Source organism: Coregonus lavaretus (assembly GCF_964263955.1).
Source record: "Coregonus lavaretus genome assembly, chromosome: 29".
Classification (NCBI taxonomy): domain Eukaryota; kingdom Metazoa; phylum Chordata; class Actinopteri; order Salmoniformes; family Salmonidae; genus Coregonus; species Coregonus lavaretus.
This window is the reverse complement of record NC_140016.1, coordinates 6,380,079-6,442,342: the sequence shown is the minus strand read 5'-3', so window position 1 is coordinate 6,442,342 and position 62,264 is coordinate 6,380,079. Positions and strand designations below refer to the sequence as shown.

General features: G+C 44.3%; 3 protein-coding genes across 7 annotated transcripts in view; 2 read left to right on the top strand and 1 right to left on the bottom strand.

The window, feature by feature from the left end:
* Nucleotides 1-4,501: 4,501 nt before the first annotated feature.
* Nucleotides 4,502-31,336, top strand: LOC311105319 (UDP-N-acetylglucosamine--peptide N-acetylglucosaminyltransferase 110 kDa subunit). Of its 4 annotated transcripts, none has more exons than XM_084147436.1 (22): nt 4,502-4,880; nt 8,481-8,631; nt 9,305-9,548; nt 9,817-9,885; nt 13,755-13,871; nt 14,540-14,619; nt 15,939-16,134; nt 16,505-16,645; nt 18,292-18,392; nt 18,557-18,710; nt 18,940-19,041; nt 19,359-19,538; nt 20,181-20,339; nt 21,059-21,148; nt 21,266-21,391; nt 23,000-23,170; nt 27,014-27,130; nt 27,507-27,677; nt 28,346-28,498; nt 28,892-29,144; nt 29,509-29,632; nt 29,810-31,336. In XM_084147436.1, the coding sequence occupies exons 1-22, from the start codon at nt 4,844-4,846 to the stop codon at nt 29,988-29,990; spliced, it is 3,117 nt and encodes a 1,038-aa protein (XP_084003562.1). In that variant the 5' UTR covers nt 4,502-4,843; the 3' UTR covers nt 29,991-31,336. The 4 variants fall into 4 exon arrangements, with proteins under 4 accessions (XP_084003562.1, XP_084003561.1, XP_084003560.1 ...); XM_084147435.1 differs by having other exon boundaries at nt 4,745-4,880; nt 15,939-16,149; XM_084147434.1 differs by having other exon boundaries at nt 4,745-4,880; nt 8,448-8,631.
* Nucleotides 31,337-38,102: 6,766 nt separating this feature from the next.
* LOC311104993 (uncharacterized protein) lies at nt 38,103-40,228 on the bottom strand (the record flags this gene model as incomplete). Its single annotated transcript, XM_084146979.1, has 2 exons — nt 38,103-39,211; nt 40,036-40,228. 2 exons carry the CDS (start codon nt 40,226-40,228, stop codon nt 38,103-38,105), a joined length of 1,302 nt encoding a protein of 433 aa, XP_084003105.1.
* An 11,397-nt stretch (nt 40,229-51,625) lies between these two features.
* The window catches only part of LOC311104831 (germ cell nuclear acidic protein-like), a 15,783-nt gene continuing 5,144 nt past the window's right edge, over nt 51,626-62,264 (top strand). The window contains exons 1-9 of one of the 2 annotated variants that reach the window (XM_084146758.1): nt 51,626-51,693; nt 52,268-52,374; nt 52,539-52,749; nt 53,092-53,158; nt 53,813-53,862; nt 59,083-59,146; nt 59,232-59,311; nt 59,709-60,155; nt 61,416-61,593. In XM_084146758.1, coding sequence (XP_084002884.1) covers nt 52,285-52,374; nt 52,539-52,749; nt 53,092-53,158; nt 53,813-53,862; nt 59,083-59,146; nt 59,232-59,311; nt 59,709-60,155; nt 61,416-61,593 — 1,187 coding nt within the window. In that variant the 5' untranslated portion in view covers nt 51,626-51,693; nt 52,268-52,284. Of the gene's footprint in view, nt 51,694-51,942; nt 52,375-52,538; nt 52,750-53,091; nt 53,159-53,812; nt 53,863-59,082; nt 59,147-59,231; nt 59,312-59,708; nt 60,156-61,415; nt 61,594-62,264 lie in introns of those variants that run through there. The other variant, XM_084146759.1, reaches the window with a different exon arrangement.

Below are 62,264 nucleotides of genomic sequence, written 5' to 3'. Positions count from 1 at the left end.
AGAGGACTGATAGCTTCTGTCACTATAATACCACCCTCTCATCACCTCTCTCCTCTTCACAGGGACAGGGGGAACGGGAGGAGGAGGAGGAGGAGAGGAAGAGGAAGAGAGGGGTCAGGTGTCAGGTGAAGAATGGAGAGATATAGAGGACAGGTCCTGAACCCTACTGACACACTGCTCTCTGCAATGCTCTTCCACTCTCTCTCTCACTCTCAAATCTCAATTTCAATTCAATTTCAATGTAAGAGCTTTATTAGCATGGAAAACATATGTTAACGTTGCCAAAGCAAGTGAAGTAGATAGTAAACAAAAGTGAAATAAACAATAAATATTAACAGTAAATATTACACTGTCAAAAGTTCCAAAAGAATAAAGACATTTCAAAATGTCGTATTATGTGAAAATAGTCTCTCTCTCATTCACTCTCATTATGGGGGCTCCTGAGTGGCGCAGTGGTCTAAGGCACTGCATCGCAGTGCTAACTGTGCCACTAGAGATCCTGGTTCGAATCCAGGCTCTGTCGCAGCTGGCCGCGACCGGGAGACTCATGGGCGGCGCACAATTGGCCCAGGGTAGGGGAGGGAATGGCCGGCAGGGATGTAGCTCAGTTGATAGAGCATGGCGTTTGCAACGCCAGGGTTGTGGGTTCGATTCCCACGGGGGGCCAGTATAAAAAATTGTTTATTCACTAACTGTAAGTCGCTCTGGATAAGAGCGTCTGCTAAAATGACTAAAATGTAATGTAATCTAAATGTATTGGCACCCTCTGTAGTTTAGTGGCACCAGGAGTTGGTTAAAACAACATGCAATAAAAGGGACCATTATTTTGCTTGCTCACGAAAGCCATTGCTCATTTGACGGTTATTAGACTTGAGATGAGTTACTACTCACTTAGTAGAATAAGGTTGAGATAGATATCCTAGATCAATGACAAGAAATGCAGTTATGTGATATAAATTGTTCTTCAACGAACACACTGTTTTTGCTTGTTGCACAGAACAACCTACGCCCCCAATATAGCTGCAGGACAAATCAGGAGGTGTGGATTAAACATCTTCAAACAGAAACAGACAGCTTTAAAAGGGTGGATTTTTCTGTATACTTGTTTTGTTCAGGGAAACAACCCTGACCACAAAATGTGTGGCTATAAAACATGTGAATCGGTCCGCACCTGACAAATACCTAAATAAAGACCAGGGCCATGATTCAAACACCCAGCACCTGATATTTAAGAACTAGCAGGAGGTAGCTGGCAGGAAACCCTGCATTAACTCTACCTAGGATGTTTTCTCTCTCTCTGGCTGTTTTCCACACAGCATGGTTAGTATGTACCAGACCTGGGTTCAAATACCATTTGTTTTCTTTCAAATACTTTAGCTGCCTGTGATTGAGCTTGGCTGTCACAATGGAGCTAACAGAATAGTCCCCAAAGTGCAAACCCTGTCTATCTGATCTGAAACTCCAGGCGGGCTCAAGCAGACGCTCAAAGTATTTGAAAAAAAATGAATTCTATTTGAACCCAGATCTGTAGGCTACACGTCCAGCCTTGTAATACCTCTCAGAGGTGTCAACTGAGGCAATAGGAACCCTTAGCCTAATCATTTATCCTGGCTGAATAATGTATAACTATAATAATATAACTGACTGAATTTCATTTATAATCACCTGAATCAGATCTGTGTTGGCTGGAAGGATTCCCACAAGTTACCACAACACTGGATGTGACTCACAACATAAGGTAACCGTCTATCAACAACAGCAGTGTGGCCGTTTGTCCAGAGCATAAACAGGATACTGAGTAACTTGTTATTTACTCAGTGTATCCGTCTTGTAGCTCATTATTTATTGTGTGTATCTATATGGGCAAATGCCAAACATTTCCCGGTAGGCTGTTTATAAGAATGTTGACAAATAAGAATCAGAGAAACAGTGTTTCCCTTCACAGGTTCTGTTATTTTCATTGGTTACATTGAAGTAATTACATAGAAAAGGTTGTCACGTTTATCTCTCTATTCATTGTGTCAATAACCTTAAGGATTGGTCCTCGGTCAGCAGAATGTCAGGGTCAGCTGACAACTATAGTATTTGTGTTTCTTCAGCAACAGTGTTTTCTTTACAAAGTCACGTGATGTTGCCTCGGTGGACTTTCAAGGTAACTTTGTGGTCCATCTAGTGGCTGTTCTACTAACTGCAAGTCAGGGACATATGGGGAAGGGGGAAGAGAGGGATGGAGGGAGGGGAAAGAGAGGGATGGAGGGAGGGGAAAGAGAGGGGAAAGAGAGGGAGGGAGGGATGAGGGAGGGAAAAGAGAGGGATGGAGGGAGGGGAAAGAGAGGAAGGGAGGGATGAGGGAGGGAAAAGAGAGGGATGGAGGGAGGGGAAAGAGAGGGATGAGGGAGGGGAAAGAGAGGGAGGGAGGAATGAGGGAGGGAAAAGAGAGGGATGGAGGGAGGGGAAAGAGAGGGAGGGAGGAGGGAGGGGAAAGAGGGAGGGAGGGAAAGAAAGGGAGGGAGGAGGGAGGGAGGGAGGGGAAAGAGAAGGATGGGAAAGAGAGGGGAGGGAGGGAGGGAAGAGAGGGAGGGAGGGAGGGAGGGGAAGAGAGGGAGGGATGGAGGGAGGAGAAAAGAGGGATGAGGGAGGGAGGGAGGGGAAAGAGAGGGAAAGACGGAGGGGAAAAGAGAGATGACGGAGGGGAAAAGAGGGATGGGAGAGGGGAAGAGAGGGATGGAGGGCGGGGAAAGAGGGATGAGGGAGGGGAAAGAGAGGGATGGAGGGAGGAGAAGAGAGGGAAGGAGGGAGGGGAAAGAGGGATGAGGGAGGGAGGGGAAAGAGAGGGAGGGGAACGAGGGATGAGGGAGGGGAAAGACAGGGATGAGGGAGGGAAGGAGGGAGGGGAAAGAGAGGGATGAGGGAAGGGAAAGAGAGGGATGAGGGAGGGGAAAGAGAGGGATGAGGGAAGGGAAAGAGAGGGATGAGGGAGGGGAAAGAGAGGGATGAGGCAGGGGAAAGAGAGGGATGAGGGAGGGGAAAGAGAGGGATGAGGGAGGGGAAAGAGAGGGATGAGGGAGGGGAAAGAGAGGGAGGGAGGGGAAAGAGAGGGAGGGAGGGGAATAGAATGAATAAAGGGGGGAAGAACACACAAACTGGATGCGGCTATGCATGCTCTGAGCACACAGAGAAGACAAGAGAGGACCCGACGTGGCCAATGATGTCAGCCCTGCCGCCTTTTCAACATCCTCAGGCAGGGCAGAATGTAGAATGGGAAGTTAATGGCTCTCACATAAGATCTCAACATCCTTCAGGGTCTCTTTAGACATGTCAATCAGCTGGAGAGGCTAGGGGAAATGGGGTGGTAGGGGTTGGGGATGAAAATATTTGGGGTCTGTTCTGTTTCTTCGCGGACACCGGCATTTCATTTACATGGTAAAGAGCAAGGATGATGGAGAGTGGAGATACAGGAAAGGGCACCAGTTGAAGAGAGAGAAATAGAAATAAAGAGAGGAGAGAGAGAGAGAGAGAGAGAGAGAGAGAGAGAGAGAGAGAGAGAGAGAGAGAGAGAGAGAGAGAGAGTTTGCACACCAGAGATGACATGTTACAGGCCCTCTCATGCAAAAATGTAAAGTATTTACAAAAGTTATAGCCTTGTTAAACTGGTTATCTTTGTGAGTAACATGTATTCACATGTCAATCTTGCCACAAATACAGAGTATAAAAAACCCAAAGATGACATGGTTACACATGAATGGCTGGTTATACATAGGTGTGTGTGATTGGATGATAATAATAGGCTGTGCATGACAATCTTGCAGAGCGTTTACATTCTTGACGTTTCTGTACAATGAATCAAAGGTATGTGGCGACTGCCCCCTGTTGGTCGTGGTCCAAAAATGAAGTGCCTAAAGTCGGTGGCTCTCACCTTGCCAAAGTGTGCACTTTCACTGCACATTACCTACAACTTAGTTGTACATGGACACAACAATTATCAAAAAGGGGGTATAGGAAACATTTCATCATGGTGCAACGAGAAACAGGTCGACCACTGGTGTGAATAACTATGTCCCCACTCCCTACCCAGACAAGTGTAAATTACTTATAGTTAGCCAACAAACTCGTCTTTCAATCAATGTCATAACAACTCAGTCTCTCCATCTGCTAACTGCCTTGGTTTCTCTTCACAGCCCTTTCAACCTTCAGAACATGCTTAACACTCTCCTTTGCCTTCGATTTGCCGCAGTGCACATGTAGGAATGATGCATCACAAAAAAACTCACTGCGACTATGTATCCATCCGCGCAAAAAGTATTATTTACAAAATGTTTGCATATACTCGTCTTTTAACTTTGGGTTTGTTCTCTGAATAATTAATGAATATTTCATATCAACGTTATCTAAATGTTCATAAATTATGCATATTTTCAGTACAGTTTGTGGATTCATTCTTTTAATTGGATCTATTTTCGGGCAAAAAATAAGTCCCTGGCTGAGGCTCATTCGCCATTTTATGTCTCGAGGGTCACTTTGTTGAAGACGAACCAGCACTTCATGATTGCGAATTTGAAGGAAATATTTATATTTTAGTCCCGTAGCCTGATTGTTAGCAGTTAGACGTATATATTGCAAGGACAGTAAATCGCGTAGGCGCTAGCCAACTATTGAAAAGAGACTAGCTCCTTCTTGACTAGCTAGCGTTGACGCTGTGGTTAGCATAGCTAGGCTAACAGCTTTAGCTAGCAACAGCTCAAGAAACGTCGACCAATCGACGCATATAATTACGTTTCTCTTAATTTGATATCCTCAAACTACAACACTGACGACCACCGTGCAAGACTCGAAGACCGAGGAGATGGCGAGCTCCGTGGGAAACGTGGCTGACAGCACAGGTAGAGTTCGCGCCAGTTAGCTTCCTTGCTAGCTAACCCCGTTAGCATGACACGAGCCTCTGCTAACATCTTGCAGAACCAGTTTTTACTTTATGCCAGCGTGTAACTAATCCAAATGTTGCGCCATCTTCAATTATAGCATGTCAGTTAGCCAGGTGTGGATATGTAACGATCTGTTGTGTAAATACACAAAATGGATCACCTAGGTACGGTTGAAGTCGGAAGTTTACATACACCTTAGCCAAATACATTTAAACTCAGTTTTTCACAATTCCTGACATTTAATCCTAGTAACAATTCCCTGTCTTAGATCAGTTAGGATCACCACTTTATTTTAAGAATGTGAAGTGTCAGAATAACCCAGTGGGTCGGAAGTTTACATACTCAACTAGTATTTGGTAGCGTTGCCTTTAAATTGTTTAACTTGGGTCAAACGTTTCGGGTAGCCTTCCACAAGCGTCCCACAATAAGTTGGGTGAATTTTGGCCCATTCCTCCTGACAGAGCTGGTGTAACTGAGTCAGGTTTGTAGGCCTCCTTGCTCACACACACTTTTTCAGTTCTGCCCACAACTGTTCTATAGGATTGAGGTCAGGGCTTTGTGATGGCAACTCCAATACCTTGACTTTGTTGTCCTTAAGCCGTTTTGCCACAACTTTGGAAGTATGCTTGGGGTCATTATCCATTTGGAAGACCCATTTGCGACCAAGCTTTAACTTCCTGACTGATGTCTTGATGTTGCTTGAAATATATCCACAATTTTACGATCTTTGCCACATTTGCAGACCATAGTCTGGCTTTTTTTATGGCGGTTTCGGAGCAGTGGCTTCTTCCTTGCTGAGTGGCCTTTCAGGTTATGTCAATATTGGACTTGTTTTACTGTGGATATGGATACTTTTGTACTGGTTTCCTCCAGCATCTTCAACAAGGTTATTTGCTGTTCTGGGATTGATTTGCACTTTTCGCACCAAGTATGTTCATCTCTAGGAGACAGAAAGCGTCTCCTTCCTGAGCTTGACTCCTTCCTGAGCTTGACGGCTGCCTAGTCCCATGGTGTTTATTATTGCGTACTATTGTTTGTACAGATGAACCTTCAGGCGTTTGGAAATTGCTCCCAAGGATGAACCAGACCTGTGGAGGTCTACAATTTTTTTTCTGAGGTCTTGGCTGATTTCTTTTGATTTTCCCATGATGTCAAGCAAAGAGGCACTGAGTTTGAAGGTAGGCCTTGAAATACATCCACAGGTACACCTCCAATTGACTCAAACGATGTCAATTAGCCTATCAGAACCTTCTAAAACCATGACATCATTTTCTGGAATTTTCCAAGATGTTTAAAGGCACAGTCAACTTAGTGTATGTAAACTTCTGACCCACTGGAATTGTGATACAGTGAAATAATCTGTCTGTAAACAATTGTTGGAAAAATTACTTGTCATGCACAAAGTAGATGTCCTAACCGACTTGCCAAAACTGTAGTTTGTTAACAAGACATTTGTGAAGTGGTTGAAAAACTGGTTTTAATGACTCCAACCTAAGTGTATGTAAACTTCCGACTTCAACTGAAGGTAAACCCGCAAGACATGAAGCCCAAAGGATGTTATTGGATTAGCTAGCTTGACCATAATCCCGCAAAACGTCATTTTAGTTTCTTTAGTTAGCTTCCCTAATATTTGACACAATTTAGCTAGCTAATGTAGCTAATTAGTTGATCCTGTGGTCATTGACTGTGATTGTGTTGGGTCTGTAGGCTGTTTAGTTTTCCCTTGACATTTTAGGCATCAATCTAATTTTAGCTAGACTAGCTACTGTTAGCTAGTTAGCAAGATGTTGAGGGGGGGTTGTTTTTGTCCACCAACTAGCGTCCATTTGTAAACAATCACCTTAAATTTCATCCAGCTATGTACTTTGGTCAATTTTTATTTCATCGCACAACATAGCGTTTTTCATAATATTTTGTCAGACAGTTCTAACTTGCTAATGTTAATACTTTTCATGATTACGAAGCTGATGACTAGCTAACGTTAGTTAAAATCCTAATAATGAAAAAAAAAAAATCAGCTCTTGACTGTTATACAGCTAACAGGGCTAATCATTTAGCTAGTTAGATACACTATATACAAAAGTATGTGGACACCCCTTCAAATTAGTGGATTCAGCTATTTTAGCCACACCCATTGAGCACACAGCCATGCGATCTCCATAGACAAACGTTGGCAGTAGAATGGCCTTACTGAAGAGCTTAGTGACTTTCATTGTGGCACTGTCATAGGATGCCACCTTTCCAACAAGGTCGTTTCAAATTTCTGCCCTTCTAGAGCTGCATTGGTCAACTGTAAGTGGAAAGGTCTAGGAGCAACAACGGCTCAACCGCGAAGTGGTAGGCCACACAAGCTCACATAAGGGACCGCTGAAGCGCGTAGAGCTTATAAATCGTCACTATGGATTTCCAAACTGCCTCTGGAAGCAACGTCAGCACAAGAACTGTTAGTCGGGAGCTTCATGAAATGGGTTTCCATGGCTGGATGGTGTAAAGCTCGCTGCCATTGGACTCTGAAGCAGTGGAAATGTGTTCTCTGGAGTGATGAATCACGCTTCACCGTCTGGCAATCCGACTGACAAATCTAGGTTTGACGGATGCCAGGAGAACGCTACCTGCCCCAATGCATAGTGCCAACTGTAAAGTTTGGTGGAGGAGGAATAATGGTCTGGGGCTCTTTTTCATGGTTCGGCTAGGCCCCTTAGTTCCAGTGAAGGGAAATCTTAAAGCTACAGCATACAATTACATTCTAGATGATTCTGTGCTTTCTCCTTTGTGGCAACAGTTTGGGGAAGGCCCTTTCTTTCCTGTTTCAGCATGACAATGCCCCCGTGCACAAAGAGAGGTCCATACAATAATGATTTGTTGAGATCGTTGTGGAAGAACTTGACTGGGTTGCACAGAGCCCTGACCTCAACCCCATTGAACACCTTTGGGATGAATAGGTTGCCGACTGCGAGCCCAACATCAGTGCCCGACCTCACTAATGCTCTTGTGGCTGAATGGAAGCAAGTCCCCGCAGCAATGTTCCAACATCTAGTGGAAAGCCTTCCCAGAAGAGTGGAGGCTGTTATAGCAGCAAAGGGGGGACCAACTCCATATGAATGCCAGTTTGTTTTGGAATAAGATGTTCGACGAGCAGGTGTCCACATACTTTTGGTAATGTAGTGTATCTTTCAAAGAAAGAATACCTGCTGCTAATTTCAAGGGCAGTTGACTTCTTGGCCTATAAAACAGTGAATAACAGTAGCTATCTGACCTATAGCCACACATTTTCTCTAAAACGTGACTCATACCCAGGGATGATTGACAGTTCATCGCGACACAGCAATTTCTATTAAACTATTGATTTGATCTACTTCAACGATGCAATTATTTAGCACCCAAGGGCATTTTTATAAATAGTATGATTTTATGATTTCTCCAATACTTTATCTCATTTATTATTTTGTCTCTGTCCTCATGTTCTTCCATCCCCGCTAACGTGTTGTTTCCCCCTCCTCGGGTTGTTGGGTGTTGGTGCTACAGAACCGACAAAACAACGTATGCTTTCCTTCCAAGGGTTGGCCGAGCTGGCGCACCGGGAGTACCAGTCGGGTGACTTTGAGGCTGCTGAGCGCCACTGTATGCAGCTGTGGAGGCAGGAGCCCGACAACACGGGCGTACTGCTGCTGCTCTCCTCCATCCACTTCCAGTGTCGCAGGCTCGACAGGTGAGGTGGTGGGGGGGGGGGTGTGAAGGACCTGGAGGTCAGAGGTCAGCTCGCACTGCAGTGAGTCAACATGGTGGGCCTGGTCTGGAGAGAATGCTGGGCCCACTGTGACTGGCTGGAACTGCAGAACTCTGGTGCTGCTGTAAACTGGGGCTGCAATAAACTGGCTGCCAACAGCGCATGGTGCTACTACACATCTGTGGTGTTGAGGAGTAAGGAATGGCTGGCTGGGCAGCTGGTCCGTCAGTAATCTCCCTACATCTTCTTCTCATCTCCTCTTTTCCCACTCTAAAATGACGCTTACTGTGGTGGTGGCCGTTTTCTCTTCTCACAGGTGATCCAGGTGTTGGGTTTGATTTGACTGTGTTCTTTCTCGGGTGTTTTGGGTTGTCGCTCTGTCTCTTTGTACAATAAGCAAAAGGAAGTGATTTGTATCATGTGAAATTGGAATGAAACTTAAGTTTAACACACACCCCCCCCCCCCCCCCCCCCCACACACACACACACAACCATTTTAGTCGTCCCACTATCTCACAGCACACAATGCATCAGCTAGTGTGCTAAATGAGATCTCCCATTCACTATAAAGTACCAGTACTGGACCACACACCACCACATTTCTCCAGGCCAGTACAACCTACCAGCCTTGTGACCACCTCCTCCGTCCCTCCAGATCTGCCCACTTCAGCACCTTGGCCATCAAGCAGAATCCCATGCTGGCTGAGGCCTACTCCAACCTGGGCAACGTGTACAAGGAGCGCGGCCAGCTGCAGGAGGCTATAGAGCACTACCGCCACGCCCTGCGGCTGAAACCAGACTTCATCGACGGCTACATCAACCTGGCGGCAGCCCTGGTGGCAGCGGGAGACATGGAGGGGGCCGTCCAGGCCTATGTCTCAGCCCTACAGTACAACCCTGTGAGTGGACCTTGGACCCAGTTCATGTACCTCATCATAAGCCAAGCAGACCAGCACAAAACCCAAAGTTTTGGTGTTCTGCCAAACCGTGACACATTTTACACCCTTAAGCTACCCCCAATCAGATGTCAATTCTAGTATTGTCCTACTCAAGACATTTGATGATCCCTTTGTAGATATCAAATAATGTGATGTGTTAGTCAGTCTAGTAGTCCGGTTCTGGTTTGGAGCTCTAATCTGTGTCTCCTTTTTGTTTCCTGTCCCTCAGGATCTGTACTGTGTGCGCAGCGACCTGGGGAACTTGCTCAAAGCCCTCGGGCGTTTGGAAGAGGCTAAGGTATGTCCCAGGGGCTTGACACTGGCACAGCTTTTTGCTTATCTTTTGTTTGTTTTAAAATATACTTTGATTTCTTTGTAAAATGTTTTGTCAGTTCTATCCCCCCGCCCCCTTTGAGCCCGATGGCCAAAGTTGCCCCCCTTTTTTTTCTCCCCACTATTCAGTCATTCACTTCAGTGTGATTTGTCTCTATCTCAGATGCCATCTGAGGCCCTGGGAAGGCCCCCCCTCCACTACACCCTGGCTCTGGGCAGATTCCCCCTCCCTCTTAAGAGGCTAATAATGTTGAAGGGGGAAAACATTCTATAGACCCCCAACCCATTAAACCCTCCTTTTTTTCTGGAAGTTACTTTTCAGACCGCTTTATACTTTTGCCTTTGAGCCTCGCTAGAATAGAGGCATCACCATTCTCTCTCCACTCCCTACACCATGCTTCCTCTCACAATGCTCTTCTCTCTGACCTCTCAACCTCGGGTCAGCCCCTCTCCCCTCACAGGAAGAAAGGCTGGGCTTTTCAAATTGTTAGCAATAATTATGGTTCTGATATGGATTTTTTTTATAAACTCATAAAATGTTCAAAACAAAGGTGGTTTTGGAGGGATAATGCTGGCTCGGTCTTGGAAGGATAAATGAACTGATGAAGTTAGTTTAATCTCTGCAATGCAAAAGATAAGATGGCCTCTAACCAAACCACATTACTCCAATTATTTAACAACAAATCGACAACTCCACCACTCAATCCAGTTTTCCCACTACCCCCTACCCATGCAGATTTGCTAGTCTTGTATCTTGTCCTCTGACCCCTTTATTCCGTCTTTATTTACCTCCTCTAAGCCATGCATACATTGGCCCTTTTTAACGATATCTCTGTCCATCTCCCTGATACGATATCTATACCTTCCCTGGGTTGGGTGAAAGCTGGAACTGTGGAGTTGACATCTTGCTAGGTGACCTGGTGCCAGGCCATCTTATTTGGTGCCAGAAGGGGGAGGAGCTCCAGGGAGCTGCCAGGCCAGCCCCCGTGCACTGTGGCTCCTCCCCCCGCGCGCTCGCTAGGCCCGGTGGAGTGTGCGCGCTAAGAGCTGCCTTCCTGACACCCCAGCTACGCCCTAATCAGAGGCTCGACACGACCCCACAGTGCTCTCAAAATCCAAGCCTAGGTCTACTCACCCCATCTGATCAGAAACAGCCGATGCTGCCGCTAAGGCCAACTGGGCCCTACTGGTTATCTTATCTGACTGTCCCTGCTGTCTTCGAGTGGGTGAATAGAATAGTCAGGGTATGAAAACGTGGTACAGTCCTTTCACACACACCCCTCCTTACAAGAGCCTGTAGTACGGTCCGATGCTGCGTCAGGCAGACAGCTCACAATCTGCACTCCGCCGCCCGCGTTCAGTTGGCTGGGTTAGAGAGAAACATGCACGCGCAGCAACCAGCGTTGACCTCTTTATTTCAGAGCTACCTATGGAGGCTTCTAGATACCCAATCATTACACACCACGGCTTTTCTTCTCACTCCCCATTGGCCAGGATTCAAGCACAACAGGACAAAGAAAAAGCATTAAAAAAAGAACCTTTTTGGAAAAAGAGGTTGAAGAAGAGTATGCTATGACATATTATTTCCAAAGAAATGTGATCAGTTCATTTGATGAAGATCAAGCTAGTTATCCTCCCTCCTTTCTCCTAGCTTGGCCATACTATAATATTATAATATTAGTGATTTGATAAAACACATTATCAAAGCCTTTCTTCCCTCCTCCCAACCCCCCCCCCCCTCACCCCCCCGTACATCCGTTTTTTGTATTGGAAAATCAAATGAACATTCATTGCATGAGTGTAAACAGAGCAGGTTGTCTTCATTTTGTTGTGCTTTTCTTTTTCTTTTTTTTTTGGGACGTTTTATTTCATTTACATATGAGAGGGAAAAAAATAATGTCTTGTTTGCTAACTTTTACTAACGCTGTTGTTTTTATTTTGTCTCTTGGTTTTTTTTTCCACGACTGATGATGTTATTTAGAAGGTTGTTTCAGGTGGGTGATGATGTTACTCCTGCTACCGTACCCTAGGTGCCCTGGCTGAAACACGGATCACTAGGGCAGCATCAGTCCTCAACCGCCTGCTGCTGAGGCTGCCGCCCGCCCCTCTGACAAAGTCCAAACAATATGGTAACGGGTTTGTAACTGCCAGCAAAAGAAAAACCATGAACTACTACTACTACGTCATGCCTCTGTCTTGTGGCTTCCTCTGAAGAGCAGAGAAACAAAACAAGAAAAGTAAAAACAAAACAAACAAAACAAAAAGAGAAGTACAGTAAGCATTCCTTTAAATACCTTCAATTACCATGACAACAACGGGCAAAACGTATATCAGTAAATTCAAAAAACATACCAAACATGGAAGCAATTAGCGGGGGAAATATTAAATAAAGAAAAAGTAAGAAACCTCTAACTTTTACATGTTGGTTGCATTTTTTTCCTGTTGATTTAGTTTTTTTTCCTTCTTGGTTTTGGAGTTGCAGCGTTCTGCCGATGATGCAGACTGTGCGCTGTGAGTGTGCAGTAACGCAGGGGCTGCGCAGCGAACAAACCTTCCAAGGCCAAAAAAGCATCAGGCTCAAGCAAGCTTCCCCGCCCCCATCCCCCCCCCCCCGGCCTGCTGGGTACAGACCCCCTCCTCCCCCCGACGCCCTCTGTCAGCCTGGCACCCAGCGTACCCCCAGCCTCCAACAGGACACCATTGACTACTTTATTTACACATTGCCCTGCGGAACAGCCCCTGGGCTCTGGTGTTAGATCAACTCTCCTATTCTCTCTCTCCTCCTCTTAGGGCGTCAGACACTTGGCAGTCTTGATGCCCCTTAACTTCAAACTCCCCTTCTCTATATTCCCCCTCTTATCTAACCAGCCGCTTGGCTGTGGTCTCCACGACCTCTAACCCCAAACCCCCGTCCTCTGCCGCCCGTTGGTCCTGAAAGGCATTGTGGGGTACAGAGTGTGGCAGTCTGGGTAAAGCAGGGTGTCTCCCGGGACTCTGGGTCTGTAGCCGGTCCGCAAACCCGGCCGGGGTCAGCGAGCGAGCGCAGCGGCGGCAAACAACGACCTCTTGTTGCTAAGCAGCAGCAGGGTCGGCGGCGTGACTGTGGTTGTAGCCAAACACACACCTAGGACACGCCCGCCCACGTAGCTTTGTGTGCGCACGCATTACAGGGACCTCCACGTGCACGCAGCACCCGCCATTCAAGGTTGTGAGATACCGCTAGTTAATATAGTCCGCTATCAAACATAAAGTTAACGGTTGTTTTTATAATAAATTTGAATATCATTTAGGTATTTTTCCTTCACACAAAACAGCTTATCTGCTGTACATTTTTAATAACAAAACAGAAGAAAAGTCTAGTCGTTTCGGTTCCTCGTGTTGTGAGAAAGAGGTCATGATGATAACTGCAGAATGTCGGTCTGCGTGTGGGTGCTGGTTGGATCTGCGCAGCGTAGGAATAAGCAAGGAAGCTTAGCGCCGCAGATTTCAGCGCAGGCGAGCCCATGCTGCACACTCACTTTTTGCTTTAGTTGAGAACGGTCGCTAATTCTGTTTCCTCTACCCCTTTTTTGTTTTTCTTCCTGTTTTCTTCAAATCTTATTTTATTTTACTTCCTCTCCTCCTACCTCCTCTGCCACTACTCTTCCTCTCCTCTGCCACTACTCTTCCTCTCCTCTGCCACTACTCTTCCTCTCCTCTGCCACTACTCTTCCTCTCCTCTGCCACTACTCTTCCTCTCCTCTGCCACTACTCTTCCTCTCCTCCTACCTCTTCTCTGCCACTACTCTTCCTCTGCTCCTACCTCCTCTGGTTTTGATTGTTAACCCATTGAAGGCGTGTTACCTGAAGGCTATTGAGACTCAGCCCAACTTTGCGGTGGCTTGGAGCAACCTGGGTTGTGTGTTCAACGCCCAGGGAGAGATATGGTTGGCCATACACCACTTTGAGAAGGTAAGACTTTTCTACACAGCTGGTGATGTAAATACAAAGGACAAACCAGGATAGTCTAGTGTGACTGACTAATGATTTCATGTCTGGGCTGAAACATTTGATAATTCACACACAATACTATTAATGTCTTTGAGACCTTTTTAAGCACAGTCCTAGTAGAGTAGTGGGTGTACTGTGGACCGTTCACTGGTGTAAGGGGGATTTTCAGGTGAACAAACGAGAGCAGTCGTGGATATAGTCAATCATAAATCAATTTGGTTTAATTCAAGTTGCAACAAGAGCAGAGAAAAAGTTTAACTTGGTCTTCGCCGAGAAGGCCCTTATTACTCAGCACCAGAAAGCCAAGACCTTGTCGGCTGCTAGCTACAGAATCAGTGTTCCACAGAATACAACAAAAATCAGTGTCCTTGGACCTACAGTCTGGCAATCCCTATCAACAGATATGAGTAACATCCAGCATCACATCTAGTGACCCACCTGTGGCAGAAATGAGTGTCACAAATCTTCAAATCATGTGAATTACTTAATGGGAAAACATATATAAATATGCTAAGCATTGTGTTAAGTACTCAACTGAATATGAGCTTTATTAATCTTAAATATTCCCCATTACAACTGGTGTTTGGAGGAGTTGTTTAACATTGTATGGATTTATGGGTATTTGTCAGGCTGTGACTCTGGATCCCAACTTCCTGGATGCCTACATCAACTTGGGCAACGTTCTGAAAGAGGCTCGCATCTTTGACAGGTCAGTGACTGTTCCCATGGTGTAACCAGTTAAACATGAAGACACTCCCTCGTTCAGGCATTCATAATCCTAATCATCCTTATTTCACCTGGTGAGTCGTAGGCTAATAATAGGGATTATGTTCCAAATGGCACCCTATTCCCTATGTAGTGCACTACTTTTGAACAGGGCCCATGGGGCTCCAGTCAGAATTGTGCACTGTATAGGGAATAGGGTGCCGTGATGCTGACCTTCTAGGCAGAGTTGCAAAGAAAAAGTCCAGTGTCTGTGTTCTTTTGCCCATCTTAATCTTTTATTTTTATTGGCCAGTCTGAGATATGGCTTTTTCTTTGCAACTCTGCCTAGAAGGTCAGCATCCGGGAGTCGCCTCTTCACTGTTGACGTTGAGACTGGTGGTTTGCGGGTACTATTTAATGAAGCTGCCAGTTGAGGACCTGTGAGGCGTCTGTTTCTCAAACTAGACACTCTAATGTATTTGTCCTCTTGCTCAGTTTTGCACCGGGGCCTCCCACTCCTCTTTCTATTCTGGTTAGAGCCAGTTTGCGCTATTCTGTGAAGGGAGTAGTACACAGCGTTGTACAAGATCTTCAGTTTCTTGGCAATTTCTCGCATGGAATAAAAGACATTTTACCAAGACAAATATGATTATTCATGTTCTGAATCGTTCAGTGTGGTCTTTCTCTAACATCATTTTCGTACATTGTAGAATAATAGTGAAGACATCAAAACTAAGAAATAACACATATGGAGTCATGTAGTAAACAAAAAAGTGTTAAACAAATCAAAATATGTTATATTTGAGATTCTTCAAATAGCCACCCTTTGCCTTGACAGCTTTGCACACTCTTGGCATTCTCTCAACCAGTTTCAGAAATACTATCAGATCCCCAAATGGGCAAATTTAATGGCAGAGTGTGCAAAGGCCAGGAGGAGGAGGGTCGGGGGACAGGTTTTTATTCTTCTGGTTAGGCTATCTTGATCTCTGGCTCCCTCTTGAGTCCCTTCACCTTAATCTCTCCAGGATCCCTCCCCTATTGCCTCTGTAACGTTGGCGTTTCCTCTTGGGTAGGCCGAAAAATTTGTTCAAGTTGTCAGTTGTAAGAAAATGATAGCGGATACATTTTGAGAAAATAAAGTAAAAATAAACAACAAAATAATAGTACCGCCCTTTGCTCTCCTCTGCAGATCACTAGTACCGCTCCATGTATCTCCATGCAGAGCAGTGGTGGGCTACCTCAGAGTCCTCAGCCTTTAGTAGTTAGTAGTATTTTACTTATTGCTAGTAGTTTAACCACCCTTCTCTCTTCCAACCATTTCAGAGCGGTGGCTGGCTACCTGCGCGCCCTCAGCCTGAGCCCCAACCACGCCGTCGTCCACGGCAACCTGGCGTGCGTCTACTACGAGCAGGGTCTTATCGACCTGGCCATCGACACGTACCGCCGCGCCATCGAGCTACAGCCCCACTTCCCCGACGCCTACTGTAACCTGGCCAACGCACTCAAGGAGAAGGGCAATGTAAGGAAGAACACGGTGTGTGTGTGTCCCAGCAGTGAGAGAATACTATGTTATTCTGCATCCCTACTGCCAGTGTGAAAGGCATGGCGGTCCCAGCAGGCCGCAGCAGTTGTCTCTGTGCCCTGTGCATGCCATTCCTTCCTTGACCCAATTTAGGAGATGATGATGATGGGGGGGGGGGGGGTGTCTCTGTGTAGCTGTTGTCTCTGTTGGGGTCTCCCTTTCTCTTGGCCCTCTCTGGGGCTTGGTGTCTGTCTGTACAAAACATTTGAGTGTTTCTGTCTGTGTGGGGTGTCTGTATCTGTCCTTGTGTATCTGGCCATGTGTGTCTCTGGTTTAAACCTGTGTGGTTTAACCCCGTCTCTCCCAGGTATCCGAGGCTGAGGAGTGTTACAACACGGCCCTGCGTCTGTGTCCCACCCACGCCGACTCTCTCAACAACCTGGCCAACATCAAGAGGGAACAGGGCAACATCGAGGACGCCGTCCAGCTCTACAGGAAAGCCCTGGAGGTGAGATGGATAACCACACCAAGGACAACTATATGGCAGTGTCCTGTTGTAATATGAATTCTAACCTGTAGGGTGTCCACTCACTCTGCCCAGAGTAGGTGAAAACGTGCTTTGGTGATGAAATTTCACCTCCTTATGTTATAAAATACATTTTACCAAGACAAATATGATTATTCATGTGCTGAATCGTTCAGTGTTAATAATATAATAATAATAATAATATGCCATTTAGCAGACGCTTTTCTCCAAAGCGACTTACAGTCATGCGTGCATACTTTTTTGTGTATGGGTGGTCCCGGGGATCGAACCCACTACCTTGGCGTTACAAGCGACGTGCTCTACCAGCTCAGCTACAGAGGACCACTACCACTTAACATATCATTTTCATACATTGTAGAATAATAGTGAAGACATCAAAACTAAGAAATAACACATGGAATCATGTAGTAACCAAAAAAGTGTTAAACAAATCAAAATATATTTTATTTTAGATTCTTCAAAGTAGCCACCCTTTGCCTTGATGACAGCTTTGCACACTTTTGGCATTCTCTCAACCAGCTTCACCTGGGATGTTTTTCCAACAGTCTTGAAAGAGTTCCCACATATATATATATATATTATGATTTGTTTAACACTTTTTTTTTGGTTACTACATGATTCCATATGTGTTATTTCATAGTTTTGATGTCTTCACTATTATTCTACAATGTAGAAAATAGTAAAAAATAAAGAAAAACCCTTGAATGAGTAGGTGTCCAAACTTTTGATTGTTATTGTATATCCAAAAAGTTGTATTTCTTAACGTAATACCTCCGATAATATGCACTGAGCTCTGACAGAGCGGTGCCGATTTTACATTTTGTGGTCGTCGTCTTCGAAGTTGTTTCCGCTGGGTTTTTTTTTTAGTCATTTAGCAGACGCTCTTATCCAGAGCGACTTACAGTTAGTGAGTGCATACATTTAGCATGACACGAGCTGAATTAAATGTAAAAGGCTTTGAAAATAAAAAGATTGGTATATGCTCAGTGCTCCGTTGACATTTCACATCATACGCTTGTTTTTGTGAGAAATCTTAGAAAAAGAACAAGAATTTAGCATTTAATATGAAACACATATACTAAAATATGAAAATACTACATGTCTCAAAATCGATATCACCTCTATTGATTGTATGTCCTGCGGATTGGAGAAGATGCCGAGTTCAACGGTGAGCCATCAGGTAGCCTTAATTCTACACATAATCCAGCCTAACTGACGCCATGCAATTTTCCAGATTCTTATTTTATTACAACCTTTTCTCTGGTCTCCATTGATTTAGTCGTCCTGATTCTGGCCATCCTACAAGGGTGAACACTGATTCTGGCCATCCTACAAGGGTGAACACTGATTCTGGCCATCCTACAAGGGTGAACACTGATTCTGGCCATCCTACAAGGGTGAAAACTCCAATAACTTTTGAACAGAGTTTTCATAGAGGATTATCTACACAATTAACATCCTATTTTACCCAGTGGTCAGATTATGCGTTTTTGATTGGACACCCTATAACCTGTGTGTGTGGTTGGTGTTTGCAGCGGCCCACTCTAACCTGGCCAGTGTCCTGTTGTAACATGTATTCTAACCTGTGGTTGTGTTGTCGTCTTCAGGTGTTTCCAGAGTTTGCAGCGGCCCACTCTAACCTGGCCAGTGTTCTGCAGCAGCAGGGGAAACTCCAGGAGGCCCTCATGCACTACAAGGAGGCCATCAGGTTCGCAGACAGACGCCTCTCTCAGTCTCGCCCTCTCTTTCATCTCTCAATCAGTGGTGGTTTGACAATCCACAGAGACACACCTTTTTAGGGATGGTGTTTCAAGGTACTACATCTAGTGGATAAGATTTGCATCCTACTGAATTGTTTGTGTGTGTCTGTAGAATCAGCCCCACGTTTGCTGATGCCTACTCGAACATGGGCAACACTCTGAAGGAGATGCAGGATGTCCAGGGAGCGTTACAGTGTTACACCAGAGCCATCCAGATCAACCCTGCCTTTGCTGATGCTCACTCTAACCTGGCCTCCATACACAAGGTGACTTTCATCTGCCACGTCTGTCATAACCCCGACTCCTATCAGACATGCAGTGAAGCCGATTTGGGATTGGCATTACTCCTCCTTTGTCACTGATATTCCGCAGGGCCAAATTTACCTATGGTCTGCAATTTTGTTTTGTAATTCATGGAAATATTAAAATGCATGTATTTATAAAGGAAGTTGTTTTATGATTCCATTATTGTAATGATATGTCCCCTCCCCTCAGGACTCTGGTAACATCCCAGAAGCCATTGCTTCTTACCGTACAGCCCTGAAACTGAAGCCTGACTTCCCTGATGCCTACTGCAACCTGGCACACTGCCTGCAGGTACACACACTCTCACACACACTGCTGAACACACACACACTGCTGAAAACAGGAAGAAAAACACACTAGTCTCCCGTGTCAAGTTACTGCAGATACACTTAAAGGCCAAATCCTGATTTGAGACTCAGCTGTAACTTGAGTATAAATCATGTATTGATGTGAGACATTGCGAAAGAGAGAACACAAGTAAGGCTCAAGAGTTACTGCTCTTGGATTACATGTCTCTGGTTTTACACTTCAGACTGCCTCACAAACTTCTGTCACACAAACACACACACTCTCCTCACCACTTACACAGCGGTCTCTCCTCTCTCCAGATTGTGTGTGACTGGACGGACTATGATGAGCGTATGAAGAAGCTGGTGAGCATCGTGGCTGACCAGTTGGATAAAAACCGTCTGCCCTCGGTGCACCCCCACCACAGCATGTTATACCCCCTCTCTCACGGCTTCCGCAAGGCCATCGCTGAGAGGCACGGCAACCTCTGTCTGGACAAGGTACAGGCCCTCATCGAAGCAAGTACAGTATTGAACTTTTATTCAGGTGAAGGCTGGGCTGGGATGCTTGTATGGTGAAGGGTGAAGGGTGAACGGTAAGGTGGGATGGCTTGGAAGTTACCCTTCTGGCTCATTTTAAGGAAACTTATTAGGCCTGTAGTCGTTTTTCTAGTTAAAAATAAACAGTAAACACCAGCCTTAGATGGCAGAAGGTGGTTGGGGTGCTTGCTGGGTAAAGAGGGTCTCCTAGATGGGTTAAGATGGGTTAGGTTTGGGCGGTTAGTTGGATGTTAGTTAGGTCAGGTTCAGGATAGTTGTAACTGCGTTATGGACGAGGGATCTGGTTTTAATCTGCCTTGTCTAGTTGGACCACCTGAAAGGAGCTAGGATTATGGTCATTATCTGACAGGCTATGATGTTCCAATGTCCATACTAGAAATCATTCTAAGTAGGATGCTAGTGTACATTTTGGAAGAGAGCCTTGGGCTGTGTCTCAGATGGCATCCTTTTCATTACATAGAGCACTACTTTTGGGTAAAAGTAGTGCACTTTATAGGGAATAGGGTGACATTTGGGACGCAGCCTAGTTTGTCAGTTTACCAGCTGTGACATAGTCTAACGCCCCCCCCAATCCCACCACAGATCAATGCGCTCCACAAGCCGGCCTTTGAGTACCCCAAGGACCTGAAGGCCAGCGCGGGTCGTCTGAGGGTGGGATATGTCAGCTCTGACTTCGGGAACCACCCCACCTCCCACCTCATGCAGTCCATCCCCGGCATGCATAACTCTGAGCAGTTTGAGGTGAGGGTTTCCTACTGTTCTGAATCATTACCACTAGAGATGCTATCAGGAGGACTGGCAACAACCAATGATTTAGAATGAACTGATGTGTTTGCATACCTGGATTTGATTTTCATTTAAACAAATGTTTTATTCTCAATGCGACGTTTTATTCTCAATGCGACGTAACTGAATAAATAATGGATAAATATAAGTGAGGTGTTATAGTGACCTAACAGTACTTGAAATTTGTTTTTAAAATCTTAAATTCGGATATAAAAGCCATACTGGCCGTGCAGCTGTTCTAACGGTTGGTGGTAACATGGTTGGAACATGTCTGGTGGTTGTTCTAACGGTTGGTGGTAACATGGTTGTAACATGTCTGGTGGTTGTTCTAACGGTTGGTGGTAACATGGTTGTAACATGTCTGGTGGTTGTTCTAACGGTTGGTGGTAACATGGTTGTAACATGTCTGGTGGTTGTTCTAACGGTTGGTTGTAACATGTCTGGTGGTTGTTCTAACGGTTGGTTGTAACATGTCTGGTGGTTGTTCTAACGGTTGGTGGTAACATGGTTGTAACATGTCTGGTGGTTGTTCTAACGGTTGGTGGTAACATGGTTGTAACATGTCTGGTGGTTGTTCTAACGGTTGGTGGTAACATGGTTGTAACATGTCTGGTGGTTGTTCTAACGGTTGGTGGTAACATGGTTGGAACATGTCTGGTGGTTCCTCTCCCCAGGTGTTCTGCTATGCCCTGAGCCCAGATGACAACACCAACTTCAGGGTAAAGGTGGTGGCCGAGGCCCATCACTTCACTGACCTGTCACAGGTGAGTTAACGCAGATAGACAACTCAATCAAAAGTACTTTTCTTTGTCCTTTCCTCTGTACTGAAGAACATAGAGCCACTCTCCCTTCCTCCTCCTCCCGTCTCTCTCCTCTGTCAGCTCCCGTGTAACGGTAAGGCAGCAGACAGGATCCATCAGGATGGACTCCACATCCTGGTCAATATGAACGGCTACACCAAAGGAGCCCGCAACGAGCTGTTTGCCCTGCGCCCCGCTCCCATCCAGGTGAGATAATTAGGCTTTATTTGGCCATGTAAGCTATATGGAATTGTTTTAAGGTCATACCAAGGATCATTTTGCTATTTGATTTTGAATTTTAAGACCCCTTGAAGTATGTATATATATTTTTGATTTGGCCTTGCTGCTATTCGCCCATACAAATGCATTGAATAACAGATTCAGTACATGCAACTACAGTCCCCCAAAAAAATTAAAAAGGAAGTTTGGTCTGAAGGGTCTGTCCTATAACTGAGAGATATAAGAAGGATCAGGATGTTTTTTTTTTTTTTTTTTTTACATGTATTTAACCCCTTATTTTTGGCACTAAACAGTCTATATATATATATATATATTACATGACCAAAAGTATGTGGACGCCTGCTCGTCAAACATCTCATTCCAAAATCATGGGCATTAATATGGAGTTGGTCCCCCCTTTGCTGCTATAACAGCCTCCTCTTTTCTGGGAAGCCTTTCCACTAGATGTTGAAACATTGCTTTGGGGACTTGCTACCATTCAGCCACAACCATTAGTGAGGTCGGGCACTAATGTTGGGCGATTACGCCTGGCTCGCAGTCGGCGTTCCAATGCATCCCAAAGGTGTTAGACGGGGTTGAGGTCAGGGCTCTGTGCAGGCCAGTCAAGTTCTTCCACACCAATTTCGACAAACCATATCTGTATGGACCTCGCTTTGTGCATGGGGGATTTGTCATGCTGAAACAGGAAAGGGCCTTCCCCAAACTGTTGCCACAAAGTTATTGTATTAGGCCAATGTTTCACACAGTTGTCAAGTTGGCTGGATGTCCTTTGGGTGTTTGACCATTCTTGATGCACACGGGAAACTGTTGAGTGTGAAAAACCCCAGCAGCGTTGCAGTTCTTGACACACTCAAACCGGTGCGCCTGGCACCTACTACCATACCCCGTTCAAAGGCACTTCAATCTTTTGTCTTGCCCATTCACCCTGTTAATGGCACACATACACAATCCATGTCTCAAGGATTTAAAATCCTTCTTTAACCCGTCTCCTCCCCTTCATCTACACTGATTTGAAGTGGATTTCACCGGTGACATCATTAGGGGATCATAGGCTTCACCTGGTCAGTCTGTCATCGAAAGAGCAGGTGTTTCTAATGATTTGTACTCGGTGTATGCTTTGATTGAAACAAAGTAGTCCTACAAAAAAGGCTAATAGTTTTAACACCATCTGTTTTTTAATTTGCTCACGAAACAGTAATTCAAGAAGCTCTAACTGATTGAGATCAAATGATTGGCAGGCATGCAGTTTGGACGTTTCACCATTTAAAACGTAAAGAATTATAATTCACGATAGACAGTGATGGCCTATTTGGAAATGAGGTATGCTTAACTTGGTGTTTTGAGGGTATAAAAAATATAACATTTTATTGAGACAATATATTTGGGCATAGGCCTACTCTACAATGATATTCAGCAGGCTACATCTGTTGATTGAGAATTTTTCATTTATTTTTCTCCGCGTGCGCTCCCTCACCTAAAAAAAAACAAACAAAAAAAACAATGGCACTACACAACTGCCGGGGTATAATGTCCAAATAAAGTTCACTCTGCCAACTGTTCTCTCCTTCTTCTCAGTGTATGTGGTTGGGCTACCCGGGAACCAGCGGAGCTCCCTTCATGGACTACATCGTGTCAGACAAGGAGACGTCCCCCATCGAGGTGGCGGAGCAGTACTCTGAGAAACTAGCTTACATGCCACACACCTTCTTTATTGGAGACCACGCGAACATGTTCCCCCACCTCAAGGTGAGATTCCTGTTTATCCAGTAACCAATAGTTTGTTGTAGTGTGGCTTGATTGAACCTTATACGGCTAATGTGCAGTGATTGGTTGAAATTGCGAGCCCTCTTGTTCTGCGGTGACGGGTCAGTTTTTTTTTTATGCGATAATATTACGATGATTTGACTTGTGCGGAAGTAGTGCAGTGATTGGTCAAATTTGCAAGCCCTCACATAATATGCAGGGAATAGTTGATTTAGCAAAAATATTTGTAATCTGGGGGAATCCTGGAGGGACTGTTTATTCTCTTGTCATGTTTCACTGTTGAGTCAAAGGTAAAGTTTCAGCATCAAGGATATCACTGACTGCAGTGAATTAAATATAAAGGTGTAGTAATTGGTGTAGCCAAAGTATATCTGCCGATGAGGTCAGTTGAATTTTCTTAACATAACCAAAGGAGTGCCACAAGACTCAATACTAGGCCCTTCACGATTTACATTAATAATGTTGGTTTGTCACTTAATAATAATTGGGACGTACATCTCTATGCGGATGACAGTTATTTATTCCCGTTCCCCTTCAGTGCAGCAGGCCATTAAAACCTCTTAGATGTAAAGTCCCCTGTTTTGGGGACCTGCGTGCTTCTGGTGCTGGTTCCGACTGACAATTTTGCTTATAAATCGATCTGTGGACTCGGTAGATCGAAATGGCTTGCATTGAGCAATAGCCCTGGTTCCCACTGACAGTTTTTTCTGAGCCTGTGATGTAGGATGTGAAATCTGAAACCACTTGAAGCTGGGATGTCCCTCCTACCATTTAATTTGCTCTTCCGTCTGTCCGTTAACTCCTGGCTGAACCCTACATCGCAGCCACAGACAAAGCACATGCCTGCAGTCGTTACATCGTAGCGCATTCATGTAAAATAATTCATTGTTTTTTTGTCATAGACGGACAAGATTAATATGAGATGAACGGCGAGTTCAGGAAGCCAAGTTAGAGCTCTGAGACGTTCACAGCGATGGGGCCAGACGTTTTGATCGAGACCTTTAGAAAATATGCACATTTTCTTTTAACACTAAACAAACAAATATGTACTTCAGTTATAAGGAAGGCAAAATCTTAGTTAGTCATTTTATAATTTGATTATGCTTTATTTAGAAAGCATATACAGTGAGGGAAAAAAGTATTTGATCCCCTGCTGATTTTGTACGTTTGCCCACTGACAAAAACATGATCAGTCTCTAATTTTAATGGTAGGTTTATTTGAACAGTGAGAGACAGAATAACAACAAAAAAATCCAGAAAAACGCATGTCAAAAATGTTATAAATTTATTTGCATTTTAATGAGGGAAATAAGTATTTGACCCCTCTGCAAAACATGACTTAGTACTTGGTGGCAAAACCCTTGTTGGCAATCACAGAGGTCAGACATTTATTGTAGTTGGCCACCAGGTTTGCACACATCTCAGGAGGGATTTTGTCCCCTCGTCTTTGCAGATCTTCTCTAAGTCATTAAGTTTGAGGCTGACGTTTGGCAACTCGAACCTTCAGCTCCCTCCACAGATTTTCTATGGGATTAAGGTCTGGAGACTGGCTAGGCCACTTCAGGACGTTAATGTGCTTCTTGTTGAGCCACTCCTTTGTTGCCTTGGCCGTGTGTTTTGGGTCATTGTCATGCTGGAATACCCATCCACGACCCATTTTCAATGCCCTGGCTGAGGGAAGGAGGTTCTCACCCAAGATTTGACGGTACATGGCCCCGTCCATCGTCCCTTTGATGCGGTGAAGTTGTCCTGTCCCCTTAGCAGAAAAACACCCCCAAAGCATAATGTTTCCACCTCCATGTTTGACGGTGGGGATGGTGTTCTAGGGGTCATAGGCAGCATTCCTCCTCCTCCAAACACGGCGAGTTGAGTTGATGCCAAAGAGCTCGATTTTGGTCTCATCTGACCACAACACTTTCACCCAGTTCTCCTCTGAATCATTCAGATGTTAATTGGCAAACTTCAGAAGGCCCTGTATATGTGCTTTTTTGAGCAGGGGGACCTTGCGGGCGCTGCAGGATTTCAGTCCTTCGCGGCGTAGTGTGTTACCAATTGTTTTCTTGGTGACTATGGTCCCAGCTGCCTGGAGATCATTGACAAGATCCTCCTGTGTAGTTCTGGGCTGATTCCTCACCGTTCTCATGATCATTACAACTCCACGAGGTGAGATCTTGCATGGAGCCCCAGGCCGAGGGAGATTTACAGTTATTTTGTGTTTCTTCCATTTGTGAATAATCGCACCAACTGTTGTCACCTTCTCACCAAGCTGCTTGGCGATGGTCTTGTAGCCCATTCCAGCCTTGTGTAGGTCTACAATCTTGTCCCTGACATCCTTGGAGAGCTCTTTGGTCTTGGCCATGGTGGAGAGTTTGGAATCTGATTGATTGATTGCTTCTGTGGACAGGTGTCTTTTATACAGGTAACAAGCTGAGATTAGGAGCACTCCCTTTAAGAGTGTGCTCCTAATCTCAGCTCATTACCTGTATAAAAGACACCTGGGAGCCAGAAATCTTTCTGATTTGAGAGGGGGTCAAATACTTATTTCCCTCATTAAAATGCAAATCAATTTATAACATTTTTGACATGCGTTTTTCTGGATTTTTGTTGTTGTTATTCTGTCTCTCACTGTTCAAATAAACCTACCATTAAAATTATAGACTGATCATTTCTTTGTCAGTGGGCAAACGTACAAAATCAGCAGGGGATCAAATACTTTTTTCCCTCACTGTAAATCATTTCAAGCCTTATTCATACAGTATTGTTGAGTAGGAAATGCATCATATAAAATATTTCATTTTTATATTTGTACTTGCGCTTGTGTCCTCAAAAGTGACTACACCTCAGCAACTTATAATTATTTTTTATCAGAAACGATCTTATAATGTCTTTCAGCCAGAGGTCTAGTGAGTTTTGGATGAGTTGTCTGTACAGCTGCCTTTTTTCCCCTGTGCTTCCTATTAGTGTTTTCCTCTATCCTCTGGTCTGTGTACACATGCTGCTCTTCCTTCAGAAAAGCATGCATCACAACTTTGTTCATTTTGCACAATTTCTCTTGTTCACTTTCGCTAGTAAATGTTCACACTCACTGAAAATGACATACGGTAGATACTCGCTATGCTTGTATAACTTTGAGCTGGATTTGCCTGCCTTTGCGATAAGTTTATGTTCGTTTTCGCGCGTTAGCATTTAGGTAACAGCTATGTGATTTCGCTATTAGTTTGTGCTAATTCTGTTAGCATTCCGGTAATAGAGGCACAATGGGCTTTTATTTTTTATTTTTTGGCCCCCTTGTGTGCCGTGCCGGTGGTACCGTAAATCCCGAGATGAGAGAAGATCGGTATGACGATATGAAAATACCGCCCAAGCCTAGCGGCTATTTGTATATAAAGCATTTCTCGAGAAACTCCCATACTACCTCACTTCTTAATTGGATATCCAGCCACCATCAGACTCGCTCTCAAGACTGGCTGGTTCTAGAGTTTTCTCAGGTCTCCACAGAGTCTGGGAAGATTGCCTTTTAGTTATTGTGACCCTAGCGCATGGAATGACCTGCAGGCTACTTTGTGGCTTGACTCTTATCTCGAAGGGTCAGTTCGGGACTATGAGGAATGTGGTGAAGGAGAAATGCACTTGTTTTGATTGTGGGTTTCCCCTGGTTACATAAAGCTTAAATAAAAATACTAAACTGACATTCATCTGAAAGAAAAAGGCATTCTTTGATGAATGAAAATAATGCTTTTAAGATCTACAACCCTGACGTGGTTTCTTGGAACGACACTTGACATGCAGTTCACCTCAGTGATCTTGTTTTATTTTCTTCAACAGAAAAAGGCGGTGATTGACTTCAAGTCTAACGGCCACATCTTTGACAACCGCATCGTTCTGAATGGCATTGACCTCAAGGCCTTCCTGGACAGCCTGCCTGACGTAAAGGTGGTCAAGGTGAGACAGTGACATGGGGAATAGCTCTAACCCTTCCTGGACAGCCTGCCTGACGTCAAGGTGAGACAGTGACATGGTGAATAGCCCTAACCCTTCCTGGACAGCCTGCCTGACGTCAAGGTGAGACAGTGACATGGTGAATAGCCCTAACCCTTCCTGGACAGCCTGCCTGACGTCAAGGTGAGACAGTGACATGGGGAATGTCCTGTGACCATATTTCCATTGGACTAGGACCATCAACTATTGGAAAGGTACCCCCATTGTCTGTTCCTTTTGTTTTCTTCAATTTGAACGGTGAAGACCCACCCTTATCCTCCTGAAAAATAAGATGCAAATGATTTGTAAATCACTGACCCCTTCCTTCCTTCCTGTCCAGATGAAGTGTGCCAGTGGGGACAGTGGAGTAGCAGAAACCAACGGGGCTCTGTCCATGCCTGTCATCCCCATGAACACAGCAGCTGAGGCCATCATCAACATGATCAACCAGGGACAGATTCAGGTCACCATCAACGGATTCACCGTCAGCAATGGACTGGCCACCACACAGGTACTGGAGGGGGACACACAGAGGAAATGGATAAGAATGAATACCAGGTTGTTATTTTGCTGGTTGAATGAAGCAGAGATGAACCTGTATGGTTGACCTTTTGATCCCAGCCATGTGACATGACTACAGTCTGTAGTGTTCCATCTCCATGTTTACTGTGTTTTCAGATACTTCCAGTGGAGGAGGTTGTAGCCCTCCAGGTATGGGGCACACAGACTGGCTAGTACTGGAGAAAGACATTGGGTCACTTGCACGTCTACTTTTGAGATTTGACACCTAGGAATATGGTTCCAGTACTGTAGTGAACAGGGATGTATGGGAAACACTGTCATGTGTCACTATGCACTGGCCTCTCCTCTCCTCTGCCCCCTAGATTTCTTCTTCTTCTTTTTTTTTTTTTTTTTTGTCATTTAGCAGACGCTCTTATCCAGAGCGACTTACAGGAGCAATTAGGGTTAAGTGCCTTGCTCAAGGGCACATCGACAGATCTTTCACCTAGTTGGCTCAGGGATTAGAACCAGCGACCTTTCGGTTACTGGCACAACGCTCTTAACCACTAAGCTACCTGCCGCCCCAATCTCTCTCTCTCCTTGCTCTCCTTCCTTCCTCTCCCTCTCTGCTCAGAATACATTTCTCCATCATAACCACCACCTTGTCCTCCATCTCAGATCAACAACAAGGCGGCTACAGGAGAGGAGGTTCCTCGTACCATCGTCGTGACAACCCGCTCCCAGTACGGCCTGCCTGAAGACTCCATCGTCTACTGCAACTTCAACCAGCTCTACAAGATCGACCCCCCCACCCTGCAGATGTGGGCCAATGTAAGCCTCAAGCTAGAAAACACTTTCTCAATGCTCCATGATCCTGTTGTCTTAGATTGTCATGTTTCTTCAGGTATTCCTCCGTTTCCCTGACTCTCAGGGTGAAATGGCACCCTAGTCTCTGTGATAGTGCACTAGCTTTGACCAGGCCCTATGCTCTGGTCAAAAGTAGTGCACTATATAGGGAATATGGGCCTTGGTCAACAGTAGTGCCATTTCAGACACACAGCACCTCTTACTGATCACCTCTCCTGTCTCACCTCTCCCGTCTGTCCTCTCCCGTCTCTCCTGTCTCTCCTCTCCCGTCTCTCCTCTCCTCTCCCGTCTCTCCTCTCCTCTCCCGTCTCTCCTCTCCCGTCTCTCCTCTCCTCTCCCGTCTCTCCTCTCCTGTAGATCCTGAAGCGTGTTCCCAACAGTGTCCTGTGGTTGCTGCGTTTCCCTGCAGTGGGCGAGCCCAACATCCAGCAGTACGCCCAGAACTTCGGCCTGCCCGCCTCCCGCATCATCTTCTCTCCGGTGGCGCCCAAGGAGGAGCACGTGAGACGGGGCCAGCTGGCCGACGTGTGTCTGGACACGCCACTCTGTAACGGACACACCACCGGCATGGATGTCCTCTGGGCCGGGACACCCATGGTTACCATGCCAGGTGAGACGGTGTATGATCGTAGGACAGAGACGTTTCCTTCTGAAGTGTGCACTTGTTCACTACTCTCCACAAATTAGAATGCGTTGGATTGGTGTTGGAATGGGCTAGGAGGAGTTTCTATATCTCAGTCGTTTCCTTTCTAATCCATGAAGGGAAGGGAACAAATGCACAGTACGGAGATAATTGGGTTGCACTCTGTGGGTGGTGTAGTAACGGTGGTGTGGGTGGGTGGTGTAGTAATGGTGGTGTGGGTGGGTGGTGTAGTAACGGTGGTGTAGTAACGGTGGTGTGGGTGGGTGCTGTAGTAACGGTGGTGTGGGTGAACAACAGGTCGGTCTTTTAAATGTCACGTGTGCCCGTACAGGTGAGACCCTGGCGTCACGCGTGGCAGCCTCTCAGCTGCAGTGTCTGGGCTGTCCAGAGCTCATCGCCCACACCAGACAGGAGTATGAGGACGTGGCCGTCAAACTGGGCTCTGACATGGAATAGTAAGATCCTCTGAGTAACACACACTCCAGCTAGCGCTCTCGCTCTCTCTCTCTCTCTCTCTCTCTCTCTCTCTCTCTCTCTCTCTCTCTCTCTCTCTCTCTCTCTCTCTCTCCTGTCTTTTCTTACACTCATCCTCTTCTCACCATTGCTGTAATTGACCCCCTCTCCTCCCCCAGTCTGAAGATGATCCGGTCCCGTGTGTGGAAGCAGCGTATCTGCAGCCCTCTGTTCAACACCAAGCAGTACACTACGGATCTGGAGAAGCTCTACCTGCAGATGTGGGAGCGCCACGCCAGCGGAGGCAAGCCAGACCACCTGGTCAAACTGCAGCCCATCGAGAGCAGCGAGAGCGCCTGAAGAACCAGAGTGCGTCCCAAATGGCACCCTATTCAGTACACTGCTTATGACCAGGGCCTAAAGAGAGTGTGGACAAAAGTAATGCACTACAAAAAGGAATAGGGTGCTATATGAGACGCAGCCCCCGACCAGACGTCCCATCGATCGATGCACCCCACCCTGACCTCTAACCTCACCCCTGTCCAACTCCAGCCCCTCCAGAGCAGTAGAAGCACCTGGACTTGAACTCTGACCCCCACTCGCCCTTAACCCACCACTCTGCCCCTCCTGCCCAAAGCCTAGCACCTATCTGCTCCTCTTCAACCCTGCTTCCCTCTTCCCTCCCCTGTGACTTGGACTCTTGTCTGTTGTAGAGCCTGCAGGTGTGTCTTCATCCCCCCCCCTCCCTCCTTCACTCCTAGTCATCATATCCCATCTTACCTGTTTCCCTGAGCCAGACTGAGCCAGAACCACTCAGCTCTTCACCTGAGACTCTTCCCCCAAACCACAGCATCCACACAGGGTAGGAGAGGAGAAGGAACAACCCCCCATCCTTCCCTCCATCCAGCGCCTGGAAGAGACTCCCTGTGGCTTTTTCTCTTCTCTCTGTGTGTGTGTATATGGGACTCTTTACACAAGCCTGCATCAATGTCCCAAGCCTGCATCAATGTCCCAAGCCTGCCTCAATGTCCCAAGCCTGCCTCAATGTTTTTCGATCTCCATGTAATAATTGAATCTGGAATAAGAGGTTGATGTAATAAGAGTATATGAAGGGACTGTGTTGCAGTCTGAACATCTAGTAACTCTTGTCTTGAACTAAAAAACGTTGAATCAGCTTAATCATGTTAAAACATTTGTCTTTTGGTTTTTCTCATCTTATGCTATTGGTAACTGCCAGGATAAGAGTAGATAGATGCATATGATTCATATCAGATTTCAGAGAGAAAGATCAGAACTACCTCCCTCCCTCCCCACCACCACCACCACCACCAAATGCCAACTTTTAAGGATTTTGTGTCAATGTAAGAAAACTAAAAAAAACTCTCAATGGCTTTGTCCTGTTGTTCGATATCACGCAGTATGCTTGTTAAGACCAAACCCTATGGATAAATTGGACAGACAGGAGTTTCTTGTTAGTACTACCCATTGGAAAGGCCCTGTATTTCTGTCACCCTTAGTTATGCCCTCTCCCCACGTAATGATTGATTATCACTCAAACCAGGAATGGCCTAGGTAAGTATTTTGTAAGCAAGTTTTTGTTTTGTACTCTTGTCTTTCTGTGAACTGTTTTATTTATGCTCTGTCTGGTATGCTGCAAGGCTCTGACTCAATTTCTGTTGAAATAAAGACAAATATGGCAAACCTCTTGGAATGTGTTGATCATTTTGCTGATTTAATCAGGGTAGTGTTGGAGCACGTTCCCCCAATATTGCTTCCACCTTACAGATCTGTTCGTTTTTCTCAATTTGGTATAAGCGTTTATTTATTTTTTACAATGTAGATTTTCAAAACGGTGTACTGTCGTAGTAAATATGACCCATTTTAATGTTAGGAGCTTGTTTTCAATCAATGCTGTTCCTATGCAAGAACAATGGACAGAGCCAATATCTTCTCAAGGACAACACCCACGCCACAGGCCACAATCTGGTTGCTCCCCACGAGTCACCAACAGTACACAACACACGGAACTGTGGCGGTAAATAGTTTTCTAAATGTAATAGCCTGTAGTAGTTTTGTAATAATTACAAAACAAAATTCAATCAAAGGAACAAACTGCAAAATGAAAAAAACTATATATAAATATCCCTTGGAACAAGCTAACAAAAATGTGCTTTGTCTTTTTTAAAACATTCCGTCATAGATTTGATGTGCAGTAACTTGTATCATGATGAAGAAAATCCAACTGTCAAAAGGTCCAAACGGGCAATTACTCTACCTGGATGCATATTTCTCTGAAAACGTTCATCAGATGTTCCATGGCTTGATGCACGCCGCCTCAACCTGCCCTCTAACCTCAACACATGACCCTGTCCAACTCCAGCCCCTCCAGAGCAGCAGAAGCGCCTGGGCTTGAATCCTGATCACTGGCCCCTATGGCTCTTCTATAAGGAGCGGACCTGAAAGAGACCTGTCTCCTCAGTCCTGCATTCCTCTCTCCTAGCTCAAGTCCTCCCCTCAGCCACGCTGAGGACAGACTGAGCCAAAGAGTTAGAAGACATATCTAAGAGATAGAAACTGATAAAAGGAGACTGTGACGACCACGACGCTGCTGCACAAATATCCTCTACCCCAGTTATTCTGAAAAGGGCAGTAGAAGCCGCTACTCCACGAGTGGAGTGGGTTCTTACACAATGAGGCAATGGTCGCCCCGCTGCCTCATACGCCGTCTCAATGCCTTCACAAAGCCAATGAGACAGACGCTGTTTAGAAAGTGGTCTACCTAGTGCAGCCGCACCTTGACACACAAACAGCTGAGGTGATGACCTAATCGCCGCCGTGTGTTCCACGTAACACGCTAAAGGCACGCACTGGGCACAGGCGATGGAGCCTCTCCTCTCCATGAGGAGAGGGATAAAAGGACCACAGCTCTACAATCTGTGATCTGTATGAGTTCTTAATAACCGTAGGCATAAAAGCCGGGTTAGGACGCAACACCGCTCTGCTCAGATCGCCATTAATGGCGAGGCAGTCGGGTCTCGTCGACAGAGCGCACAAATCACTGACACGCTTAGCAGTGGTCAAAGCGAGCAACAGTGCCGTCTTCAAAAGATCTAAGCCGCTGCGTTCCTAATAGGAAACGTTTCACTAGAGGGTGGCTGAAGATAAGTGTCCCTGCCAAACCCCTCACGACAAGCTGAAATCGCCGCTGCATACACCTTAATGGTGGCGGGCGATCGCTGCTTATCAAATAAAAACTGTAGGAACGAGAGTACACTCTCAACCCGACAGCAAATGGGGTCCACATTCTCTGTGACACACCACTGTGAAAACACGTTCCATTTACTGGCATAAACCCTGGAAGTGGAACCGGCACGTGAACCCTGTATGGTTCTGATTACTGAATCAGATAACCCACGGCGCTGTAGCCTGTCCCTCTCAGGAGCCAAACCATCAGTGGTTGGCCGATTATGGGCAACTGCCCCTATCGCGCCTGAGACAGCGCTTCCTGTTGATGTGGAATTGGCCAAGGTGGCGCAATCAACATCTGAATCATCTCCGCGAACCATGGAGCCTCTGGGCGATCGGGAGCCACCAATATGATTGACAGCTCGCCTGATCTCACCCTGGGTAACAGTGGGAGAATGCAGGACAGCGATGGAACTGTGTACAGGAGAACTTTTGGCCACGGTCGGTGCGCAAATGCGTCCCTCGCCAGTTGCGGTTCGTCCTGATCTCGTAGAGAGAACCAGAGAGTGCTATGTGTGTTCACGCGTGACGCAAACAGATCCACCTCGGCTCTCCCGAACCCAGATTTGGAAATGTGGAGAACAACCCCCTTGAGACATGAGGTCTGCCCCTATGTTCACGTAGCCTGGAATGTGTGCTGCTCTCAATGAGCGAAGATGCACGTGAGCCCACAGCCACAATTCCTCCGCCAACTGGTGGGAGTGCAGGAGACCTGACTCCTCCCTGGCGATTGATGTAGGCTACTGTGCTTCGGTCGTCTGACCAGACCAGCACATCGCGACCCCGAAGGGTAGACGCGAAGTGGGTCAGAACCAGTAGAACCGTTTACAACTCCAATAGGTTGATGTGACGACTCGAGAGAGGCCACACACCTCCTATCGCTTGGGTCTGACATGTCCCTCCCCATCCAGTCAGAGAGGCATCTGTAAAACTGGAATGTAGGAGGACACTGCCTATCCGGACACCGTGCGTGAGAACGCGCGGGTCTCTCCAATAGTTCAGATCTGCTCTGAGCGAGAAAAAAAAAAGCCCAACGCTGCTTCCTCTCCTTCAAAGAAGGGAGGGCGCAGCTGGCACATAGTGGGGGTCCATGAAACACACTAAACATAAGTCGTGGGAGTCGACAGCCGCCATACTGAAAATAGCTTTTGGGGGTGAAAAATCTCCTGGTGTGTCGACTACGTTTTCTTTGTCCTGAGTCTTGTCTTCTATCGGCTTCTTCAGTCCAATCCAGTCGCTGAAGATAATGTGAGGCTAATTGAGGGGAAGCGTCCCCTCTTATAGGGACACCTGTACTCCTATTGGCTGCAGGTGTGTGCATAATTTTATCTCAGGCTGTTCGCTGCCTAGGCAGCGGAGTAAACCAATAGGCGCAGAGCTCCGGAGCTACTCCTCAGTTTCATCAGCTGTCCGGGAGGCTGGTCTCAGAAAATCCAGCAGGTGAAGAAGCCAGATGTGGAGGTCCTGGGCTGGCGTAGTTACACGTGGTCTGCAGTTGTGAGGCCGGCTGGACATACTGCCAAATTCTCTAAAACAATGTTGAACATTCAATTCTCAGGCAACTTCTCTGGTGGACATTCCTGCAGTCAGCATGCCAATTGTACGCTCCCTCTAAACTTGAGACATCTGTGTCATTGTGTTGTGACAAAACTGTACATTTTAGAATGGCCTTCTATTGTCCCCAGTGTAACCGGTGTGAAATGGCTAGCTAGTTAGCGGTGCGCGCTAGTAGCATTTCAATCGGTGACGTCACTCACTCTGAGACCTTGAAGTAGTTGTTTCCCTTGCTCTGCAAGGGCTGCGGCTTTTGTGGAGCGACGGGTAACGGTGCTTCGAGGGTGACTATTGTCGATGTGTGCAGAGGGTCCCTGGTTCAAGCCCAGGTAGGGGTGAGGAGAGGGACGGAAGCAACACTGTTACACCAGCACAAGGTGCACCTGTGTAATGATCATGCTGTTTAATCAGCAGTGGTGGAAAAGGTACCCAATTGTCATACTTGAGTAAAAGTATGGATACCTTAATAGAAAGTTACTCATGAAACATGGGACCAGCACTTTACACTTTGCGTTTATATTTTTGTTCAGTGTAGAAGCCGGCGACGGTATGTCAAAGCTGGGACCTAGAGACTGAAAAACAGCTTCTATCTCCAGGCCATCAGACTGTTAAATAGTCACCACTTGCCGGCCTCCGCTCAGTACCCTGCCCCTTAGAGACTGCTGCCCTATGTACATAGTCATTGAACACAGGTCACTTTAATATTTACATACTGTTTTACTCACTTCATTTGTATATACTGTATTCTAGTCAAGGCTCATCCTATATAACTACTGCTGTACACACCTTCTCTATTCACATACTGTCCATACATGGCATCATATACATATATATTTATATGATTTGATCAACTTTTGTGAAACAGTAACAGCTGGGAATAATGTGCCAAACCAGCATCATTGTAGCAAGTCGAAACTCAAAGGAAGAATCTCAATTGCGTTTCCTTGACTCCTTGCGTCCTCTCTTCTTGCCTCCTTCTCAAAACCTATTGGAGGAGAAGGTAAGAGGGAAGGGACCTCTGACTTTCTCATCCAATGGGTTTTTGAGAAGGAGGCGAGGAAATAGGACACGAGGAGTCAAGGAAACGCAATTGAGATTCTCACATTGATCTGCTTCTTTCTAATACTATACCTTGTGTCCAACCTCTAGAACACCAAATATTTAAACACATGGTGATGAATAATCAGGTAGAAACGCTCATGTGAAACAGCCAAAATCATAAAGAACAAATAAAACATCCATTTAGATCTTAAAGGGCAACTCCACCACTTTTCAACCTCATACTCATTATCTCCAGCACAATAACAGTGTCTACATATGTGAAAACAGAGCATTTCTACGTTTTGCAGAAAAAAAGAGGTAAGCAGCAATGCAGAATAACCAACATCTTCCCAAGATGAAACAAGTGGAAGCAGAAAGAACTTGGTTGAGAGACTTGACTGGCTGATTGACACAAAGGACATTTCAGCAACAACTCTGGTTGCTTTTTTTCATTCAACCTTTATTTATACAGGTTATTCTCACTGAGATAAAACTCTATTTAGCAAGAAAAGAAACAGAACATGTAATCCTAAACAGAAATGCACTCGCATATCCAGAGTAGGGTTGTAGAAGATGTGATGAAAATATGTGACCACAGGTAAACTGTAGAAAAGTCCCACATGCTGTGCTCGTAAAGAAGAAATGTATTGTATAGAAAATACATGTTTATCTGTCATGTTACATGTAGGTGGAGTTCCTGCCCAACTACGTTGCAGAAGCCAGATCTTACAACGCATGGAGAGTAATTGAACATATCAGCTAACCACCACAGGAGGTTGGTGGTACCTTAATTGGGGAGGACGGGCTCATGGTAATGACTGGAGTGGAATCAATGGAATGGTATCAAATACATCAAACACATGGTTTCCAGGTGTTTGAAGCCATTCCATTTGCTCCGTTCCAGACATTATTATGAGCTGTTCTCCCCTCAGGAACCTCCTGTTCTAACCACATCATATGAAATAGCAATCTGATACCCGGCTGCACAGTCCATGGCATGGCATGCAACCATTGGTTGATGCAATGCAACGTCTGCACATCTAGTAGGGCAGGACCTCAACCATAGACTAGAGCGCTAAACATTATTGACCAATTGCAACCAACGGGCAGATGAGCATTAGCTCTGGATTTCTTAAAACGCTACTAACGGGAGATTACCTGCACCTGCGAGTTAGTACAAACTTGCAACCAAAAACCAGAGAATTAACCAGCAGATCAGTTGATCTCCCGTTGTTACTGTGTCAAACGAGTTGGATACCAAGGGTGCGTTCAGTTCGATTTAACAATTGCTACGTTGCGGAACGGTTTGTGCTGAACGACACGTTTTCCCAAAACGTTCTTGTACATTCTTGAACAGACTTTGAGGTATGTTTGCGCCGTTTGGTAAGTGTGGCTTGAAGCAATGAGTGACGTATTAATGCTGCGTTCACAACCAAGTGGGAAGGTGGTAATTACCAGTTGTGTAGTCGTAAATAGGAGTTGGGTGGTGCTTTCACGTTTTGAACTGGGAAATACATGGAGGTCATTAGAAGGTGATTGTTTTACAAAGTTCATCCAGAGCTGCTTTCTAAATCAAAAGGAAGATGAACAGAATCCATTTTGGATCAACAATTTGTATTGTGTTCTTACCATAAACGACTGCTGAAGATGCCACCATGCTTGCTGTATTTTTTGTCAGAGGTGCAAGTGGGAAACTCGGAGCACGGGATGATAGACGAGTTTCCCACTAGTAATTACCAATTGGAGGGCCGTTCAACTGGAATTTTCCCAGTCGTATGTGGTAAATACCACCTTCCCACTTGGTTATGAACACAGCATTAAAGGGCAGTGGTGCATTTTGAACACACAACCCATCACCTCCCTGTTTTTCAACTGGTCGTTCAGCACCGTTTCCGTTTAATTGAACATTCGACTATGTTTTTTTTTGTACTGAACACAGCCTGGACAGCAGCGTCTAGGTTCTCTACTCCCGCCCCCAATGAAATATCGACCTATCAGAAACATTGAAAATTGCAATGCTGGTAATTAATCTAAAATACTTATTGTAAGAATATGGGATTATATTTCCTACAAACATTTAACCTTAAATGTCACCATAATAAGAATATAATGTGTCATTTTAAATAACTTGAGACTACAATTTAATTAAAACATGAACTCAATCACAATTAACTTGATTTAGTTACACATGTTAGATGTGGAAAGCTCAGATATTTTCATTCCCCCCTTGATAAGATATGACCATATTGTGTTAATGGATTACATAAATTAGAAATGAAACAGTGGTACATCAACATACATTTTCCATTCATAAAATATGTAGGGTAGATTTCCACAGTAGATTTGTAAACGAGGAAATACTTGATTTCAGCTCTACGGAATGATTGTTAAATAGTTACATGTTTTTTTTTTTTTTTTTTTTTTTGGGAGAAAGCATGACTAAAAGTTAACAGCGACATCAGCTTTAGGGAGCGGTAATACGGTAAACAATAACGGTTGTATCTGAGATTTGCAGTTCGGGTGATTTTTAGCACGTATAGATGTAGGGCAAGAGATAATCTGCCGATAATACAGTGGCCATAGATGGTTGCAATAGGCCCTGTATTTCTATCTGCAGGGTAAAGGCCACTGTCATGCGTTCTCACTCTTGTGAACAGTCCTTATGTGTCTTTGACAATTTCCATGATCATTGAAACATCTGCCACAATAGATGCAACAATGGGGTTTCTCCCCTCTGTGAATCTTCATATGCCTGCTCAAGGTCCCACTCAGAGTGAAGCATTTTCCACATTCTTTGCACCAATAGGGTTTCTCCCCTGTGTGAACTCTCATATGCCTGCTTAAGGCTACACTTTCAGTAAAGCATTTTCCACATTCTTTACACTGATATGGTTTTACCCCTCTGTGGACCATCATATGATTGGACAGGGTTTTACTACGGCTGAAGCACTTCCCACATTCTTGACACCGATATGGTTTCTCTCCTGTATGAATTCTCATATGATATGTAAGATTTACTTTCTTTGTGAAGCATTTCCTACATTCTTTGCACCCGTATGATTTCTCTCCTGTGTGACTCATCATATGTCTTTTGAGAACACCACTCTTAGAGAAACATTTGCTACAAACATGACAATAATGTTTTTCTTCAGTGTGAGTTTGCAGGTGATCTATCATTTTGTCTGTGTCCGTCCTGCCTCCAGCACTGGTATGAGGGCTTTCTCCTTTCTTTGTCTGTTTTCTCTTTGATTTGAGTGTCTTAGACCCTGGCAGTAGTCCTCCGCTCTTTACCTCATCACTTTCCCTGTTTTCACTCTGAGCTGCAGAACAGTCTGGATTTACTGCAGAGGGGGGCTGAGATTCAACGGTTGATTCTGTTACTCCGTAGTCCTCTCCATCAGGTTCTGTTTTAATCTCTTCAGTTGTGTTGGTGGGTAGAGAGTCCCTCTCTCTGTCCTCCACAGTTTGGGTTTGGTGAAGATGTGAGGGCTGGGATGGGTCCTCCTGATCACAGTCATTTTTCACACAGGCAGGAGGAAATATGAACTCTATGATATCAGCCTCCCCCAGTCCTTGAAGCTGCTCTTCCTCCTGACTGGTCCTGAGTTCCTCCTGTTCCTCTTTAAACTGTGTGGGCTCTGGGTCCTCCTGCCTCAGACTGGGGCTCCACTCCTGCTCACAGTGCTGCTGCTCAGGGGGAACATCCTCTTCAGATATGGGGAGAGTGAGCTGCTGGGGATCTGATAAAGGAAAAATAGATAGTATAAAATGTGTAACTTTCCAATCTAAAACTGATTACAAAGTTATCTTCACTGGGCCCTAAACCATAGAGATATGAAACGTTAAAGCTAGCTAGCGGTCATTTCCATTTTATTGATTAGAATAGCTACTGCTATAGTTGCCCTTGTCATTACTAGAACTCGATTCCATTACTTTGAGTCATTCCATGGTCTACAGTTGCGGCCAACTATATTGGCACCCTTGCACAAATAATTTCAGATTTCTTCTAAAATAAATTGAAATTGGAAATAACTTTTGGTACCACACCTTGTTATTGGATTTAAAACATTGCAGAACCTATTTCTATTTTGTAAACCTTAGTTTACAATTTTAATAAAAAAATTAAAGACATGGACAAAATTATTGGTACCCCGGAGCGAGTACATGGTTGCACAGCCGCAAACTGTTCAAATTCTTTAACCGCTAGTCACTAACGCTCTAACGTTACATAACATGAAAACAGCCTAACCAACTCTGCTAGGGCGAGTAAAATTGTCAGAGTGAGGTGTTCTCTCATTTGCGTCTGGAAGTTTAGCCAGTTAGCTTAGGCGATTGACTGCCGGTGTGAGGTAAGTGTGCGCTCTGAAAGCTCCGAATTTAAAAACAATCTGATAACGTTTCTTAATTTACGAACGACCCAGAGCGCACTGACACACTGGAGGTAACTTACGAACGCACCCAATATTACAATTGCAGCTCTGTAATTGTATATTTACCTACATTTACTTGCTATCAGTTTTGATCTATGTAAGTTTAGCTAATACAGTAGCTAGTCAATACAAACCTGCTCTGTGCAACTTTATCTCTGGGTTGAAAACCAAATCCAACAGTCTTCGTAGACGAATATTCTCCTCCTTAGAACCGGAGATTTCTTCATGCAACTCTGCTACTGCTCTCTCTATGGCTTCTGATATCTCTGCAGCAGCCGCCGTTAGTCTTTCAGTAACATACACGTTCAGAAACTGTAGTGGAGACATTTTGAGAAGAAAGAAAGTCGACATTTATTATTCTACTCAGCCTGTAACGTCACATTTCATCAGCAACACTACAAAAGTACTTCCGGGTCACGGAATTTCGAAAATGTTCTAAATAAAATAGTAGAAAAGTGTCAATAACTAGTATTTATTCATGATATGAAATATTGTCTAAACATTAACATTGATTCATATCTGTTCATATTTAAGTGACATATGCATTACATTTGGGTTTTAAAACATGTTCCAAGGTAAAATAAATGCCCCCAATGCAAATCACTGTATATGTCAACTTCACAGAGAAGAAAGACCCTCAGACTGCCAAATTAATATGCAAATTGTATACACTTTTGAGGATAACGAACCTGCTTCTGATTTTCATCCTGATGTAGCAAATAGATTATGGCTTCAGAAAGTATTCACATCTTTACTTTTTCCACATTTTGTTGTTTTATAGCCTGAATTCAAAATTGATCAAATGTATCTTTTTTCTCACCCATCTACACTCAATACCCCATAATGACAAAACGATAACATGTTTTTAGAAATGTTTTCACATTTATTGAAAATGAAATACATAAATAAACATTTACATAAGTATTCACACCCAAAAGTCAATATATGTTAGAATCACCTTTGGCAGCAATTACAGCTGTCTTTCTGGGTCAGTCTCTTGAAAACCTGACAATAGATGCTGCCCTTTTTCCCCCCCATTTATTATTTTTTATTAATTTGCAAACACTTCTAAAAACCTGTTTTTGCTTTGTCATTATGGGGTATTGTGTGTAGATTGATGAGGAAAATAATTATTTAATCCATTTTAGAATAAGGCTGTAACGTAATAAAATGTGGAAAAAGTCAAGGGGTCTGAATACTTTCCGAATGCACTGTATCGGTACTGACTATATGCCACTCACGGGTCTCTACCGACACACGCACACAAGCCTACACTGACACACACACACCATTATTATTATTATGATGGATCCTGCTACCATTCACTGTCTCCTTACCCCCTGCCTATCTACCTTAACCACTCCAGTATCCCTGCACATTGTACATTTGGTCCTGGCACGGACCCTGTATATAGCTTCATTTCTTATGTTTTTCATATTTCTTATTTCTCAGGTTTAAAAAAAACGACTTTATACTATTTGATATTGAATACTGCATTGTTGGGAAAGAGCTAGCAAGTAAGCATTTCACTTTACTTGTGCATGTGACAAAAATAAACTAATTTCAAACTTCTGTGTAACTGTTGATGATCAATTTGATTAATTTACTTCGTTGTGATATATGTTATGAATAAAGTATGCTTTTTGGACCAAATTTACTTGCATCTCTCTTGACTTTTTGAATAAACATATTGTATGTGTTGTATTTTTTTCCAAAGTGTCCACCAAAAGGAAGATTGTAAGATACACTATATCTACAAAAGTATGTGGACACCCCTTCAAATTAGTGGATTCGGCTATTTCAGCCACACCCGTTGCTGACAGGTGTATAAAATTGAGCACACAGCCATGCAATCTCCATAGACAAACATTGGCAGTAGAATGGCCTTACTGAAGAGCTCAATGACTTTCAACGTGGCACCGTCATAGGATGCCACCTTTCCAACAGTGGAAACGTCTAGGAGCAACAACGGCTCAGCCGCGAAGTGGTAGGACACACAAGCTCACAGAACGGGATCGCCGAGTGCTGAAGCGCGTAGCACGTAAAAATCATCTGTCCTCGGTTGCAACACTCACTACCGAGTTCCAAACTGCCACTGCAACGTCAGCACAATAACTGTTCGTCAGGCCTAAGATCACCATGCGCAATGCCAAGCGTCGACTGGAGTGGTGTAAAGCTCGCTGCCATTGGACTCTGGAGCAGTGGAAACACGTTCTCTGGAGTGATGAATCATGCTTCACCATCTGGCAGTCCGACGGATGAATCTGGGTTCGGCGGATGCCATGAGAACGCTACCTGCCCCAATGCATAGTGCCAACTGTAAAGTTTGGTGGAGGAGGAATAATGGTCCGGGCTGTTTTTCATGGTTTGGGCTAAGCAAAGGGAAATCTTAACGCTACAGCATACAATGACATTCAAGACGATTCTGTGCTTCCAACTTTGTGGCAACAGTTTGGGGAAGGCCCTTTCCTGTTTCAGCATGACAATGGCCCCGTGCACAAAGCGAGGTTCATACAGAAATGGTTTGTCGAGATCGGTGTGGAAGAACTTGACTGGCCTGCACTGAGCCCTGACCTCAACCCCATCAAACACCTTTGAGAATAATTGGAATGCCGACTGCGAGCCAGGCCTAATTGCCCAACATCAGCGCCCAACCTCACTAATGCTCTTGTGACTGAATGGAAGCAAGTCCCCGCAGCAATGTTTCAACATCTAGTGGAAAGCCTTCCCAGAAGAGTGGAGGCTGTTATAGCAGCAAAGGGGGGACCAACTCCATATTAATGCCCATGATTTTGGAATTAGATGTTCGACGAGCAGGTGTCCACAATATTTTTGGTCAGCGTATTTGTCTTCTACATTATAAGGTATTTTGGAAAGGAAATATATGCGTCCGATGACACAGTGCTATATTTGAACCATCCAACTTCCTATGACTTAGCTTTCGGTTCAAAACTCACCATACAGAGTCTTTTCCATCCCAATTTAGCTGAGACAGGTAGTAGACAGTCCAATACAGTGTATTGCATTGGGTGCTATGGAGGGGGCGGAGTAAAAAGCCAGCAACAGTCTGTAGACACAGTCCCCTACGGAGTCTTTTCCACCTAACTTTAGCTCAGACAGGTAGTAAACGTTTTACTCTACAGTCCAGTATATAATAATAATAATATAATATGCCATTTAGCAGACCCTTTTATCCAAAGCGACTTACAGTCATGCGTATGTATTCCATATACAGGGAACTGCATTGTTCTGTTGCATGGGTAAATAGTCACAAACTCTGAATAACCAAATAATTAGTATTTATTAAAAGATAGTAAGACACACCACACTGGCATCCTTTATGCTCTGTGTGTGTTTTTCACACATGATAAATAAAAACTATGTTTGACATAAAAGTCTTCCTACCCACCTTGCAACAATAAAGGAGCAGCATACGTTTGACTAGATGATGTCAAACAAGGCAACATTTTGTCCGTCCTGCTTCCAGCACTGGTATGAGAGCTTTCTCCTTTCTTTGTCCGTTGAGTGCATTGACATGGTTTCTCTGAACCGGCATGGTTTCTCTGAACCGGCATGGTTTCTCTGTACTGACATGGTTTCTCTGTACTGACATGGTTTCTCTGAACTGGCATGGTTTCTCTGTACTGACATGGTTTCTCTGTACTGACATGGTTTCTCTGTACTGACATGGTTTCTCTGTACTGACATGGTTTCTCTGTACTGATATGGTTTCTCTGTACTGACATGTTTTCTCTGAACCGGCATGGTTTCTCTGAACCGGCATGGTTTCTCTGTACTGACATGGTTTCTCTGTACTGACATGGTTTCTCTGAACTGGCATGGTTTCTCTGAACTGGCATGGTTTCTCTGTACTGACATGGTTTCTCTGTACTGACATGGTTTCTCTGAACTGGCATGGTTTCTCTCCTGTGTGACTCATAGTATGTGTTTTGAGATCACCATTTTTAGAGAAACATTTGCCACAAACATGACAAGAAATGTTTTCTTCAGTGTGAGTTTGTAGGTGATCTATCATACTTTGTGGAATTTAACTATTTTCCACACACACCACACTGGTAAGCTTTATGTGTGTGTTTTTCGCACATGATAAATAAATAAAAAAGGTTTGACACAAAAGTCTTCCTACACACATTGCAACAATAAGGAGAAGCATACGTTTGACTAGATGATGTCAAACAGGGCAATATTGTGTCCGTCTTGCCTCCAGCACTGGTATGAGAGCTTTCTCCTTTCTTTGTCTGTTTTCTCTTTGATTTGAGTGTCTTAGACCCTGGCAGTAGTCCTCCGCTCTTTACCTCATCACTTTCCCTGTTTTCCCTCTGAGCTGCAGAACAGTCTGGATTTACTGCAGAGGGGGGCTGAGAGTAACTGGTTGATTCTGATACTGTTTTAATCTCTTCAGTTGTGTTGGTGGGTAGAGAGTCCCTCTCTCTGTCCTCCACAGTTTGGGTTTGGTGAAGATGTGAGGGCTGGGATGGGTCCTCCTGATGAGTCATTTTTCACACAGGCAGGAGGGAATATGAACTCTATGATATCAGCCTCCCCCAGTCCTTGAAGCTGCTCTTCCTCCTGACTGGTCCTGAGGTCCTCTTTCTTGTTCCTCTTTAATCTGTGTGGGCTCTGGGTCCTCCTGCCTCAGACTGGGGCTCCACTCCTGCTCACAGTGCTGCTACTCAGGGGGAACATCCTCTTCAGATATGGGGATAGTGAGCTGCTGGGGATATGATAAAGGAAAAATAGGAAATATAAAGTTGCTGATAATTCAATAAATATTTGGTCAAAAACTAAATCCAAAGTTTTCTTCTCTAGGTCCTGTCTAAAACATGCAATTACAAAATCTGAAAAAGCTAGCTAACTAGTTTTTTGTACACAGAGAATACTGCTATGGGATTCAACATTACAATTGCAGCGTTTATGGAACGCCGTTTGGGTCTTGGCGCTTGCACCTACAGCGCTGGTCATAAAAAAAAGCTAGCTAGCTGATGGATGCAAACAATGTTCTTCCCCAAAAGTAAAACGACAATCTGTTTCAGTAGCTATAGTTAGCTAGCTCACTAACTATCTAGCTAGGTGTCATCATCTAAAATAACCCTAATTTATAAGACAGTTCTTATTTGATTAATGGTGGTCGGACCCATCTACACTGCTCAAAAAAATAAAGGGAACACTCAAACAACACAATGTAACTCCAAGTCAATCACACTTCTGTGAAATCAAACTGTCCACTTAGGAAGCAACACTGATTGACAATACATTTCACATGCTGTTGTGCAAATCGAATAGACAACAGGTGGAAATTATAGGCAATTAGCAAGACACCCCCAATAAAGGACTGGTTTTGCAGGTGGTGACCACAGACCACTTCTCAGTTCCTATGCTTCCTGGCTGATGTTTTGGTCACTTTTGAATGATGGCGGTGCTTTCACTCTAGTGGTAGCATGAGACGGAGTCTACAACCCACACAAGTGGCTCAGGTAGTGCAGCTCATCCAGGATGGCACATCAATGCGAGCTGTGACAAGAAGGTTTGCTGTGTCTGTCAGCGTAGTGTCCAGAGCATGGAGGCGCTACCAGGAGACAGGCCAGTACATCAGGAGACGTGGAGGAGGCCGTAGGAGGGCAACAACCCAGCAGCAGGACCTCTACCTCCGCCTTTGTGCAAGGAGGAGCAGGAGGAGCACTGCCAGAGCCCTGCAAAATGACCTCCAGCAGGCCACAAATGTGCATGTGTCTGCTCAAACGGTCAGAAACAGACTCCATGAGGGTGGTATGAGGGCCCGACGTCCACAGGTGGGGGTTGTGCTTACAGCCCAACACCGTGCAGGACGTTTGGCATTTGCCAGAGAACACCAAGATTGGCAAATTCGTCACTGGCGCCCTGTGCTCTTCACAGATGAAAGCAGGTTCACACTGAGCACATGTGACAGACGTGACAGAGTCTGGAGACGCAGTGGAGAACGTTCTGCTGCCTGCAACATCCTCCAGCATGACCGGTTTGGCGGTGGGTCAGTCATGGTGTGGGGTGGCATTTCTTTGGGGGGCTGCACAGCCCTCCATGTGCTCGCCAGAGGTAGCCTGACTGCCATTTGGTACCGAGATGAGATCCTCAGACCCCTTGTGAGACCATATGCTGGTGCGGTTGGCCCTGGGTTCCTCCTAATGCAAGACAATGCTAGACCTCATGTGGCTGGAGTGTGTCAGCAGTTCCTGCAAGAGGAAGGCATTGAGGCTATGGACTGGTCCGCCCGTTCCCCAGACCTGAATCCAATTGAGCACATCTGGGACATCATGTCTCGCTCCATCCACCAACGCCACGTTGCACCACAGACTGTCCAGGAGTTGGCGGATGCTTTAGTCCAGGTCTGGGAGGAGATCCCTCAGGAGACCATCCGCCACCTCATCAGGAGCATGCCCAGGCGTTGTAGGGAGGTCATACAGGCACGTGGAGGCCACACACACTACTGAGCCTCATTTTACCTTGTTTTAAGGACATTACATCAAAGTTGGATCAGCCTGTAGTGTGGTTTTCCACTTTAATTTTGAGGCTGACTCCAAATCCAGACCTCCATGGGCTGATACATTTGATTTCCATTGATAATTTTTGTGTGATTTTGTTGTCAGCACATTCAACTATGTAAAGAAAAAAGTATTTAATAAGATTATTTCATTCATTCAGATCTAGGATGTGTTATTTTAGTGTTCCCTTAATTTTTTTGAGCAGTGTATGTGAAGCTAGCCACAATAAGGATTAGCCACAACAGTGGACTTTGCGGTTAGCCTTCAAAATAAAAGTATGCAAATGAAAACAAATAGTAGAATTATGCCATAATTGAATAGATCATGCTAAACGAGGTTGGAATGTTGTTATATAAAATCAACAAAAGACAATTTGTTAATTTGACAAAAATCTGTTGAAATCACACTGGATGTATTAGACTTTAGAATTGCATTGGGGGCATACTTATTTCACTGTACAGCCTTACCTATGGATTATTGATCAATGACATGGGTTAAGTCTACTCAGTGACACCCAGAGAACATTAGCGTCGTAGCTCTTATTGCGGGACTCTGAAACCACTGTGAATTGAGCCACATGTATTGTACCAGTCAACCTACTAGGTGTATTGAACACTATTCCAGAGGAAAAACAATACAACATGGATGTTTTGGAGTCTGATAACTCTGAGGAGGACGTTGGGGAAAAAGCTCTTGGTACTGAGTAGACTAACACCCCACTTAATTAATCCCCAATCCTTAGGTAATGCTGTACAGTACAATATGAATGTCAATACACACAATAGGCTGACTGGAGAGGTGATTTCACACGTCACAGGAGCTACTACACTAATATTTGCATAAACTCTTCACAGCTGTGTTCTGTGGGTGTCACCGAGTAGACTGATACCCTATTTCATTGCTCCACATTCCAACCTTGTTTAACATTATTTAGTCTAAATATGGCATGATTCCACCAATTGTAACCTAATGCATCACTTTCAAAGAGGTCCTTTTATTTTGAAGGCAAATCACAAATTCCACTTTTGTGCCTAATCCTTATTGTGGCTAGCTTCACACAACATAACCCGGTCCGGTCGAGCCTCACTAGCCAGATTAAGCTGGCTGCTTATAAGGGTCATTCTACAGATTCGGTGCCTTTTGTGATTGAGGAGGATGAAACAATGAACATTAAAATCTTAAGCTTTTTTTTATTTGATGTGACAAAGTAATGTGTGTACTTGATAGAAAATACCTTTTCCCATCTCAATGTAGAGTATTAAGTTATTATTCTGTATTATTTTCTCAAACAAGTCCCAATTTAATTCAACCCCGTCACAGTCGTTTTGTTATTCAACTATTCATTTTTCCAATAAGCTTGAGATCATCTTCTGGCATAATCTCACAGTTTAGATGTCCCTTGTAAATAATGGCATATTGTAATTAAAGAGAAAATCAAGAAAAACTGACCAGCACCATCCTTTCCAGTTTACGATGAAGAAATTTCTAATCTAACTCCACATTTTCGCAAGAAATGTGCAAGAATGCTGCGTAATTCCTGACAAAATTGAAATAGCCTTATTTACCCTGATTTAATACACACAATAAAAACACTATTGATGTTATATTTTGTGTATTTAATACAAAAATGTAAAAAAAATAATCTCGTAACAGGGATGAATGCACCGCAACAGGGTTGAAAATCATGTAACAGGGTTGAGTGAAAAGCATCACGTGTCATATGTTTTATCTTTTGAGATCACTAACATGTTGCCATTTTTTAAACATTTTAAACATTTTTAAACCTACTGTCAACATAGCTTTTAAAATCTAAAGAATCTAGATGAAAGCTAGACAGAGTAAAACACATTAATGAACTAATAACAGTAACAACATTTCATTGATTTCATAAAAATATCCATCTGATAATGGCAGGAGTCTGTTTGAACATTGAGCAAACATCTTAACATTGATAACCTATATAGGTCACATGTTGCCATTTTTTAACATTTTAAACTACTGTCAACATAGCTTTTAAAGTTTAAACAATCAAGATGAAATCTAGACAGATTAAAACACATTAATAAACTAACAACAGTTACAACATTTCATTGATTTCATAGAAATATCCAGAGTAATGGCAGGAATGTCTGTGTTGTTTGAATGTTTGAACATTAAGCAAACATCTTAACATTAATAACCTATAGGTAAGCCTACAGTTTGTTCACCATTTTTACTGAGAGAGCCTAGCCCACACTTCCTTCTGTATTTCCATGTGCCTAGAAGTCACCGGTTTAGGGGGATCAATGTGTTCCAAGATGTCCTCAAATGGATACCACAGGATATCATCAAGAAGTGGCCAGAAGTACCTATTTGGTCCAGCACAGCACATGCATTTGACCTGCACATGGGATTCATCTGTGGCTAGAATTATTCCGGGATAGAAATCGTCATCATATTTGGCCACGCACCATTTCCCGCATATGTCTGGATTTGCCCAATCAACCTCCCTCTGTGACACGACTGATGTAACTTTAGGGGTAAATGTGAAATGTTGTGTATTGAAACACTGGCATTCCAGTTTCTTGTTGTGGACTGTGCACATACAGCTTACATCACGGTAGGCAATTTGCCTTGCAGCCACACAAACAACTTGGTGGATCCGCATTGTGGATGGAACTACTGGCAAATCTTTGCCTTTCTGCTGCTGTTTTTGCCATTGTTGAATCTGAAATTGTAGGTCAAGGTCAAGTCAATGACCAGTTTACTCTCCAAAACTAATTACTGTATCCTTTTAATCACTATGTAGTAAAATGAACGTGAACTTGCAGATAATACTCCTAAATATGTCAGTACAAACCAGTCGGCTAGTGAACATGAACCCCTCACGCACCAGTTGCCAAGGCAGTATACTGTATGTCTTTTTAGACTAGTCTTCATTTACATTCTCTAGTCTTTTTATGCATTACCAAATTATGCTTTAAAGCAACAAAACTTTATTTTCTGTTGATTGTGTGTCCATGACCACCACCACCTCGTGTCTTAAAGATCTTACATTTCCAGGAGAATTACCTGACCACCGGCGCGCGGATGTCCCTCACCTTCCTCTCTATGTGTGTTTCCTTTCTGCTGCTGTTTTTTCCATTGTTGAATCTGAAATTGTAGGTCAAGGTCAAGTCAATGACCTGCTTACTCTTCAAGACTAAATATTGTATCCTTTTAATCACTATGTAGTAAAATGAAAATGAACTTGCAGATAATACTCCTAAATATGTCAATGTATATAGGAGAGAGAACAAATTAATTGTCACTTTTTTTAAGTTATTATTTTCAAAAATTCCTCGTACTTTTAGTTGATACTGTAAAACCGTAAACAACAAACATTCAACAAGAAAATATGATTGGTATTAAGCAATATCCATTAAATATTGCTAAGATTTAACAGCTATTCAACCCTGTAACAGCCATTCAACCCCGTAACATTGAAAAATGTGATGGGGTTGAATGTGACAGGGTTGAAGATTTTGTGCTAATCTGTTGCTAATTCGGGATGCTAGCAGCTAGCAGTGTGCCACATGGCCTTATTCAACAAAATACATTGTTATACTTCATAGCTATAAAAACAATTATTGGTAAAATCTTAACTATGAATTTCCCCCCCCCCAACAGAGTTGAATACCTGAGATTGACAAAGCCCATATGTGCTTAAAAAACATGAAATATTTATAAAAAGTGAGAGAGCAGCTTACCACTTGTCACACCAGGCTTCTCTGAAGACTTGTATGATGTCACTTCCTCATAAATGATGTCCACAGGATCAAACCATTATTTAATTGTGAGTGGGGGTATTGTTGCGTTACGGGGTTGAAAGAAATACAAGGACAGGGGTAAAAGCCTGAATTTCTCAGAAAATAAAATGTCTTATGCTGAGAAAATGGAATATGCATAATAAGGGGGCATATACAATTAATTTAACAAAAAAAAAGCATTATTATTTAACACTGTGTACTCAAAATGAGTCACGCCATTTGCATGATGGTCAATAGGGACAGGCGAAATTCTTAATACTCCTAAGAAAAGCAAACATATAAGTATTGAAATTCATCTCTGTTTAAAATCATATTCTCTACTCCATATTAAAAACATGTAAAACTTTGAAATGTTGTAATTTAAGTGTAGTTTAATAAATGTTCTGACAAGTTATAACACTAGTACATCTTGGGACACTGACAATACTGAAATGTCACCGAATCTGTAGAATGACCCATAACGTTAGCTTTGGGCAAAAGGGTTAAGTAGCTGGCTAGCTAGTTAGTTTCATGAACTGAAGTTCAACTTCAATAGGCGAACAACAAGTGGCTACCTAGCTAATACTTACTCACAAGGATTCCTAAATCATTGCTAAGAATAATGAAAATGACTGCAGTTTCTACTAGTCATTGTTTTCAGGCTGGTTGTTTAGGTGCTAGCTAGGTACCAAGCTAAAGCTAGCTAGCTACCCCCGAAGTTGCTGTCGAACAAATAATGTCTTATTACTAACGCGGTATTGTAAACACATCGTTGGTGGCCGGTGTGTTCTTGTTTGCATACTTTTTTTTGTACAGCTTTGACAGTGCTACTGATGGTAGTGGTGGCGCTTGGCTTGCACATGCAAATTCAGCACACACAACATTCTATAATATAATTTTATTATTTGACTTGTCAAATTAAAAGCTTATTTAACGCTTCAAATAGTGTTATTTGACGTGTGTCTTTTTTGACACGCAAAGACCCAAACGGCGTTCCATAAATGGCATTCCATAAGCGTTGCCTTTGTACTTGTATATGTACAAGTGTGTACCTTAAGCTTATATCTTGCCATATGAATGATGTATGTTAATAAAGTTACAAGTCGTCAATACAAATCTGCTCTGTGTAACTTTATCTGTGGGTTGAAAACCAAAAATCCAACCGTCTTCGTAGACGGTGATTCTCCTCTGTCGAAGGGGAGATTTCTTCATGCAACTCTACTACTGTTGTCTCTATGGCTACGGAGATCTCTGTAGCAGCCGCCGTTCAGCAACTGTAGTTTGGACATTTTGAGTTGAATGAAAGTCTACAATATTATTATTGTGAACAAAGCAATAATTTGTTTGACGTCGGCCTAGTCCCGCATCTATCTACGTCATTACTACTAGTTTCCGTTCTGACTTTGACAACTTCCGGTGCACAGTTTTGAATCTTCGTTGGTCGCTATACGAGACGTGGACCCAAAGCAAAAGTACATCATCTTCAAAGGTAACGTTATGTCTCGATTCGCGAACATCAAATATTGAATCAACAAATATTAATGCATAGTGAGGTAAACTTGAGAAACTGTAACGTTTAGCCTTTATTTACAGTCGTGGTTAGCGGTCTTTGCTAGCGTGCAATCTGGTATCCTTGGGACTTCCATAACCCCCATTGAAGTTGAAATTTAAAAATGGTTAGGTAAGAGTTAGTCTCGCGTTGCCATACCACCAAAATCACGTAGGTGGAAGCCTGGTTCCCGACGAGGCTAGGTAAGAGTTATGGTAGGGGTTAAGGTTAGGGACGTCCCAAGGATATAGGATAGAACAGACCATTAGCTAGCTAGGCTACTACTTACACCCCGTGGATAAACAATACCTAGCTAAAATACATTTGCTTGCTACGAGAATAAGGTGTCTTGCTACTAGCTATTGTTAGCTAATCAAGATGCTGCTTTATTAATGTGTCTTGTTTGTTTACATTGCCCGAAGAGGGCTGGCCAGTGGCATTGCTAGCTATCAGTGGTGGGTACGCTGCCCGGGCATGTTGTTTCCAGATAATAGTCATATTGTCCCCCTTACAGAGACAGAGAAAGGGACCATGGATGACGACAATCACAGATTATTTCAAAGAGTTGCAGAGAAACTTGGCTGGTCAGAGAAGGGAGGGTTGGAAACAGTAGAACAACAGGTATGTTGAAATTACTAGGTCACATTAATTAGAACCACCAGTGATTATCTTAATCAATTGCACACTATTCCCTATGTAGGGCACTACATTTGACCTGGTCAAAGGTAGTGCACTATATAGGGAATAGGGTGCCATTTCAAACACATCCTGTGTCATCTTTGCAGCTGATTAAGAGCATCAGTAAGACTCGGCGTCCGGCCATAGGCGGTCATGGCTCCAGGGGTGCTCAAGACCTTCCTCCCCCAGTCCGGCTACTTCTGCCAGACAGTGAGGAAGAGGATGACGGAGGCTCAGGGAAAGAGAACCAGGTCTCAAAGGGCAACAGTTACAGGACCAAGGTGTTCATGGAGTCCAGTGACGATGATTTCGACCAGTGTAAGTGAGAGTCAGTGGGTTGGGTTGCAAGTCTATTAGGATGTAAAAGGGCCTGTCTCCAAGAGGCCTGTTAGACATGTTCTCTGCTTCTGTGGTGAAGGGTGTCTCCTTGTTGCAATTTATATTAAACCTAGATTGATTTTTGATTGACTTTACCTACGACTGCTCTCTTTTTGTTCACCTGGAAGATTATTTTACACCTGGTCCAGAGCTGTATGAGCATTGGCCAACTCCTCTGATTATGGTTGTCATGGTGCCAAACATGTATGCCTATGACATGATAGCTATGCATTGAAATAGTGTAGTTGAATGATTTAATCTCCATGTTCTTCTTGTCTGTAGTTCTTGTGGAGCAGGCGACACCCAAAGCTGCTTCTCGGAAACATTGCACTGCTGCTAAGAAAGTCAGGTAAAGTAGTGATTCGTCCAGCTAGGGCTGGATGAAGACCGGCATGAAAATAAAATAACCGTCATAACCGTAAAAAAAAAAGATGGGACAGCATTCGTGCTGTTGAGTCCGTTTAAAAGATGGTGGATAAATTAAGATAGTTCTCTCAGGCCATTTACCATTAAAAAAAAGAGTGGTCTGTTCCGGTCTGCTTAACGGAGTGGTTCTCCCATAGACACCAATGCAATAGTAGCTGGGTCTGGTCTGCTTAGTTCATTGACTGTAATGTAACCTGAAAAAATGAGGGAGTGGGGTGTCTTGCTTCCGTTTCTGTCCGTTTCTGCCTACATCGCGTTGAAACTTTGTTGCTCCTTGCTGAAACAAGCTGGCCAATTACCGCCGTCCAAAATTCAATGACCGTCACAGCCCTACTTCCAGCCTACATAGCCTTGTAGTCTTAAGACTATTCAATCTGTATCGCTGAAGCGTTACAGATTGCGGGATAGAAATATAAAGGTAATGTCCGATTGCGCTGACAAATGCAGCGTTTACCGTGAATGCCATCTCCGCTAACCTGGGAACATTGCCTTTAAATTTCATTTTCCATTTTCTCTATCTAGTCATTCAATTGGACAAAATGTGATGTTGTTTATTCTCTGATTCTCTCCCCTGTAGTGAACCAGTCCTTGTATTAAGCTCAGAAAGTGACGACAGCTTTGAAAACTGTAAGTATCATACTGGTGCCTTGACATCTGCATTGGGGAAGTCATGTTTTGATCATATTCTGAAATTCTTTATTGAAACAATGTATGTCATTTCTGAATGGGTGTTTGTCATGTCTTGTTTGGTGTATGTCATTTCTAAGTCAAAGAACAATTGTTTCTGACTGTCCAGGGCCCGGTTTCCTAAAAGCATCTTAAGGCTAAGTTAATTGTTAGAAACTTGGTAGGAGCATTGTTAAATCTCAGAGCTGTTTCCCAAAACAATCGTTACCAAAGTTGTACTTGAAAACGTTATTTACCGACAGCCTCAAACCTCTAGTAGAACAGCGAAGTGCGTCGTTAGATTCGTTTTTTTTTTTAACCTGCTGCGTCACTTTACACACAGAAGATCGCCGTTAAACATAGAATCAAGATGTGTATCCGTCTCTCTGTGACTGCCAATAACTTCACAACGAATTTGAATACAAATACTAAGTTGCCAATGTCATTGCAATTGTTACAAACAAGCAAAGGATACAAATATTTGAAAACAAAGCTTCAAACCACTAGTGGCCCTGTGTAGATCAGCTGGTAGAGCATGGCGCTTGCAGCGCCAGGGTTGTGGGTTCGTTTCCCACGGGGGGCCAGTATGAAAATGTATGCACTCACTAACTGTAAGTCTCTCTGGATAAGAGCGTCTGCTAAATGACTAAAATGTAAATGAAAACCGAGATGACTGCATTAAAAGACAAATAGCCTACCTACAGTATAGACTATAGGCCTATATATTATAAATAGCCTACCTACGGTATAGACTATAGGCCTATATACACTGCTCAAAAAAATAAAGGGAACACTTAAACAACACAATGTAACTCCAAGTCAATCACACTTCTGTGAAATCAAACTGTCCACTTAGGAAGCAACACTGATTGACAATACATTTCACATGCTGTTGTGCAAATGGAATAGACAACAGGTGGAAATTATAGGCAATTAGCAAGACACCCCCAATAAAGCACTGGTTTTGCAGGTGGTGACCACAGACCACTTCTCAGTTCCTATGCTTCCTGGCTGATGTTTTGGTCACTTTTGAATGCTGGCAGTGCTTTCACTCTAGTGGTAGCATGAGACGGAGTCTACAACCCACACAAGTGGCTCAGGTAGTGCAGCTCATCCAGGATGGCACATCAATGCGAGCTGTGGCAAGAAGGTTTGCTGTGTCTGTCAGCGTAGTGTCCAGAGCATGGAGGCGCTACCAGGAGACAGGCCAGTACATCAGGAGACGTGGAGGAGGCCGTAGGAGGGCAACAACCCAGCAGCAGGACCGCTATCTCCGCCTTTGTGCTAGGAGGAGCAGGAAGAGCACTGCCAGAGCCCTGCAAAATGACCTCCAACAGGCCACAAATGTGCATGTGTCTGCTCAAACGGTCAGAAACAGACTCCATGAGGGTGGTATGAGGGCCCAACGTCCACAGGTGGGGGTTGTGCTTACAGCCCAACACCATGCAGGACGTTTGGCATTTGCCAGAGAACACCAAGATTGGCAAATTTGCCACTGGCGCCCTGTGCTCTTCACAGATGAAAGCAGGTTCACACTGAGCACATGTGACAGACGTGACAGAGTCTGGAGACGCCGTGGAGAACGTTCTGCTGCCTGCAACATCCTCCAGCATGACCGGTTTGGCGGTGGGTCAGTCATGGTGTTGGGTGGCATTTCTTTGGGGGGCTGCACAGCCCTCCATGTGCTCGCCAGAGGTAGCCTGACTGCCATTAGGTACCGAGATGAGATCCTCAGACCCCTTGTGAGACCATATGCTGGTGCGGTTGCTAATGCAAGACAATGCTAGACCTCATGTGGCTGGAGTGTGTCAGCAGTTCCTGCAAGAGGAAGGCATTGATGCTATGGACTGGCCCGCCCGTTCCCCAGACCTGAGTCCAATTGAGCACATCTGGGACATCATGTCTCGCTCCATCCACCAACGCCACGTTGCACCACAGACTGTCCAGGAGTTGGCGGATGCTTTAGTCCAGGTCTGGGAGGAGATCCCTCAGGAGACCATCCGCCACCTCATCAGGAGCATGCCCAGGCGTTGTAGGGAGGTCATACAGGCACGTGGAGGCCACACACACTACTGAGCCTCATTTTGACTTGTTTTAAGGACATTACATCAAAGTTGGATCAGCCTGTAGTGTGGTTTTCCACTTTAATTTTGAGGGTAACTCCAAATCCAGACCTCCATGGGTTGATACATTTGATTTCCATTGATAATTTTTGTGTGATTTTGTTGTCAGCACATTCAACTATGTAAAGAAAAAAGTATTTAATAAGATTATTTCATTCATTCAGATCTAGGATGTGTTATTTTAGTGTTCCCTTAATTTTTTTGAGCAGTGTATTATACAGTGGGGGAAAAAAGTATTTAGTCAGCCACCAATTGTGCAAGTTCTCCCACTTAAAAATATGAGATAGGCCTGTAATTTTCATCATAGGTACACGTCAACTATGACAGACAAAATGAGATTATTTTTCTCCAGAAAATCACATTGTAGGATTTTTAATGAATTTATTTGCAAATTATGGTGGAAAATAAGTATTTGGTCAATAACAAAAGTTTCTCAATACTTTGTTATACAGTGGGGGGAAAAAGTATTTAGTCAGCCACCAATTGTGCAAGTTCTCCCACTTAAAAAGATGAGAGGCCTGTAAATTTCATCATAGGTACACGTCAACTATGACAGACAAAATGAGAAAAAAAAATCCAGAAAATCACATTGTAGGATTTTTAATAAATTTATTTGCAAATTATGGTGGAAAATAAGTATTTGGTCAATAACAAAAGTTTCTCAATACTTTGTTATATACCCTTTGTTGGCAATGACACAGGTCAAACGTTTTCTGTAAGTCTTCACAAGGATTTCACACACTGTTGCTGGTATTTTGGCCCATTCCTCCATGCAGATCTCCTCTAGAGCAGTGATGTTTTGGGGCTGTCGCTGGGCAACACGGACTTTCAACTCCCTCCAAAGATTTTCTATGGGGTTGAGATCTGGAGACTGGCTAGGCCACTCCAGGACCTTGAAATGCTTCTTACGAAGCCACTCCTTCGTTGCCCGGGCGGTGTGTTTGGGATCATTGTCATGCTGAAAGACCCAGCCACGTTTAATCTTCAATGCCCTTGCTGATGGAAGGAGGTTTTCACTCAAAATCTCACGATACATGGCCCCATTCATTCTTTCCTTTACACGGATCAGTCGTCCTGGTCCCTTTGCAGAAAAACAGCCCCAAAGCATGATGTTTCCACCCCCATGCTTCACAGTAGGTATGGTGTTCTTTGGATGCAACTCAGCATTCTTTGTCCTCCAAACACGACGAGTTGAGTTTTTACCAAAAAGTTATATTTTGGTTTCATCTGACCATATGACATTCTCCCAATCCTCTTCTGGATCATCCAAATGCACTCTAGCAAACTTCAGACGGGCCTGGACATGTACTGGCTTAAGCAGGGGGACACGTCTGGCACTGCAGGATTTGAGTCCCTGGAGGCGTAGTGTGTTACTGATGGTAGGCTTTGTTACTTTGGTCCCAGCTCTCTGCAGGTCATTCACTAGGTCCCCCCGTGTGGTTCTGGGATTTTTGCTCACCGTTCTTGTGATCATTTTGACCCCACGGGGTGAGATCTTGCGTGGAGCCCCAGATCGAGGGAGATTATCAGTGGTCTTGTATGTCTTCCATTTCCTAATCATTGCTCCCACAGTTGATTTCTTCAAACCAAGCTGCTTACCTATTGCAGATTCAGTCTTCCCTGCCTGGTGCAGGTCTACAATTTTGTTTCTGGTGTCCTTTGACAGCTCTTTTGTCTTAATAATAATAATAATAATAATATGCCATTTAGCAGACGCTTTTATCCAAAGCGACTTACAGTCATGCGTGCATACATTTTATTTTGTGTATGGGTGGTCCCGGGGATTGAACCCACTACCTTGGCGTTACAAGCGCCGTGCTCTACCAGCTGAGCTACAGAGGACTACCTTGGCCATAGTGGAGTTTGGAGTTTGACTGTTTGAGGTTGTGGACAGGTGTCTTTTATACTGATAACAAGTTCAAACAGGTGCCATTAATACAGGTAACGAGTGGAGGACAGAGGAGCCTCTTAAAGAAGAAGTTACAGGTCTGTGAGAGCCAGAAATCTTGCTTGTTTGTAGGTGACCAAATACTTATTTTCCACCATAATTTGCAAATAAATTCATTAAAAATCCTACAATGTGATTTTCTGGATTTTTTTTCCTCAATTTGTCTGTCATAGTTGACGTGTACCTATGATGAAAATTACAGGCCTCTCTCATCTTTTTAAGTGGGAGAACTTGCACAATTGGTGGCTGACTAAATACTTTTCCCCCCCACTGTAAATAGCCTACCTACAGTATAGACTATAGGCCTATATATTAATATATATTTCAATGATTCAATCAATTTCATGTTCATCAAATTGAGTTTTATTTGGCTACTGTCTATAATGTTTGCCTCAATATATTTCATAATGTGTAGCCTAACGTGCCCAATCTTGGTTTAGTGCATTTTATAGGGTAAGCATTAGAATAAGCCACCTCAATATCTGCAGCCATAGGTGATAATCTCTTTAGGAGCTGATCCTTGGTCAGTATTGTGAAATAATTATAATGTTAAGGTAAGATCTGAATGGAGAAAGCTGATCTGAGAGCAGCGCTTCCTTCCTTTCCATCCTATCAGTATTGACACTTGCCTCAACAACCAACTTGTGAACGTTCTCTCTGCGCGGTGTTTTGGGAAACGCATGTTACGTCTTCGGCCGTTGTAGGAAAGATGCATCCTTAAAACACTCGTAAGCCTAGGTTCCATCGCTACCGGGAAACCGGGCCCAGGTCCCTTCGATGTCTCCTTATTCATGTCATTGTCCCCCACTATGAAATCGGGGAGGGAACTGTGGATCGGTCTCCGTCCGTTCGTGCGTTAGTCACACACGATATCTGACAACACTGGCCCGATTTTGACTAAACTCTGGTGAATGATGCGTCTTGCCATAGAGATCCGGCATTTACAAAACTACACTGATTTGGCCCAAGGCGGGAGCTTTAGTAATTAACGGGAATTTGTGAGTCACACCAGAGATGAAAAGGCAAAGCGGGAGGTATAACTGCCGCTGCATCGTTCGTGGGGGATGACATGTTTATTGTTCCCTTGTCTCTCCTCTGGTGCCCCTGAAGTCCTGAGCCGTGTGAAAACTCCCAAGCCTAAGCCCAAGGAAGCAGAGCATGGCAGTGAAGACAGGTACAGTGGTTCCAACCTCTCTTACCATGACTATGGTCCCTATCGCGTGTTAAATACTCAGGTTTATCTCCTGTTTTGTCCTCAGCCTCAGAAACTTCATTGTCGACAGCTTTTCCTCCGATGATGACTTTGTCGTCGAGAAGAAAAAACCATCTACCTCCAAAGGTAACATTGACTGCTTCCCTAATGGCAACCTATTCCCTATGTAGTGCACTACTTTTGACCAGGGAGCATAGGGCTCTTTTCAAAAATAGTGGACTATATAGGGGATAGGGTGCCATTTGATACACAGACATTGACTGTCCTCATACATACTTGTAATAAACTGAAATCTGTTTCTAAGAAGTTCTTTCTGCTCGATTTCAGTTCAGCACTGTGATGACTTTTCTTTGCATAGCTAGTATTGAAGTAATACCCAGGAAGCCTTGGTTAATATGATATATTGTCACGGCTAGGGGGAGTTGTTAGGCCAAAAGCATTACCTACTCAACAGTCACTGTCTGTTTTGTTTAACTCATGGAGACTCATCAATGAAAAGACACTGTGTGTCTGTCTTCTACAGGTGCGTTTAACACCCCTAAGCAGTCCTCCTCCCAGCCCCCAATCAGAAGACCCCTGTCCCAGTGTGACTCCCCAGTTTTCCTCAGTGACAGTGAAGAAGAAGATGGTATCGTGATGAAGAGCACGTGGAGGACGCGCCACCCTGTGCACCAGCCGCCGCCGTCACAGAAGCTCAAAGTCCTGCAAAGTAACCAGAAGTCCTGCAAAGTAACCAACGTCTTCTTTCCCTCTCCCGCCCCTCCTCCTCTGCCCTCCCCCTCTCCCAGCTCTCCTCCTCCCGCCCTCTCCTCCTTCACCCCCTCCCCGGCATCCGTTCCACAGCGGACCCACTCAGCCCCGTCGAAGCTGGAGGACTCAGCCAGCTCAGAGGAAGAGTTCCTCAGCTTACTGGACAGAATTAAGAAGAACCACAAGACCGGCAACACCCCAACACCTAAACGTAACACAGGTAACACCTAAACATAACACAGGTAACACCCCAACACCTAAACGTAACACCCCAACACCTAAACATAACACAGGTAACACCCCAACACCTAAACATAACACAGGTAATACCTAAACATAACACAGGTAACACCCCAACACCTAAACGTAACACCCCAACACCTAAACATAACACAGGTAACACCCCAACACCTAAACATAACACAGGTAATACCTAAACATAACACAGGTAACACCCCAACACCTAAACGTAACCCTGGTAACACCCCAACACCTAAACGTAACACAGGTAACACCCCAACACCTAAACATAACACAGGTAACACCCCAACACCTAAACATAACACAGGTGACACCCCAACACCTAAACATAACACAGGTAACACTTAAACGTAACACAGGTAACACCCCAACACCTAAACATAACATAGGTAACACCCCAACACCTAAACATAACACAGGTAACACCTAAACATAACACAGGTAACACCCCAACACCTAAACATAACACAGGTAACACTTAAACGTAACACAGGTAACACCCCAACACCTAAACGTAACACAGGTAACACCCCAACACCTAAACGTAACACAGGTAACACCCCAACACCTAAACATAACATAGGCAACACCTAAACATAACACAGGTAACACCTAAACATAACACAGGTAACACCCCAACACCTAAACATAACACAGGTAACACCCCAACACCTAAACATAACACAGGTAACACCTAAACATAACACAGGTAACACCCCAACACCTAAACACAAAACAGGTAACACCCCAACACCTAAACACAAAACAGGTAACACCCCAACACCTAAACATAACACAGGTAACACCCCAACACCTAAACATAACACAGGTAACACCCCAACACCTAAACATAACACAGGTAACACCTAAACACAAAACAGGTAACACCCCAACACCTAAACATAACACAGGTAACACCCCAACACCTAAACACAAAACAGGTCACAGTAATACACAGGGATCTTTTTGTAAAGTGGGGTGGCACATTTCTAAAAGACTTGTCCCGGGTGTTGGATGTGAGAGGGTAACGTAACAAAGTAAATCTGCACGCTGGTATACTTACTGCTCCCAAAGTGTTTAAATATAACTAATACATTTCTGTTCTGACAGTGTCCACCCACAAGGCTTCTGCCAGCTGTGGTCTGTAATTGGTACATTTCCTTTTTTGTTTCTATATCATGTAATCTCATTGGCTGCTTCCTGATGTGTGTGAATCCAGTGCCCAATCAGAAGCCCCCCCTGTCAGCTCCACGGCCCAAAGCCTCGAAAGAGGCGGGCCCTCGGCCGGTAGGGAGAACACCATTGGATCTGAAGACCCCGGTGCGGCCGCTCGTCACTAAACCCACAGTGTCCCAGACGGAATCCAGACTCCAGACCAGCAGCCTTTCCTCCTCCAGGTAATATTGAACAGGGCCTAGGGCAGGGTGGAGATCAATACTGTCTCCTCTCCATCTATTCTACACTGATCTAAATACATAGGTTCAGTGAAGTGTGTGTGTCAGTCTGTCTGTGTCTGTCTGTGTTTCTCTCCTCAGTGTGTCAGCAGCAGTGTGTATGACTCCAGGCTGTGTTTCTCTCCTCAGAGTGTCAGCAGTGTGTTAGACTCCAGGCTGTGTTTCCCTCCTCAGTGTGTCAGCAGCAGTGTGTTAGACTCCAGGCTGTGTTTCCCTCCTCAGAGTGTCAGCAGCAGTGTGTTAGACTCCAGGCTGTGTTTCTCTCCTCAGTGTGTCAGCAGTGTGTTACCGACTCCAGGCTGTGTTTCTCTCCTCAGTGTGTCAGCAGTGTGTATGACTCCAGGCTGTGTTTCTCTCCTCAGAGTGTCAGCAGTGTGTTAGACTCCAGGCTGTGTTTCTCTCCTCAGTATGTCAGCAGTGTGTTAGACTCCAGGCTGTGTTTCTCTCCTCAGTGTGTCAGCAGTGTGTTAGACTCCAGGCTGTGTTTCTCTCCTCAGAGTGTCAGCAGCAGTGTGTTAGACTCCAGGCTGTGTTTCTCTCCTCAGTGTGTCAGCAGCAGTGTGTTAGACTCCAGGCTGTGTTTCTCTCCTCAGTGTGTCAGCAGTGTGTATGAC

Bases quoted from the DNA above. Each gene is read 5' to 3' on its own strand.
- LOC311105319 (XM_084147433.1), top strand. From the start codon at position 4,844: ATGGCGAGCTCCGTGGGAAACGTGGCTGACAGCACAG. The intron at 9,549-9,816 runs GTGAGTGGACCT...CCTGTCCCTCAG, and splicing joins CAGCCCTACAGTACAACCCT to GATCTGTACTGTGTGCGCAG. The intron at 27,131-27,506 runs GTGAGACAGTGA...CTTCCTGTCCAG, and splicing joins CTGACGTAAAGGTGGTCAAG to ATGAAGTGTGCCAGTGGGGA.